Source organism: Phoca vitulina, unplaced genomic scaffold (genome assembly GCF_004348235.1).
Source record: "Phoca vitulina isolate PV1807 unplaced genomic scaffold, GSC_HSeal_1.0 scaffold2, whole genome shotgun sequence".
Lineage (NCBI taxonomy): Eukaryota > Metazoa > Chordata > Mammalia > Carnivora > Phocidae > Phoca > Phoca vitulina.
Genome location: NW_022589705.1, coordinates 76,294,302 through 76,364,886, shown reverse-complemented (window position 1 = coordinate 76,364,886; position 70,585 = coordinate 76,294,302). Strand labels below are relative to the sequence as shown.

General features: G+C 48.7%; 1 protein-coding gene and 1 non-coding gene across 4 annotated transcripts; both read left to right on the top strand.

The window, feature by feature from the left end:
• Positions 1 to 13,319: 13,319 nt before the first annotated feature.
• On the top strand, positions 13,320 to 56,214 carry AZIN2 (antizyme inhibitor 2). Of its 3 annotated transcripts, XM_032388484.1 has the most exons (10): positions 16,184 to 16,319; positions 16,996 to 17,168; positions 18,697 to 18,870; positions 27,143 to 27,315; positions 28,269 to 28,403; positions 29,184 to 29,349; positions 30,532 to 30,694; positions 31,901 to 32,013; positions 50,600 to 50,814; positions 53,399 to 56,214. In XM_032388484.1, exons 2-10 carry the CDS (start codon positions 17,064 to 17,066, stop codon positions 53,535 to 53,537), a joined length of 1,383 nt encoding a protein of 460 aa, XP_032244375.1. In that variant the 5' UTR covers positions 16,184 to 16,319; positions 16,996 to 17,063; the 3' UTR covers positions 53,538 to 56,214. The 3 variants fall into 3 exon arrangements, with proteins under 3 accessions (XP_032244386.1, XP_032244370.1, XP_032244375.1); XM_032388495.1 differs by lacking the exons at positions 16,184 to 16,319; positions 16,996 to 17,168 and adding an exon at positions 13,320 to 13,484 and having other exon boundaries at positions 53,399 to 53,625; XM_032388479.1 differs by lacking the exon at positions 16,996 to 17,168 and having other exon boundaries at positions 15,992 to 16,319; positions 53,399 to 53,625.
• Positions 39,414 to 39,518, top strand: LOC116626772. The gene has a single exon (XR_004298334.1). It is a non-coding gene; the product is annotated as a U6 spliceosomal RNA (small nuclear RNA).
• Positions 56,215 to 70,585: the final 14,371 nt, after the last annotated feature.

Here is a 70,585-nt window from a genome sequence, read left to right as displayed (position 1 = left end):
AGGGGAGAGGCAGAGGAAGAGGGAGAAGCAGGCTCCCAGCTGAGCAGGGAGCTCGATTTGGGACTCGATCCCCAGGACCCTGGGATCATGACCTGAGCCGAAGGCAGACGCTTAACCAACTGAGCCACCCAGATGTCCGAATGCAAACTTTCTTTAATGGTCGTGGGTGTGGAAAGTTACCTTTTGGAGTCCGCTAAGCAAGAAACGGTTGCCGGCTCCCGGATGGAGGTATAGGTGGCTTGCAATGTTCCACACTGAGGTGTAAGCTGCCGCTGCTTCCCAAGGAAGGAGGGTTCTTCTGGGCACAAGAAGCTCCCCCCCCCCCATTCTCAGGAGTCTGGTTCCATTCTGGACCCTCCTGATTGCTCAGGCTGGGTATGTGCCTGCCTGCTTGTCAGGTCCAAGTAATTTGTGCAAAACATACATCCCAGTGCCAATTTCTCAGGCATAGGAGGACCAGGCTTCAGTTTGCTGAGAGTCCTCACTGTAACTCCAAAATCCAGTGCTGACCCCCAGAGAGTCTGGTTGGTCACATTCATGGCCCTGTTCCGTAGGCTACCTTGGCCACGCTGTCTAGAACGAATGCAGACCCCAACAGGCCAGCTCTCCTTCTTGTGCTCACAAAGGCCAAACAAAATCACAGGCCTTCTCAGGCCCGGGAAGCAGCCCCTGATCCCAGTGGTTGCATATATAAGAGAAAAAGGAGGGAAATGGCAGCTCCAGGTTCTTGCTGTTCGAGCTGCAATGAAAGAAGTGATCACAGGACACCTGGGTGGCTCAATCGGTTAATCGCCTGCCTTCAGCTCAGGTCATGATCCCAGGGTCCTGGGATCGAGTCCTGTGTCAGGTTCTCTGCTCGGGGAGTCTGCTTCTCCCTCTGCCTGCCGCTCCCCCTGCTCGTGCGCTTTCTCTCTCTCTCTCAAATAAATAAATAAAATAAAAAAGAAAGAAGTGACCACGAGGCTTTCCTTTTACTCTTGCCTTTCGGTGATCAAGGTTTTCCGTAATTTAATGTTTAAAAAGTTACCATTTATGGAGCAAGCCTTTATAGCGGGCCTGTGTTCAGCTCTCTCTATACACTCTCACTGAGTCAGTACAATCCTCCTGCTCTGTCAGAACTGTCACGATCTCTACTTTCTGGTTGGGAAACCTGAGTCCCAACCTGGCTGGTTGGCTTGCCTGAAATCATACAGTTAGCGAAAGCTCCCATCACATAGCATTTTCTTTTGTGATGAATTAGTGTTTTCCACAAATACTTGATGTCCCTCCCTATTGATATCCTTGCTCTCTTAAACTTAGGCCAGAGCATATGACTTGCTTTGGCCAGTGAAATATGAGCAGAAGTAACACGCATGCTGCGTCCGGGTAGAAGCTTTTGAGAGCCGGTGCAGGACTCACATACTCTCTTTTCCCTGCCTCGGCAGTTTTAGAAGCCTGTGGTGAGATGGAGCATTTATCAGCCCAGGTCTCTGACAGCCGACCTTGAGCAGAGACCACTAGTTGATTCAGATGAGCATCAACTATGAGCAAGGAATTTATTTTGTTGTTTTAAGCTCCTGGGATGTTCCCGGTTGTTTCTTACCGTAGCAAAACCTAGCCCGTCTTAACCAATCTCTCCCTCATGTGGGGTCAGAATGGAGAGGCTAGCCATGGGGGCCAAGACCCACTTACCTTAAGCTCTGAGTCCAGCTTACCTACACGGACCAAACCCCTCCCACCTGCCACAATGCACCCCTTCTTCTGCACCCTTCCTGGCTTCACAACCCCACCTGACCTGGCACCCACTTCCCAATTTGCGTAACACGCTTCCTGCTCTTGCCACTCAGACCACAACGCTGAGATGTGGTTTTCTAAAAAATTGGCTAAGCCCGAGCCATCTGAAGAGACTTTCAGCTACTGTTTTGAGGTCACTGTGGCCACATGCTGATTTCCATATAAGCTGCCAGTATTCCAAGAAGATGTTAGCAGTGACAAATACACACTTTGTTGGGAAATGCTGCACCCTGGACACTGCCTGTGACGAAATCTTTGTGGAATGAACCAGAAGTTCTGTTGGAAGACGATGATACAGAACAGAGGGCACTGGGTTGGAAGTGCTCCTAGAACAACATTTATTGAGCACCTACCATGGCTGGCAATCAGGACTCTGCTGTCCCTGTGTCAGGGAACTCAGATGAGACAGACAAGGATGAGCAGAGGGTGATGATGATACAGCACGATAAATGAGGCTGGCTGCCTCATCTAGTCATTTATTCATCTAATGCGTATGTATTGAGTTCTCCTGATATGGTAGGGACTGGGCATTAATTGCAAACCAGACAAGGACCATCTTTGCCCTCCCAAAGTTTGTAGTCTAACAGGCCAAGAGAAATAGACACAGAGTGCTAAGGGAGCATCTAGCCGAGGCAAATAACCTCCTCGGAGGTGGGGGTGTGGTTCTAGGATAACTTTATTAAGAACATGACTCCAGAAGAGAGTCCTGAAGGATGAGCAGGAAGGAGGCAGGAAAGAAGGGGGAAGGGCATTCCAGGCAGAGGGAACCCTTGAAGCAAAGGCCTGGAAGCATGAATCAGCTTAGCACATTTGCTAAGTGCAAACAGTTTAGTCTGACTAAAGCAGAGAGTTTAAACTAAAGAGGAGCAACAGAGAAGGCGAGAGACCAGGCTAACAGGGGCGACATCTCAAAGGGTCTTGGATGCTGGCTTTCGGTGCTTGGACTTAACCTGAAGACAGAAGGAGCCCTTGCAAGAGTTTTGAGCTGGAGTGTTTATTAGTTAGGAAACAGGCTGAGGTACAGTAACAAAAACACTAAACTAACAGTGGCTTAAACAAGATAGACGTTTACTTCTTGCTTATGTAAAAACCCAGATAGGCAAGCCAGAGTGGGCATGGTGGCTCCACAATGGTGAGGGACCCTGGTTCCTTCTGGTTTGTTGTTTTGACATCTTATACAACACACGGCTTCCTTCTTGCGGTCCAAGAGGGCAGCTCCGGCTCCCACCATCACTTCTGCATTTCAGGCAGCAGGCAAAAGCACGAGGGATGTGGCAGACTTACCCCTTCCCTGGAAAGGCATAACCCAGGACTTGCCCACATCACTTTCATTCACATTGTACTACCCAGAATTCAGTCGCATGGCCTTGGCTAGCGGCCGGGCTGCTGGGAAATGTAGTTTCTATTCTGGGCAGACATGTGTTTGGCTAAAAGGCAGAGGCTCTATTACTAAAGGAAGGATGGAGGCTGGGAAACAACCAGCTGTCTTCAACAGGGAGCGACGATCCTCTTTGCCTTTTGGAAAGATCTCTCTGGGAAAGGGAGAAGGAGGAAGGTCTGGATGGCAAGGGACCAGGGCCAAGGAAATCATCCAAGTGAGAGCTACCAAGGCCTGAACCGAGGCAGAGACATCTGCAGTGGAGGAAGTGGACAGAGGCTTAGGAGAGAGTTGGAGGTTGAACGGACCAGGACACAGGGACCAACTGTACTTAGACACACATCTAATTCACTGTACTTAGCACAGGGCTGTGACCAGCATATAGTAAGTGCTTATGAGAGCGTGAATGTACGAGGTGAGAGCAGGAGCCAAGGACAACAAGAGTAATAATAATGGCTCCTGGAACTAACTTGACAGAGGAATATCAACACTTAAAGGTAAATATCAAATAATTTCTTTTTTTTTTTTAGAAAAATAACTGCTACCCACTGGTCCTCCAGCTGGTCCCGAAACTTTCAGTCATTTTTAGTTATTAATGCAGTCTCTTGTTTTGGGCATTAACTTGGTCTTTCTAATTCCTCCCTCCTCCTTCCTTCCTTCCTTCCCTCCCTCTTCCTCTTCCTCTTCCTCCCCTTCCTCCTCCTCTTTCTTCTCTCTCACTCCTTCCTCCTTTCTTTATCCTTTTTTTGCCTATTTTCAAATATTAATCTCGTACTGGACTCCAAGTCCCAGCAGACAGGACTTGTGGTGAGAGGGGAGGTGGTCATGGTCTGCCCTCTCCTCTCTGCCCTCGGGTGGGGAGGAATAGAAGGAAAACTTAGGTGTCCCCTGCTGACCCTTGGCGGGCCCCTTCTTCACAGCTTGTAAGGGGGCTGATTTCCTGTCGTCACAGCTGCTCAGCTCATTGTCTATAGACACGGAGTGTGGGGCTGGGCCCCGCACAGGCCATGCTGAGAAAGGATTCGGTGCCAAAGTGCTCTCCTCCGCTGGTGGCCTCAGGCTCACCGCTTTACCCCCAGCAGGCCTGCTGCGCCCATCACATCTACCCTCTGTGGCCCCAATCCCGGAGCCTATGGACAAGGTCTCTCAGAAAGCTTACTCTACAGACACTCCTTCTCACCCACTGGCCACCCAGTCACACCCTCGGCCTTCTCTTTCTTGGGTGCCCTTTGCCCTACTTCAGTTAGCACCGAGGTGGGTCAGAAGTACAGTGGCTTCAGCTGACACCCACGGGAATGTGAGGCCATTCCCCCCATGGCACCCCAAACTTGAAGAATACTTCTCTGAACTCTGCTCCACTTGTCCCGTGCTGTGTACTAGACCACCCCGAACTTCATGGAATAAACAACCACGAATTTTACCATCCTCGCAGATTCTGTGGGCCAGGAATTTGAAAGGATGCAGGGGGCATGGCTGGACTCTGATGGAGGTAGGCAGCCTCCGAGATGCCTCCCAGGACTCATGCCCTTGTGTGTTCGTCCACTCTCGCTCTGTATCAAGGTGGGTCTCTGTGGCCAGTCGAATATGGCAGAAGGGATCATATGTCACTTTTGAGGCTAGGTTATAAAAGATATTGTGGTTTCTGCCTTTCTGTCTTTTGGATCACTTGGGGGGAAGCCAGCTGCCGTGTCATTAGGACACTCATCCATGGAGAGGCCAGTCTGGAGAGGAACAGAGGCCTCCCACCAGTGGCCATGTGAGGGAGCTTGGACGTGGCCATGGCTCCTCTGGCCCTAGGGAAAGTCTAAGACGACTGCAGCCCTTGGCTGACAGCCAGACTGCGACTCTGTGAGACAGCGTGAGCCAGAACCACCCAGGTATGCCGCTCTCGGATTCCCGGCTGTCAGAAACTGTGGCAGAGGATAACTGTTTGTTGTTTGAAGTTGTTACACTTTGGAGTCATTTGTTATGCGGCATTAGGTAGCTGATACACTGTTCCAGGATGTCTGTGCCCTGAGCTGAGAGGACTCAAATGGTGGGGAGCTGGGATCTCTTGGAGGCTGCTGCATTCGGGTGGCTGGAGCCTTAGCTGGGATGGCTCGAAGGCTCTGTCGGCCTTGTCACCTGGAGGGTTGGCATGTGGCCTGTCCACGTGGCATGGCTTATCATGGCATAGTAGCTGGGCCATGAGAAGGAGTGTCTGTAGAGTAAGCTTTCTGAGAGAACTTTTGGCCTTGCCTCCAAGTCAAGCAGGGTAATTTCCACTGTATTCTGTTGTCACAGGTGAGTCACCAAGGCCAGTCCAGATTCCAGAGGATGGGATTTAACTGGTTCTCTTGATGGAGGAGTGATAAGGTCACATTGCAGAAGAACAAGTGGGATTGGAGATATGATGGCCATCCTTGCAAAATACAGTTGGGGCCCTGCCTCAGGGGAGGAGCCAGTCCATTGGTCTGCCCCTCAGGAGAGAGGGATACGTGGCTTTTTACTGGCAACACGCCTCCAACACCCTTGGAAGAGTGCTGGTTCTGCTGAAGTGGCGCTTCCTATCAAGCCCTGGGAGGAGCCAGTCATCCTCTGAGCTTGGAAGGTAGAGCAGTGCATGCCTTTTCTTCTCAACTCTGGATTCTGGGGCTCATTTCCCTTTCTGGATAAACAAGGAAGGTCCCAGCGGGCACCTTCTCCCACCAAGGCCCACCACCCTTTCCCTACCAGCCACAGTGCTAACCAGTTTCCCTCAGTCAGTCCTGTACTCATCTACTAGCTGAGAATTAGGACTTCCTGCTTTTGCAGAGCAGGAAGTAATCTGACCAAGGTCACATAGCCGGAAGTGGTAGAGCAGGGACTCGGCCCCCTGACCCCAAAGTCCAGGCTCTAGGGCCCTGGGATTCCAGAAAGCCTACCGGGCATCAGGCATCGGAGCCTTAGCCCTGGTCTCCTCGGGGCCCTGCTGAGGGCGAGGCCAGTGTGAGCAGTGTGAGGGGGAGGGGATGGACTCTGCCAGAGGGTTTGGGCTAGTTGTCAGGTGTGCTGTTGGGTGAAAGGGCAGGAGAAACAAGTAAAGGAATAATCCATTTTTACCTTCTTTTCAGGCCTGTCCCCAGTTAGTGAGTTTTCCAGGGGCCAGAGGGTGACCTCCAGGGTGACAGCCTTGGACTCACTACCCCTCTGCATTTGTAGGACTGAAACCCCCTCTCTGTCCTGGAGCATCTGGTCGGAGAGCCCTCTGAGCTCCTGGGACCCATGGATGCTGGGTCTCGGAGTGATTTCCGGCCCCAGGGAACATGTCTCTGGCCAGTGTCCAGCTTGCCTGGCCCCTCCTTTCCCTGTGACCCCTACTTCCCATCCTGCCGCACCTCCAGATCCCAGAATGGGACAGTTCCCAGCGCCTACTGCCTGCCAGACACTGAGCTCGTGTTGGGGATCCAGAAATAAGTGAGCTACAGCCTCTGTCCTCGAGCAGGTCACAGTCTAGCGGGAGGAGAAACGTGAAGTGTTAACTGCCCGGTGTCAGGTCAAGGGCACGTTGAATAAGGGTAGGCATCACAAAGGTGAGAGGGGCAAACTCAATGATAAAAAGCAACAACATGGATGAATCTCAGGATCATCATGCAGAACAAAAGAGTCCAGACTGTATGATCCCATCTTTATAAAGCTCCAGGCCAGGTAAAACTACGGATTATAAAGAGATATAAGTAAGATCAGTAGTCGCTTGGGGGTGGGGGTGGGGTGCTGGGACGAGGCAGGAGGTGATGGATGTTCTGCAGTGTTCTGAGGATGAGGAATAGTCTGAGGTGGTGAAAATGTTCTAAACCTTGATAGGAGTGTGGGTCACATGAGAATATTTGCTTGTTAAAGCTGAGCGGTTCGCCTAAGATCTGTGAGTTTCATCATGTGTAGATTATACCTGTGGTGGGCAGCATTCAAAATAGCCCCCGAGGACCCTTGCCTCCTGGTGTGCATGCCCTAGTGCAAACCCTGTCCCCTAGATGGTGTCAGGTTGGTCTCTGTGGCCCGTAGAATATGGCAGAAGGGATGGTGAATCCCTGCTGAGATTGGGGTATAAAAGACCTTGCTGTTCCATCTTAGTCTCTCTCTCTCTCTCATGGCTTGTTCTGGAAGAGGCCATGTGCTGAGCATCTCTATGGAGAAGGGCGTGTGGCAGAGGAATTGAGGCCTCCTGCCAAGAGCGATGTGCGCGAGCTTATGGTAAGGGGGTCCTTCCGTCCCAGTTAAAGCCTTCAGGTGTTTGCAGCCCTGGCTCGCTGCTTGACCACAAACTCATGAGAGACCCTGAACTAAGCTGCCTCCTGATTCTGCCTCTCAGAAGTTGTGTGGGATAATAAATGCTTATTGCTTTAAACCATGACGTTTCGGGAGTTATTTGTTCTGCAGCTATAAATGATGAATACGGTATTTCAATAAACTAAACATGTGAGGAAAACAGCTTCTAAGTGCTCTTGGCCCAGCTGGCTTTCCCGGGGACTTTCAAGCGCTTTCTGTGACTCAGACTTCTGGGCTCAGTCTCCGGAACAGGGAGATGAGCGGCCTGGAGCTCTGTCTAGACATCAGGAGTTGGCGTCTTCAACATAGCTACAGCTTCTACCCACCCACCGCACCAGCCCCGAAACACCTGCACCCAGCGCCCCGCCCCCCACACCTGCCATGGGGAGAAGACCCCAGAACTGCTCCTCCATCCCCCTCCCACACCCCAGCCTCATACCCAGGTGTACCTGCAGGAATCCACACAGGGCTCTGAAGCTAATCACAGCTACTATTTTTGGAACACTTTTTGTGTGTCAGGTGACATGCAAAGTGCCTGGCGTGCATCTTTTAATTTACTCTTCCCACCATATTAGGTATTTCTAAACCCATTTTACAGCAGAAAAAACTGAGCTTGCCACCCTGAAGCCAGCTGCCCGGGTCCTAGAGCTACTAGGGCGTGGCTGCTCTAGACTTCAATCCAGATTTGTCTAGTTCCCCTCGCTGAGAGGCCGGGAAGCAGCAAACCCCAGACCTGAAAATATTTTTCTTATCTACTCCCTGTGAGAAAAAACCCACGTGCATTCTTCTGTCAGAGAAAAGGCCACAATCTCAGTCCAGATTCCCCAGGGCAATGATATACAGAGACGGGGGCGATGGTGATATCCCGGCGCCAAGAATCTCAGAGATCACGGGAGTCACAGAGGAGGGAGCTGAGATCCAGAGAGGGAAGCGACTTTTCCAAGGACTCCAGCCCTGTGCTCTCTGTACGGCACTGTCCTGTCTCTGCCAGACAGAGGGGAATGGTCACCGCGTGGGAGAAGCATAATAGGGTAAAGGAGGGCTTTGGGGGAGGGGAATGAGAGAGAAAGGGAAGCCAAAGGTAACAATGGCAAAATTGAGGTCTGCTAACTTTGTCTTGGGTCAACCCCGCAACGGCTAGGGGCTCTGTGAACCAGCATCACAGATGGTCCCATTGAGAGCCTCGGAAGCCCCAGAGGACATCACAGAACAGCTCTGAGAACGTGCCTGGCTTGTGGCAGGACCTGCTGAAAAGCACTGTGTTACTCATTTGCTCTGACATTAGATTGCCCTATTCATTCATTCATTCATTCATTCATTCCATAAATATTTGTTGACCATCTGCTATCTGCTAAGTACTGTTTTAGGAGCATGGGATATTTTAGTGAACACAAGATCCTCGTCCTTATGAAGTTCACCATTCATAGACAATACATAAATTCCAATGTATCTTAGAAAGTGAAAGGTGTTGTAAAAGAAGAAAAAGTAAAGAGGGGGTAGGACCTGAGAGTGAAGTCAAAACAGTGCATATGGAGGGGGTGGGTTGACATCTTTATAAGGTGGATTGCGTCGGCCTCCCTGAGGAAGTTTCTTTTGATCGAAGACTTGAAGGAGGTGAGGTGTGCCATATCCAAGTGAGCCCCACGGACAGCTGGACAAAGCATATTCCTGGCAAAATACACACCGATATACTAGGGGTGAAGGGAAATTAGGTCTGCAACTTACTCTCACACAATTCAGAAAAAAATAAATTATACGGACACGTAGGTACAGATACACAATGTGCATGTGTATGGACACATATATAAATATACATGAGAAAAAGAATGATACAAATAGTGTTAAAATGTTAATATTTGGGGAGTCTGGGTGAAGGGTATGTACTATTTTTTAGAATTTTTCTGTATGAATTTTTAAAATAAAATATTGTTTTAAAGGATTTATATTCTTTTTTGGGGGGGATTTCATTTTATTTATTTGGGTGGCTCTGGACCCAGACCCGGCCAATCAGAGGCAGAGCCGAGGAGACAGTCCTGGGGTCCAGGGCTGGTGGTGGGGTAAGAGCCCACCTGAGGAGGAAACCAGTCCCGAGGAAGGCAGAGCCGAGACCTGACGCGAAGTCTGCATCTGAAGTTTTACCCTCCAGTGACTTCGGTATGTGAGGCAAAAAGGAATTCCCTTTCTGCTTGAGCCAGATTTTTTCTTAGTCGCAACAAAAAATGTGTTGACTGCTCCCAAGTGTCAGGGACAGCCTCTCTGAGGAAAGGACGTTTACGCAGGGACCTGGAGGATGAGCAGCCGTGGCGCAGGTGAAGAGGTGGGGAAAATGTTCCAGGCCGAGGGACCTGCGAGCGGGAAGGCCCCAGGAAAGGAAAGGGCAAAGCAGGTTGGAGGAGCTATGGGACAGTGGGCATGGTGGGGGCAGGGAGAGTGAAGAGCTGGGTCCCTCACGGAGGGCCTCACAGGCGTTTTCAAGGGGCCAGGCCTTGATCCCATTAGCAACCAGGATAGTCTGGCAGTGTTTGAAATAGGGACTGACTTAATTTGCATTTTGACATTATTTGCATTTTAATAACACTCTGGGGGCTGTGTGGGGACTAGATTGACAGGAGGGAAGAGTAGCACAGGGGATTACTTGGAAAATTATTGCAGACCTCCAGGCTAGAGATGATGGGCACGACTCAGAGTTGGGGCAGTGGGCAGGACAGAGACTGGATGGCTTTGGGGGCAGCTAGTCTCCCAAGATGGCCCCAATGAACCAGCCTCATCCCACATTGAATCTGGGTCAGCTCGGTGACCGATTTTAGCCAATAGAATGCAGAGGAAGTGACACTGTGCCTTTCAAGGGCAAGAGGCCTGGTGTCCATGTCATTAAGGACGCTGCTATGTGACCTCTGTGAAGGAGCCTGCCCAAAGGCCCCAGAGTCTCTCTCAGACTCCAGGAGGGACTAGAAGCCTCTGGCTCCCTCTAGAGTGGATTCCATTGACCCTGGCTCTGACCTATCACCTGAGCACAGTCTCTGTGTCTCTGATTGGTGCATTCGCTGGAGGCCTAAGGCTGTGGGGATGTTTAGTCAGCAGCGGGGGGAGGGGAGCAGAGTGCCCTGAGGTACAGACATGGCCTCCTGGCTCCACTCTTCCCGGGGGTGAGTGAGCAGTTTTCCAGAGGAGAACATGACTACTACAGTAATTTAGAAAGAGGCCCAGCTTGGGTCAGGCTTGCATGACTCAGTGCTCAGCACATGGGCCTCGGTCCCAATTTCTTGGGGAATGGAATGGAATTCCACCACCCACCCCCTCACACTGGGCTGACTCTCCCTGAGCCTCTGACCGCTGCTGGGTGTCCCTCAGCCCAGGTCCCCAGACAAACCTCCCTGTGGGGCTGCTTCTCCCACTCTGCCCCAGCAATGTCCTTCTGATACATTTCTGGATTTTCTCCTCTGGCCTCCTGCACCACTGACTCAGGGTAATAATACTAATTGCTCCCACTTAGGATGCATTTGTGAATGTATGTGCCAGGCACTAGGCAAAAGCTTTTACACGCTCGTGAATTCCTTACACCAGTTCTAGGAAGTAGGCATTCTTGTGCCCATTTCACAGATGAATAAAGGGGGTATTCACATAGGATAAGTAAGTTTGCCAAGGTCACACAGCCAGGAGATGGACGGAAGCTTATCCACCCCTGAAATGTGTTCTCTTGTTATCCAGAGATGGTACAGCCGTTCAGCCCGGGTTGGTTTTTGCCCCATCCTACCTCTCGGGATGAGAACCTGATGCTCTTCTTTCAAGAATACTCAGCTTTGACCTCTTTGCCGGCTGTGCTTCAAGTTCGTTGAAGCAGGGGTTCTCAAAGTGTGGTCCCTGGGCCAGCAGCCTCAGCAGGCCCTGGGAACTTGTCAGAAATGCATACTGTCGAGCCCATCCCAGACTTACCGAATCTGAAACTCTGGGGCGAGGCCCAGACATTTGTTCGAACAAGGCCTCCAGGTAATCGTGATGCGCATCCATCTGAGAGCTACCGGAGAAGGGGGGGGGGGAGGCCACAGCCTTTTCCGTCCCCTCCCAGTGGCTCTGGGGACAGCAGCTGGAGAAAGGGAGAATTTTCAGCCGAGTAGTTTTTATTTGGTTGTTATTGTTTTCCTATCACATTTGTCAGAAATGACTCAGGTCCGGCTTGAGAGAGGGTGTGTGAATTCCTTAATTGTCACACACTATTACTGTTTTTTCACATTTGTGTTCAGCCTAAAAGAGAGTGAAAATAAACGTAAAGAGATCCAAACTACCAAATTCAGCCTCCCAACACCTTGTCTGTCGAGGGAAGGGGTGTGACGATAATCCCATCTTCAGTCAACACACTCGAGCTTCTGTGTCAGGGGACACAGACACCTCACTAATAACTAGAATTCTGGGTTCCCAGGGTTGGGGTCCAAAGTCTGCTCCCACATGACCCAGGGCTACACCGTTCCAATTTCCTCACTGTACAGCCTTGAGCTGGAGTCAGACTCTGCCATCTGTCAGCTGTGTGGTCTTGGGAAAATCACTTGGCCTCTCTGGGCCTCAGATTCCTCCATCCATGAAATGAGAGTAATAATTCTCACCTTGCAGGCTTGTGGTGAGGTTGGAGGAAATGTATGTAGCCTAGTGGTGCCACACACACGCTGTGTGACCTTGAGGAGTTTAGCGTCTCCTGCATGTCGCCTCCCCTCTACTACCAACAAGCACACACCGTATAGGGCGGCTGCGAGGTTAGGGGTTATAACCATCTTACCACAAGGCCTCGTGATGGCAAGTACTCTGGCAATGTCAGCTATTATTGTCATTAAGCGCATAATACCATGCCCGGGGCCTAGAAGATGCTCAATCCATGGCGGCTACTGGTATTATTCATTTCCATCCTCAACTTGAAGACAGCTCTGACCTTACTTCCAGCTTCTGCTTGCTTCAGAGTCTCCATCTCACTGATGCCTCCTGGGAGTTTGCAGTTCGTGCCCTTTCTGCCAGTTCATCTTGTGTCTGACTCTCAGTCCCAGCCTCTCTTGGGTCTCCTGTTGTTTGCTCTTGGCCTGGTCTTTGCCTTCTTTGTTCTGGCTTCCTGCCCCATTCCCGGGGCCAATTTCATAGGCATCAAATTTGCCAGACCAGAGTTGTTAAGTCCCAGCTCTGTTACTCACTAGCCGTGTGACCTTAGACAAAGGATTTAACCTCAATTTTCTCATCTGTAACATGGGACTAATAGGGGTGCCTGGGTGGCTCAGTCAGTTAAGCGTCTGCCTTCGGCTCAGGTCATGATATCAGCGTCCTGGGATCCAGTCCACTTGGCTCCCTGCTCAGCGGGGAGCCTGCTTCTCCCTCTCCTTCTGCCTCTCCCCTTGCCCCTCCTCCCTGCCCGTGTTCTCTCTCTTGCTCTGCTCTCTCTCTCTTAAATAAATAAAATATTTTCTTAAAAAATATTTTATTTATTTATTTTTTCGGGAGAGAGAGAGAGAGGGAGAAAGAGAGCGAGAGAGCGAGTATGGGGGGAGGGGCAGAGGGAGAAGCCGACTCCCCGCTGAGCAAGGAGCCCCATGCGGGACTCGATGCCAGGACCCTGGGATCATGACCTGAGCCAAAGGCAGACGCTCAACCAACTGAGCCACCCAGGCGTCCCGCTTTGTGAGTTTTGACCTTTTATTTTCCTCAGCCAAGCCTAAACTGAGCCGATGTCCAATCCCGTGAAGCACTGGGAAGCCTGAATGACATGATGAACCAGAAAGTATTTTGTAAACTCTCCAGTTCTCACACACGTAAGGCATTTATATTTTGGCGGTGGTTGTGACCGTAATTATGATTGGTTTAGGAAGAATGGGTTGAAATTGCCTGACACGATCCTGGCAGAGATGAGAGGCTCTTTGTTCTGCTTCAGCAGCGTGTTTCTGAGGGCTGTGCATGGGTAACAGCGGTACTTGATACTGTCGGGAGAGGAGTCACCAGCCTCTGGTCTGGATGCCAGCAGCATGACTGCGTGACTTTTGTTGAGCTGGGGCCCAAACGCTCAGGCACCGGCTGGCAGGTAAGCATAAAGGCTGAATTGGGACGGATGGGTTTAAATCCGGGCTCCCCCTTTACTTGCTATGTAACCCTGGGCAGGTTACCAAACTTCTCTGAGTTTCAGATTCGTCATCTCTAAAATGGGAACAATTATAGCCCCTATGACATAGGGTTGTCATGGAGATTCAGTGACATCACATACCCAGGAGGGAAAAAGATAAATCTGTATGCAGTGCAGGGTTACAGATTCTTCTGCTCTGACTACTAACCCTTGACAAATTACAAATGTACAGAGTAGATTCAGGCTTGTTCCTTCTTACCTTTTTTGATTCATTCAGTAAGAATACTGAATGGGCCCCACTATGCACTTAACTATGTACCAGGTGATGAAAAAAGCTAGTGAGGTGGACTTAGACCATGGCATCCAAATACAGCTAGCTCAAAGAATAATTAAAAAAAAATAGAGCCAGTTTTTTTGAGTGCCCCTACTCTTCTCTTACTGTCATCTTTTTCTTGAGGGCTCCCTTTGAGGTTTCTGCCATAGCTATGTCGGTCTACCCCCTCCTAATCAGTAGATGTTTGGTCTCAGGAAGACCTCAGTCATAATTCATATTATGGTGCAAATGACTACAAATCTCTCAAAGCATGGACCTGCCAGGACCTGCAATGACCCATCCTGTAAAGCGGACTGCCCCTGAAAGGGTGCTCCAATGCATAGAAAGCAAGAAGTTTCCAGGCAGAAGGGCCTAGAGAATTCATTCAGTCTGAACCCTCTCAGTTCACAGCGGAGAAACCAAGCCAGGCAGAGGGAACCTTGGTCGAAGCAGGATGACCCAACCAAGGACACCCAGCAGTCATGTGGCCAGGCTGAGTGGGGAGCAGAAAATGGATCTTCCATACTCTCATGGTCTACACCATATATATGCTAAGCACCTTCCGATTAGGTTGCGCACAATGCCCTAGGGAGATACTGAGGCAGGATAAGAAATGCCTCCAGCTTCCAAGAAGCCTACAGCCCGACAGAGAACATAAACACATATGTTAGACTAAAGAGCTCTTTGGCCCCACGGATTTGAAATGCTGCCCCCATTACCTATCAAATTCTCCAATATGCATGAGACTATTCTAGATTCTGTTCTGTTTTACTGCCGTCTCTTCCTGCAGAGCACCATGATGGTTTAAAGACCATAGCTTTGGGCGCCTGGGTGGCTCAGTTGGTTAAGCGTCTGCCTTCGGCTCAGGTCATGATCCCGGGGTCCTGGAATCGAGTCCCGCATCAGGCTCCCTGCTCAGCGGGGAGCCTGCTTCTCCCTCTGACCCTATCCCCTCTCATGCTGTTTCTCTCTCTCTCTCTCTCAAAAAAAAAAAAAAAAAAAAAAATCTTAAAGACCATAGCTTTATAAAATATTTTGATATCTGGTCGAAGAAATCCTCTTTCTTTCTTCTTCTTCTTTTTTTTTTTTTCTAAGATGTCTTAGCTATTCATGTACAATCACTGTTTCAGATGAACTTTTGGATTAGCTTTTGAGTAACACACATACTGAATCTTCTTCAGCCAGGCACTGGGCACTCTGAGGAGTCAGGCACTCAGTTCCTGCCCTTGGGAGCTCACAAAATAGCTGGGAAGTGTAACCAAACAAGAGGTGTAAAGCAACAACAGGAATCTCCTGCTCTGGGTAACAAGAGCCAAATGAGTGAGGAGTCCACACAGATATAACTGCTGTGAGTTCCATTGTCCCTCCAGGCTAGGAAAGTCATGGGACGCTCGACAGGGAAGGTGACATTATACTGTACTTTGATAGGTGAGCAGGAGGAGTTTGTCAGGTGTAGAAGAGAAAAAATGCTTTGAGTTGAGGAAGTCAGAGAATGCGCCTTGGAGGAGACATTTTATTTGAAGGTGAGTAGGAGTTTGCCCCATTCAGAAGGTGGGATGAAGGGAAAGATTGCCCTGAGCTGGGAAAGTCACATCTCTGAAGACATTTTAGCTGGGTTTTGAGTTGGAGGAATCAGAGAAGATGCTGGGAGAGGTAATTAAATAAGAAGGATTTTATTAGAAAAGTAACAGAAGGAGATGACATTTGACATGGGCTTTGAGGGATGGAATGAGCAGATCACCAGAGTAGAGGTGAGAGGCACCCGGGAGAGGAGGTAGTCAGAGAAGATTTCCCAGAGCAAACAGGAAACCTCCTGGCTTCCTGCCCGCTCGCTAAGATGCAAGATCCAGGAGCTGAGCTTCCCAGCGTGTAGGCGCTCGGGATTCTGAGGCGGCGGCTCTGCAGGTCCCACTTCACGGTGTGGGGTAGCAGTGGAGCCCGCCGGGCTGGGAAGATTGAAGCTTACTCAGGTTTGCCGAGCAGGGTGGCAGAGCTGAATGCTTTATGTCGGAATCGACCAATGGGGTGGCGGCACCCGGTTGCCAGGGCTACGGAGCGGGGCGGGGCCTGGGCGCCAGGGGCGGGGCCTGGGCGGGGCTTATATAAGCGGGCGGCAGGCGGCAGGCGGGGCGTGGGGTCGGTGGCTGCTGGGCGGGCGGGGCGCAGGCCGCGGGGCCCGAGCCAGGGGGAGCGGGCGAGCGGAGGCGCCGAGGATCCGATTCACTCGCTGGGGAGACCTATGGGCCGAAGCCGTGTAAATGCGTTTTAAGGCGAGTGCGGGGAGTGGCTCGGGGAGCCTCCGGGGGCAGGCGCCCTCGGCTCCAGTGCTGACCTGCCCCCCGGCCCCCTTGCCTCCTCTCAGCAGGAGCCTCGGCTCCGCAACTGCCACTCCTCCTTGGGGTGTTGCACAAGTTTCGAGGTCACCGGCGACCCCCCCTAGCAGCGCGCCTGGCTCTGGCCCCCGCGAAGGAGGACGGGGCTTGGTAAGGGGGTGTGGGGGGCGGGTCCTCGGCCCTGCACTCGGGAAGGCTCACCCCGGCAGAACCTCAGCCTTCGGTTCCCGCCCGGGAGCCCACAACCCCTACCCACCATGTGGCCCCATGCACGCTTAGAATCCTAGCACGTCAGGACCTGCCCCCCCCCCCCCCATTTACAAATGGTGAAACTGAGGCTCGGAGAGGGGACAGGGCGTACCCAAGGTCACGGAGCGGGGGCGGACTCGAACCTAAACTCCTGCTCTGGGGCTGAGACTCCTTGGTGGGGCCACTCCCAGCCTTTTTAGTTGGGCGTGGTCAAGACTGAGTGTCCCCTGAAAACTTCCCCACCCGAGCTTCTTGGCTTTCCTGCTCCCTCTCGTTCTTTCCCTTTTTGCTAAAACCCGAATTTCATAACTGGAAAGGATCTCCAAAATAATCCATCCATTTTATAGATGGGGAAACTGAGGCTCGGAGAGGCAGTGACATCTTAGGCATGTTATGCCTTGTCCCAGGCAAGATTCCTGGTCGTCCCCACCCTTCCCAGGGGACCTAAACTCCCCAGGCTTGTGCTGGCGGCGGGGTGTGTCAGGACTGGGCGCCCCGGCTTGGGGAGGTCAGAGGGGCAGCGGAGGGCAGCCCCCCCAGCCGGCCCCCTCACTTTACCCACCCCCTTCCCCCGCAGTGTGTTGCATACTTTCTAAGGCGGCCTGGCGGCGGCTTCATCCAGCCCATCGGCTCCTCCTCCTCGGCATGGCTGGCTACTTGAGCAAAACAGACTTTGTGATGGTGGAGGAGGGCTTCAGCACCCGAGACCTGTTGGAGGAGCTCACTCTGGGGGCCTCACAGGCCACCGCGGTGAGGGACTGGGAGTGGGGGTGGGTCTCTTGTTCCCTGTGCAGGCCCAGCTGCCTTCTCTGGAAGGACCCCTGTGGCCCTCATCTTCCTTCATATTTGGCGTTCAGTCCTTGCTGTTGGCCAGAGACGGGCTCATTTGACCCCCATTTCCTTGTTTTTGCCCCAAACTTTGTCCTTCCTGCCTGCCCTGCCCTGATGAACAGCACCACCACTATCTACCCAGCCCTCTAGGTCAGAAACCTGGGAGTCCGGCTTCCCCCTGTCATCAGGGCACCACCAAGCTCCTTACACCACCTGCCGGGGTGCTCTGCCCAGCCCTGGCTTTGTAGTTCAGACCTCATCTCTCGAGGGGCCCACTGACCTCCTCCCTGCCTCATCCCACCGGCTCCGACTCCATCACAGCCATGCTCAAGCTCAGAATTGTCTGGCGGTCCCCCACCGCCTGCAGGGTCAAGCCCGAGCTCTGCCTTCACAGCCCCGCTCCCGGCTTTGCCCACAGCGGACCATGCTCCGTGGGAGCCGACCAAACGACCGCTCTGTTTCCCGATGACACCATGTGCTGTTATCACCCCTCTGCCCAGGCTGTTCCCTCTGCCTGGAATGCCCTTCTGCCGGCCTCTCTCGCCCTTACCTATTTCTGTCCTTCCTCATTACTCATCAGTGTCACTTTGTCCTAATCTCCCAGGCTGATTTTGTATTTCCTTTTCTCTGTGGCCTCCACTGCCTTGTGGAGGAACTCCCGCGGAGCATTTATTGAATGGGCCTGTCATTGCTCAAAGCGTTGGCTGTCTTCAAGACCCAAGCCCCTTCAGGGCTGGAGCCCTCTCTGGTCAGCTCTGTCCCTTAGCATCATGTCAGACACCAAGTGGGCTTCAGTAAAAAGAAGTGTAGCATAAAAGGGAAACAGTTCCAGCGAGGGTTGAAGTAATGCTGTCTCACCCAGAGCCTCGTACATGTTTTGCCCTGAGCAAATCTGTGATGACCGGTTGCTCACGGGCATGGGTCGCAGTGGCGGTGGGACTCACGCAAGGCTTCAGCGAGCGCCTACGTGTGGAAGGCCGTGGGCGGCAGGCCATAGCTTTGGCCTGCAAGGAATCTATCTTTTTCTGGAGAAGATGAATGTATATAAAGTTCCGATTCTTTGAAAGCATGTGCAAAATGCAGTGAGAGCATTAAAGGCAGAGTTAACGGCTTTATTGTTTGGGAGAGGTGAAACTTGAAGGTAGACTGGGAATTTGCCAGACCCGAGTGGGGGCAAGGGGATTCTGCGCGAAGGGCGTGGTGGCAGTAAGAGCTTGGAGGGGGGGAAACGCAGCAGTGTGGGGCTGGAGCTGGAGCTGCGGTGAGGGGAGGAGGGGCGGGAGCCAGATCACAGAACCCCGAATGCAGGCCTTCTGTGCAGAGGATTGTGGAGCCGGGTGGCTTGGCGGCCAGAGCCGGGCCTGGGGCAGGTTTGCCGGGAGGACGGCGGATGGCACGCACCAGGAGGGAGCCGAGCGGGGGTCTCACATTCACTCTTCTCGCGCAGGGTGACGTCGCTGCCTTCTTCGTGGCCGACCTGGGTGCTGTGGTGAGGAAGCACTTCTGCTTTCTGAAGTGCCTGCCTCGAGTCCGGCCCTTCTACACCGTCAAGTGCAACAGCAGCCCCGGTGTGCTGAAGGTCCTGGCCGAGCTGGGGCTTGGCTTCAGCTGTGCCAACAAGGTGAGCCCCTGCCCCCCGCCGGCACACTGGCCCTCGCTGCCTGCTCAGCACGCACGAGGTTGGGGTGCTGCCCGCGGGCCCTGGGGAAGCAGGGGTGACGTGCCATTGGCCCCTGCCTCCTGGGACGGGCCACCCACTTGGGAGGGGGGTTGAAGGGATGAGGGAGGGAGAAACAAGCATGGAAGTTCTAAACGGGAAGCCGTGTGTGTCTCTGGGTAGGTGGGTCACCTTTTTAATGGAGATTTTCCAGCTTCTTGGCATAGAGCTATACATGGTATTCTTCTAATTAAAACAAGACAAAACAAAACAAAAATACCTTCTTATCATTGTTTTTTTTTCTTTTATAGTCTTAGTAATGTGCGACAGTACATTTTCTCAACTAATCCTTTGAGAATTCTGTTGTGTTGCCAATTTTTCTGCCTTTCTAATGAGATTAATGCTGTTGACTTAATTCCCCTCCTGCTCTCTCTAGATTTACTTTGCTTATTTACTGTCGTTCTCTAGTCGTTGAACTCCAGCGTGCGGGTCAGTGTGTAACTAGGTTGACAATACAGTGTTGAGTAAGACAGCCTCTGCCGTCTTGGTGTTGAATGCTTCGCTCATCTATTTTCTTCCTGTTCTTAGTTGATGAAAGGCTTCAAGCTTACAAAGTTTCCTCAGAGTACCGCTTTGGACATATTTATTCATTCAGCAAACCTTTTTTTTTTTTTTTTTTTTTTAAAGATTTTATTTATTTATTTGACAGAGACAGAGATAGCGAGAGCAGGAACACAAGCAGGGGGAGTGGGAGAGAGAGAAACAGGCTTCCTGCCGGGCAGGGACTCGATCCCAGGACCCTGGGATCATGACCTGAGCCGAAGGCAGACGCTTAACGACTGAGCCACCCAGGCGCCCCCAGCAAACCTTTTTTGAGCACCTACCAGGGGGCACGTTCTATTCTAGGTGGGGATTTAGCAAGTGAACAAACCAAACCAAGTCAAACAAAAAAGGCTCTTCTTTCAGGGAACTTGCTTTCTAAAAACCAAATAAGTTAAACAATGAAAATCTATATTATTTTAGATGGTCAATGGTAGGGAGAAAGTTAAAGTGGGGAAGGGAAGTAGGAAATGTTGGGAAGGAGGATTGTACTTTTATGTAGTTTGGCCAGGGAAGGCTTCGCTGAAATTTGAATACAGACCCGAAGGAAGCAAATGATCAAGCCAGGTGGATAACTAGGGGAAGAGCTTCCTGGCAGAGGGCACAGCAAGTGCAAAGGCCCTGAGGTGAGAACAAACCTGGTGGACGTTGCTTTGTGATATTGTCATTACTGTTATTTTTTTTAATGGTTAGTAATGATTGTTTTGAGGGGAACTCCTTTCAAATCCTGGTCAACAGCATGGTTGAGTGTTGTGAGGAGGATTCCAGAAAGGGACCCTGGAGGAGAAAGGAGGAGAGCTAGCCTGGGCAGGATGACAGGGGTGGAGGGATTCTGGGTGGGAAAGAGGTGTGCACCATGGTGGGATGGTGAGAACAAGCAGGTTAACCTTTCTCAAAGACTACGTTAACGCTCTTAGTGATAGGTGAGTCTCTCCCCATTGTCACCTCAAAACCCCCTTGCGTTAGCCCTTGCTTTGCACACCTAGATTCATGTGTGTCTCACATCTAGCCCGTGAGGTGCGTAGGGAGAGAGATGGCCATTTTACAGTCGAGGAGACTGGGGGCCAACCGCACGCAGCTCGCTGGTAGCAGAGCCTGGACGTCCCCCCGCGGGCATGCCGGGGCTCGGCTCTGGGAGAGGAGGGAGGGGCTCCTTTTCCAGCCTTCTTTGTCTAGGGGTGAAGAACAGGACCCAAACCCCCTGACTAGTCCTGTGTGTCTGGAAACCCAGAGGTGGGGCCTTGTGCGTAGCCGTCTGGCCTCAGGGCTGGCCTCCAAAGAGCAGAGTTAGAGGGTGTTAAGGGCTTAGACCTTGAAGTCCGCAGGGATGTTAAAAGCACGTACTGTTGCTGAGTGCTTCTGTCCTGCCAGGCACTTTGCCGATCGTTTTCTGTATATGATGTCATTTTATTCTCGCAACAACCCTGTGAGGTAATTATTACTACCCTGATTCTGACAACAGCCCAGTGAGGAAGCATTTAACAGACTGGCAAGGGGGCGCAGGGGGAGAGCGACTCGCTGGGAAGTGGCCACGTGAGTAGGGCCAGCGGCAGTGGGGTCTCCAACTCTCTCGCTGCATCTTTCCCTTGGGGAGGGCAGGGCAGAGCTCAGCCCCAGCTGGTGACGATTGCCTTCCTAACCCCCAGGGCCGACAGAGGCCACGCCCCCTCCCCGCAGGTGGGAGGAGCCGGCTTACTGAGAGGTGGATCGAGATGCACAGCTTCTCTTGAAAGGCCGACGCTGCCCTCTTCTGGTTGGCCATCACTAGCGGCTCCGCTTAACATTGGCCGACATTGACCCAGGGCCGGTGTGAGCGGGGCGGTAGTTATGCCATGGACAGGTCAAGGGCACAAGCCACACCTTGCGTGGGGCTCTGGTCCACCCACCCACCTTCCCAAGGACTTAATGTCACCTCCCCTGCCCCCATCCTGCCTTCTCTTGCTGTCTCTATCAGCATCCTCCATCCCCTAGCCCAGTCCCACGCTCCCTCTTTGGGGCCAGAGTTGTCTAGACTCGCCTGTATGTGTGCACCTGGCTCTTTCCCTTAGCCCCGGCATCTGAGCCATGCGTCCCCATTTCCACTGTCACTACTCCAAGGAATCTCTTACTAACATCCCCAGCGATCTCCAAGATTCAGTAAGTTCTTGATTTTAAACATGCATTTTGAATTATTCAAAGAATGCATTGATTCATTCACACACACATGTAGGCCTTCAGCTTTCTGTTTCCAGAGATAATCACCGTTATGAGTTTGAGTTTGGTGGGTATATGGTGTCTAAAAACTAGGTACAACTATGATCCATAGAAAATGTATTAAATGTAAAAGATGTTTATGTGGTGGGTACTGTGTCGCAATAGCTTTAAACTCGGCAGGTGTTGAAGATCTGTCCATCGTGTCCATGCATTTAGACCTTGTCAGGGACATTCCTTGGTCCTCTTATTTTCCGGACTCTCAGTAACGTTCAACACAGCGACTGTTGTTGTAGTAAGAACATTTAATGTGAGGGGTGCCTGGGTGGCTCAGTCGGTTAAGCGTCTGCCTTCAGCTCAGGTCATGATCCCAGGTCCTGGGATCGAGCCCCACGTTGGGCTCCCTGCTCAGCGGGGAGTCTGCTTCTCCCTCTCCCTCTGCCCCTCCCCCTGCTTGTGCGTGCACATGCACCCTCTCTCTCTCTCTCAAACAAAATCTTAAAAAAAAAAGGAACACTTACCTTGAGATCTACCCTCTTAACACATTTTTGTGTGTACAGCACAGTATTGTTGACTATAAACATGGTTCTGCAGATCTCTAGGACTTCCTTCATCTTGCAGGACAGGAACTTTATACCCACTGAAAAGCAACTCCCCATTTGTGACAGAGTCTTTTTAAAGACACTCAACAATAACCTATGCTGCTAGTTTTAAAGACTTCAGACGTCAATCAGCTGAATGGGAGTGCTGCTCTGTACCTGCCCCCCGACCCCCGGCACCTGGGAGAGTCGACACCTTCCCTCTGTACAGACACGGGTTGCCAGACAAGGTTTGCCATGACAAGAATATATATATATATATATAATTTATTTTTTTTATTAACATATAATGTATTATTTGTTTCAGGGGTACAGGTCTGTGATTCATCAGTCTTAACACAATTCACAACGCTCACCATAGCACATACCCTCCCCAATGTCTATCACCCAGCCACCCCATCCCTCCCACCCCCCACCACTCCAACAACCCTCAGTTTGTTTCCTGAGATTAAGAGCCTCTTACGGTTTGTCTCCCTCTCCGGTTTTCTCTTGTTTCATTTTTCCCTCCCCTCCCCTGTGATCCTCTGTCTTGTTTCTCAAATTCTTCCCATCAGTGAGGTCATATGATATATGTCTTTCTCTGATTGACTTATTTCGCTCAGCATAACACTCTCCAGTTCTATCCACATCGTTGCAAATGGCAAGATCTCATTTTTTTGATGGCTGCATAATATTCCATTGTATATATATACCACCTCTTCTTTATCCATTCATCTGTTGATGGACATCTAAGCTCTTTCCACAGTTTGGCTATTGTGGACCTTGCTGCTATAAACATCGGGGTGCATGTGCCCCTTCGGATCCCTACATTTGTATCTTTGGGGTAAATACCCAGTAGTGCAATTGCTGGGTTGTAGGGTAGCTCTATTTTCAACTTTTTGAGGAACCTCCATACTGTTTTCCAGAGTGGCTGCACCAGCTTGCATTCCCACCAACAGTGTAGGAGGGTTCCCTTTTCTCCGCATCCCCGCCAACATCTGTCGTTTCCTGACTTGTCAATTTTAGCCATTCTGACTGGTGTGAGGTGGTATCTCATTGTGGTTTTGACTTGTATTTGCCTGATGCTGAGTGATGTTGAGCACTTTTCCATGTGTCTGTTGGCCATTTGGATGTCTTCTTTGCAGAAATGTCTGTTCATGTCTTCTGCCCATTTCTTGATTGGGTTATTTGTTCTTTGGGTGTTGAGTTTGATAAGTTCTTTATAGATTTTGGATACTAGCCCTTTATCTGATATGTCATTTGCAAATATCTTCTCCCATTCTGTTGGTTGTGCCGTGACAAGAATATATAATCTATGTGCTGTTCCCCCTCTTCTGGACGTGTCCTTCTTCCTCCCCTCTCTGCAGGTCCTGGGTACCCGACTTCCCTCTCTCTCAATGAGAGAGCTCCTCTGGATTCTGTCTCAGGCTCCCTTTCTCTTGTAAACTCTCCCTCCTCTTAGGGAATTTCATCTCCTCCCACCACTGTAAATACCATCAGTATGCCGCCACCTCCCACATTTTGATCTCCAGCCCAGACCTTATATCTCCAGCAGCTGCCGGGATCCCACAGGACGCCTGGAACCCGGTGTGTTCCAACACGCTCACCATCTTCCCCTTGGAGAAGGGCTGCTTGGCCTGCTGGGCATGGAGTCAGACAGCCCCACAAGCCAGCCACCACCAGGCTTGCCGGCCCTGGCCCCAGATCACCTCTCTCCCGTCTGTTCCCTCACCCCAGACGATTGCGACCAGTCCCCCCAGAATCTTCTCGGCCCTTCCTGAGTCCGTGTTCACATGGTAGCCAGAGTGATGTGCGTTTAAACCTTGCAGTTAAAGTGCAAATCTGACTGTGCCATTTCCCTCCTTGAAACCCTTCCAACGGATTCCCTTGACTTGCAGGATGAAATATAAATCCACATCAGCCATCTTGGTCTCCCTGTTGGCTCTGCCCACCTCCCTGCAACCTTATCTTCCCCCGTGGTGCTCCCTCTGCCCAGGTCACTCCAGTGTTCCCTGTTTCTTGACCAGGCTGAGCACATTCTGCCTCAGCCCCTCAGCCCAGACTGCTTCCTGCTACCAGAACCATTCTTTCCTTACCTCTGGGCCTGGACGAGGCCTCCTGTGGAGCTCAGCTTAACTTTCTGACCCTCAGAAAGGCTGTCCTTGGCTCCTCACATCCGGGTCCCCCATCCGGTTCTCTAGTATCCTGTGCTTTTTCCTCAGGGCTCTGCGTTTGTAACTCCTTCATTATTTATCGCTCATTTGTTCTTACCTATTTTCCCCACTGCCTGAAAGTTCCACAGGGTCAGAAATTTGTCTACTTTACTCAGCATTTGTTTTCTTTAGCACCAGGACAGAGCCTGGCATCTCAATGGATGCTCAAGAAACACTTGTCAGCTCAGCTTCGAGGTTGAATTCTCCATCACAGTACTGTGGTTAAGAGCTCGTGTGCTGAAGTCTGACAGTCCTGGGTTAGAATCCCAGCTGGGCCACTTACAAGCTGTGTGACTTTGGACAAGTCACTTCACCTCTGAGCCTCTGCTTCCTGCCTCATAAAATTATCATGAGGATTAAATAAAGATGTACATAAAATATTTAATGGTATGGCTGGCATATGGAAATCCTTCAGTGAATAACACTAGTTATCGTGTAAGTGTTTCTAATCAGAGCTAAATCACAAGCCCCAGATTGCTACCGTGGCTTCCTCCTCTTACCTCATATGGTGAAGCCGGGAGCAAAAGCGCATTTGCACATCCACTCAGACTCAGGGACTTTGGAAGCCAGCTGTGGGGGCAGCAACTCCAGCTTCGTCCCACTCTGCTGCTTGCTGGCTGTGTCTCTGCAGGCAGGTGGACTTCTCTGAACTCAGTGTGGTCCTCTGTAACGTGTGGCCAATGCATACCTCACGGGGCAGTTCAGGCATCACGTGAGAATGCACGTAAGTAGCCCGTGCTGAGAAGTTGCTACATTAAAATTAGTCTTATTAGAAACTCAGGATGGCTAAAGATGGCCCTGTGTCTCCCATGGTGTTTCAGAACAGGCTTCCTCTTGACTTCCTGCCCTCCATCATCTCAGACTTGACTTTGCAAGCTGGGTCTGCCTCCTCCCTGCTGTGTCGTCTCGCTGAGTACCAGGTTCCTTCTCTCTCTAGAGCGGAGCCAGGACCCCTTTGACAGGGTTACTGTAAGGAGTAGATAAAGCAGTGAATCCAAAGCAAGAGTTCGCAGACGATGGATGGTCACCAGATCCAGGCCACTGCGTGATTCTGTCAAGTTCTATCGGATCACAGCCATGCTCGTTCACTCATGCACCCTGTCTGGCTGCCTTAGTGTTGAATAGATGTCATGGAACCTATATGGCCAGGGCGTCTGGGTGGCTCAGTCCGTTGAGTGTCTGGCTCTTGGTTTTGGCTCAGGTCATGATCTCACGGTTGTGAGATCAAGCTCCACGCTGGGCTCTCTGCCTGGCATGGAGTCTGCTTTGGATTCTCTCTTCCTGTCCCTCCCCCTCTGCCCCTCTGCCTCCCCCTTTGCCCCTCTCCCTCCCCCTCTGCCCCTTTGCCTCCCCCTCTGCCCCTCTGCCTCTCTCCCTGCTTGTGGCTTGCTCATAAGCTCAGAGGTGCTCTCTCTCTCCCTCTCTCTAAAAATAAATAAATAAAATCTTAAAAAAAAAAAAATAAAAGAACTTATATGGCCCACCAAGCCTAAATAAACTACTTGCTCTCTGGCCCTTTATAGAAGAAGTTTACTGACATCTCATTCAGTGCCTGCTTGTGGTAGGTGCTCAGGGACAATGGTTGCTCTCATCATCATCCTTGTCTGTACCATTAATGCAGCAATCAGGTGGGACGGTGTTCTGTAAAGGTGAGGAAGAGGAGGCCCTGGGGACGGAGGGGCTGGCCAGAGTCACCCAGTGCAGCGCCATGCGCACAGCAGGCCTTGGGATGTGGGATGACCTGTGTCAAAGACTCTTGGTCTGGTGAACTTTACAATACATCAAGGAATATTCTTTTTTTTTTTTTTTTTTAAGATTTTATTTATTTATTTGAGAGAGAGAGAGAGCATGTGCAGGTGGGGGGAGGGGCAGACAGAGAGGGAGAAGCAGACTCCCTGATGTGCAGGGACCCTGAGATCATGACTTGAGCTGAAGGCAGATTCTTAACTGACAGAGCCACCCAGGTGTCCCCAACAGGGAATAGTCTTTATTTATTTATTTTTTAAAGATTTATTTATTTATTTATTTGACAGAGACAGAGCGAGAGAGGGAACACAAGCAGGGGGAATGGGGGAGGGAGAAGCAGGCTTCCCGCTGAGCAGGGAGCCCAATGTGGGACTCGATCCCAAGACCCCGGGATCACGACCTGAGCCGAAGGCAGATGCTTAATGACTGAGCCACCCAGGCGCCCCAGGAATATTCTTTAAACACTAAATCTGTCAGGAAAATGTGTCAGGTGCCTATTGTTAGGGCTATCATGACTCCATGTAATGTCTTTGAGTGAATTAGAAAATGTACCCATCCTTGAGGCACTTATTATAATGAATATACTGATTTTGTGAGACTGAGATGCTTTACTGCCAGGAAGTTGTAACAAATATATAAATCTATAGTGGATCCTCTATGAATGGGACCTCCCTCCTCTCAATTGTACAGTGCGCCACCTGCACAGCTGTCTACGGCAGACTTGTCTGTCAAAGAATGGTGAACCGGCGTGAGTCCTGATTTTCACATATCTGTTGTGTACAAATGAGGCCCACTTCTTAGGGACCTCCCCCTGCATAGCTATGACTCTGCCCCTCATTTGTGCTTCCTCGACTTCCGTGGGCCTGGTAGGCCCTGAGCCTCCTCACCATCACCTTTGGGACCCCACAGGGAGAGATGGAGTTGGTCCAGCGTATTGGCGTCCCTGCCAGTAAGATCATCTACGCCAACCCCTGTAAGCAAATCGCACAGATCAAGTATGCTGCCAAGCATGGGGTCCAGCTGCTGAGCTTTGACAACGAGGTGGAGCTGGCCAAGGTGGCAAAGAGCCACCCCAGTGCCAAGTAAGCAGAGAACCACTCGTGGGGAGGGCTGCGCTGAGTGTGAGGGCAGAGGGGGAGGGAGGAGTGGCGCTGGAGCAGAGGACCCTGCCCTGGACCCGGCCACAGTCCCAGGAGTCTGGGGCGGGCGCTCCTGGACTGGACCCAGCGAGCCGGGGCCTGATGAGGGCCAAGGCAGAGATTCTGGGGGTCAAAGTCACAGGCTGAGGGAGCAAGAGGAGGGTGGTCAGGAAAGCTGCATGGAGGAGGTGGCCTTCAAGGTGGGCCTGAGGAGGGAGTGGAATTAGCGGAGCACATCAAAGCACAGAATGCGAGGAGGTCGGAAGCGGCCGGGGGCGTGTGAGGGATGAACAGAAATTTGGTGTGGCCGGAACAGACCCTGTGCGAGGGGTGAGGGCAACCGTGATGGCTGGTGGGTCACGGTCCCAGGGCAGGGACCTGATGCACAGGGGCTTTGGCGGGGGTCAGGGCTGGACGTTTTGCTCTGGCTGAGGCTTTCACGCAGTCGCCTGATGCCGTCGGGGGCTCCAGGGAGGGCCTCCTCGGGGTGATGGGGAGGCCGGGGGGGCCACTCTGGTTCACCCAAAGCAGCTTCCATTTTGTCGGTTTTACGTGATATTGGGGTTCTCAATAAGACTGTGTTTAAAAAATGGTTCCCCTCATACAAGAAAAGTTGGAAAAGCCTGGCCGGTGTAGAGGCTGATTCGGAGGAAGTGGAGCTGCCGGGGAGAGCTGGTGAGGTCGGGACCAGGGCAGGGGCCGCGGGATGGGCCCAGAGACGTTTAGGGAATGGAAGGGACGGGCCTCGGAGGCTGACTGGCAGTGCAGGGACAGGAAGGGGTGAGGGCCCCGTGGGGTGGGCGGCTCTGAGTTTATACCCCTGTTCTCCGAGAGGACGTGGTTGGGGTCGGGGGGGTGGGGTCCACGCGGCAGAAGTGCGCTGTGTATCTCCTCAGGGTGGTTCTGTGCATTGCTACCGATGAATCTCACTCCCTGAGCCCCCTGAGCTTCAAGTTTGGAGCGTCGCTGAAATCCTGCAGACACCTGCTGGAAAATGCCAAGAGGAGCCACGTGGAGGTGGTGGGGGTGAGGTGAGTGCCCGGAAGCCCCACCATCCCTGTCAGGCCCACTGCCTCTTTCCCAGGAGTGAATCCATTCTCTATGAGACCTCCCTCAGGGCCTCCAAGGAAGGCCTGTCCCTGGGCCTAGAATCCTGCCATTGGAGAGTTTCCTCTCTTTGGAAAGAAAGTTTGGAGTGTCCCATTGCCTCAACCCCATGGTTCCCCAGAAGATCTTGTCCCAGGAGGCCCCAGGAGGTACCTGGATTTGCAGGAGTTATACCAACTTATTATAGGCTAAAGGTTGTGCAGCCAGATCTTTGCTGCGCTTCTTCGCTTGCAGGGATAGGGACGAAGTCGTGATAATGACCTAATAGTATAGCTTTCATTTATTCTGTGCTTAGGATATGCCAGGCACTGTGCTAAACGATTCAGGAACATTATCGCACAGCCTTGTGGGACCTTATCCCTACTTTATAGATGGGGAAATGAAAGCACAGCGCTGACTGAGAGGAACGTACGGACCTGGCTGACTCGGGCCCTGCTCCTCATCCCAGAAGGCTTAGCCCCAGTGGCAGCATGAGGGGATGGGAGGGACACCAAGTGCTAAGGGACCTCGGATCTAGTCTCTTGTCCACCCCTCACTTGCCCCGTGACCCTTGGCAATGCATTTACCCTCTGGGGCCCTCAGTCACTATATCTGCAGAATGGGCATGCTGCCCATTGTGCCTGTCCAAGGCTGCTCCTGGCGGGGGCTGAGGCGGTGGCACCTGGGGCCCTGCATGTAAGCCGAGGGTCTTCCTCCCTTCCCAGTTTGCACGTCGGCAGCGGCTGTCCTGACCTTCATGCCTACACTCAGTCCATCGCAGACGCCCGGCTTGTGTTTGAAATGGGCGCTGAGCTGGGCCACGGGATGCACATCCTGGACCTTGGCGGTGGCTTCCCTGGATTGGAGGCGGCCAAAGTGAGATTCGAAGAGGTAACCCGGGGTCAGAAGTGTGGTACTGGGCTCTGCGGGAGGTGGGGTGGGCATACCTGGCACTGTTGAGTGGGTCCCAGGCACGGTATGCTGTGCTTGATGCTTTACCCGGATCATCTTATTATTAGCCCCATGTTACAGCTGAGCAAACTGAGGCTCCTTGAGGTTATGTCACTTTCTGAGTCTACGGCAGAGCTGGCCACACATCCAACACTCTCTGACTCTAGTCCATGCACATATTTGAAGCTTAACCAGGCCTATTTGCATAAGTCCTGAAACTCTCTGAGGGCCTGGCATGCTCTATTCTCCCTCAGGTGAGCTGATGAGAAATCAAACGGGAGGGCAGGGAAAGGAAAAGCCCACCTTCTGTCTGCTTCTTTCTATCTGAGATGAAATCAAGAAAAATGTGCCCCCGCAATCCCCATTCCAACCACTAGGGGCCGCCTCTCCCTAATAAGAGCCAAGTCCTGGGACATCCGCATCTCAGGACTGACCCTAAGAAAATAATCCCCCACAGACGCAAAGAGTTAGCCCCAAAGATGAGCATCGTAGCAGTGTTCATAACAAAAACCCAGTGGACTTTCCTGGTCCGTCTAACACTCGGGAAGTGGTTAAATTATGGTACATTCGTATGACTCCCGTGTGAGATCATTCACGGAGTCTGTTGAGTAAAACAGGTTATAAAACATGTATAGCCTTATCATGTTTATAATAAAAAACAGTGTTTGTATAGAAAAAGAATTAAAGGAACTACTCCAAAAAGTTAACAGTGATTAACAATCTGGATGATAGAATTGCAGGTGATTTTGATTTTCATTCTTCTCTGTATTTTCTGTGAAAAATGTGTCATTTAACACATTGGTCATTTATGAAAGATCTATATCAGGGCTTCTGGAACCCGAGTACAAAGTATTATGTTAAGAACACCTCTTCCCATTGTGGGGGCGTTGAGGAAGGTGATTTACACAAGCATAAGGGTCTTGACCCAGCTCCGTCTGCCTCCTACGTCAGGAAGCCTGACCAACTGTCTCTAGTCCCCAGTCTGGGGCCTTAGTAGCTGCCAAGTGCTTCTTTCTGAAATCAAAGAAGCTTTCAAGAAATAGAGTTGCAGCTATAGCAAGTCCTCAGTATGTAAACCCTCCATTTCACATATGTCATTGTCCCCCATCCCTGTCCCACCAGATTGCTTCTGTGATCAACTCAGCCTTGGACCTGTACTTCCCGGAGGGCTGTGGCGTGGACATCCTTGCCAGGCTGGGGCGTTACTATGTGACTTCGGCCTTCACCTTGGCAGTCAGCATCATTGCCAAGAAGGAGGTCCTTCTGGACCAGCCTGGAAGGGAGGGTAGGTGCCAGGTGGGCAGCAGAGCCCCGTTTTTTCCCGAAGCTAGGGACAGTGGCTGGCTGAGCAAGGTCTGGTTTTAGGGGATGGGAATCTGGAGGATGGATCCTTTCTTTAGGGAAACTTACAACCAAGTCCCCTTACCCCCAAGACACTTATTTAGTGTTAGTTTTTCCTATGCATGTTTACATTTTATGAAGATTGAGATCAAAACAACCTTAGGGAGAACAGATACTTTATTAACCCATTGTACAGATGAGAAAATTGAGAGCCAAAGAGAATACAAGTGAATTGCTTAATAGTAAAAAGTACAGCCTGCATTTGACCCCATGTCTGTCTCCTCTCCAAAGTATAGGCTCATACTCATCCTACTGCTGCTCATAACATAATGAAAATAATTAATGACAACTTATATTTGTCTAAGCCTACTTTATAGATGACAGAACATAGTTGAGTCACTAGCCCAAAGTCACATAGCTGGTGAGGGGCAATGCCTGGATTCAAGTTCAGGCCGGGCTGACTCAGGGTTCTCTGCCCACATTGCAGCATCAGCACTCATCCCCGCCCTTCCAGAGAGATCAGTCCTTCCAGCAGCCCCTTGAGTGAGTGGGGTTTGGGGCTCTGATCTTGGAGCCTTCTGCTCCAGGGTCCCAGGCAGGAGAGCTGAGGTGTGTCTTCCCCTGAGAATCCATTTGGAGGGGTGGTGGGCTCCAGGTAGAATGTCTTGTGTGTGTGTGTGTGTGTAGAGATGACATTCTTCTGGCTTCCTTTATAAACCTGGGTAATTACCGTATTAGTCCAGCCGGGAGACCTGGTTTCTCATTTCAGCTCATGCGTTGCCCCGTGAGGGAGCTGTGAGGGGGGTTTACATACTGAGGACTTGCTATAGCTGCAAGTCTGAGCGAGCGGCTTAACCTCTTGGGGTATCGAATTTGGGTGGGCTGCTCTTTGGCCTTTGCTGGGGCATCCAGGGGCTCAGATGCAGGCAGGAAGTATGTCCTGTGCAGGGGTGCTCACCTGCAAGGGTGAGTGCACCACGTGAACCTCATGTCATAGGAGGCAGCAGGACCCATCCCATAGCTGAGGAAGGGGCAGCCTTTTTGCTTCAGTTACCCATCATCCTTGCTGAGCCTCCCATTGTGCCAGCACCCCGCTCCCACCCCTTCACACTGCTGCTTGTGCTGCCCCTGACCCCTCCCCTCCCCACAGAGGAAAATGGTTCCACCCCCAAGACCATCGTGTACCACCTCGGTGAGGGCGTGTATGGAATATTCAACTCAGTCCTGTTTGACAACACGTGCCCTACCCCCATCCTGCAGAAGGTGAGCCTACCCCACGTGGGCCTCTTTTCAATCGTGTGTGTGTGTGTGTTTAAATAACATTCTGGGGGTGTTTTTATCTCATTTTAAACAAGTAAAACATATTCATTGTAGAAAATGGCGGGATGATGAAGATCACCCATAATCCCACCATGTAGAGATAGACTCTTTGAACATTAGATTTCTTTTTAGTCTTTAAAAAAACGTATTCTATTTTTAAAAATAAAGTTGGATTGTATTGTTTTGTAACTGCTTTTTTCCATTCAGTATGGGTATAGCTCTTTCCATGCCGTCAGTTAACCTTTGACAACATGCTTTTTGAAGACTACATAGTATTTTAATCCATCTAACCTAGTAGTCGGTTTGCTATTTTCGAGCGTTGTGAGTATATCTATCTTGACGTCCATGTCTGATCAAGCCCTGGAGTGAATTTCTAGAAGCAAACAGAAACAGTTCATCTTTAATGGGTTTTTCCAGGGTGACAAGGGAACAGGAATGGACAAAGAGGGGAAAGAAAATCAGACACACCATTGTAGTTTCGCATCTCCAGGCCTTTGTTGTGTGGCCCCTTTTCTGGAAGGGAACTTCAGTGCCTAACGGGCACCCAGATCATCATGAGCGCTCAGTGTGTTTTTGTTTTTCTCTCTTTTTCCACCCTGTCTAGTTTTTTAAGACCCACTCAAATGTCAGCTCCTCTTTGTAGCTCTTCCTGCCCCTTATCTATCACAGGCAGAAGGAGCCCCCCCCTCCACCTCCACCTCCACCTGCCCATGCCATGACTTGGTTATGTCCTCGTTCCATAGCTGGGTTGTTCAATGTGGTTTCCTCCAGCTAGTCTGACTAAGCCTCCCTGATGTGCTCAGAAATTCAGTTTTCCGCTGTGATGCACCGGTCCTGCCTGCATTCTTGTGGTTTCCCACATCCGACCGCACTGAGAAAGGACCAGGTTGGCCTAGGCCAGCCGAGCCCCAGGTCACACAGCAGGCGGCAGCTGCTCCCCAGGTCCTGTCCCCCTCCAGACCCCCTCCACCTTCCAGTGCCTCTTTTCCTGTCACATGCCGTCCCTGACCCACTCCGCATTCCCTTCATCAGCAACTCAGATGAGCAGGACTGTGGGCCCAGCTCATTACCACACCCCCCATTCAGGGTCTCCATTTTGATTAATCTCCAGTTGGTATTCCTGCCTTGGACACCAGGATGTTACTGACCCTCTTTGTGATCAGTCCTGTTCCTCCTCTGGACGCTGTTGAAGTTTCATACTTTGGGCTGTCAACCACTTACCAGGTCCAGCCATGTGACCAGATCCAGGGTGGGGCCCCTGTCTAGTGGTGGAGGTAGTTGACGACACACACAGTAAATTAGCTGCAGTTGTGTTGGGTGTGTGTTAGAGGGACCCAGCCTGGCTGGGGGTATCTGCATCTTCTTCCCCAAGGAAGGTCCCCTTCACGAGTCATGGTGGCAGCTTTGCATCCCTGCTCTTCGTTCCCCAGGACTTTGTGTTTGGACCTCAGGCACAGAAAGTCCTATTAAACATAATCAATTCTTGGTTCAAAGTATACTTCTTATCGCTGGAGCCTTCCTGGCTCTTTTTTGTTTTCTTTCTTTCTTTTTAAAAATTTAATAAACATTTGAGTACGCTCAATATGCAAAGCCCTATCCTGAGGCATGCACAGGCCAGTAGGTGAGACAGAATTGTCTACGCTCTGGAAATGCAGTCCTGCTGGGTAGGGGTGTGTGTGTGTGTGCGTGTGCGCGTGTGCGTGTGGTGAGCAGTACGCAGGCTACAACAGTGTCATGAAAAAGCACAGAAAACTACAGAAGAAGTGTTGCTGGAATTTTTTCAAAAATATTTTAATATATTTAAAAGGAAAGGACTTGAGAAAAATCATAATACCATTATCAAATTAAAAATGAACAATTCCATAGTATCCCCCGTCATCCTCCTCATCAATGGTTTTTCTAGTTGATTTGCTGAAATCAGCAGCCAAAAAAGGTCCACATACTACATTTGGTCGATTGTCTGTCTCTTAACCTATTGGTTTCCCCAAACTCACTCTTTTTTTTTTTTTCATTATTTGTTGATGAAACTGAGTTGTTGGTCCTGAAGTTTCCTGCATTCTGGATATTCCTGATTGGTGGATTCCCTGGATTTCCCTTCGGTGTTATCAAATATATTATTCCATGCCCTGTATTTCTTTGAAACTAGATAGTTAGATTTCATGGTTTCAGTAGATTCCTAATCAGTTTTGGGGTAAAAAAGTTTCCTGGGAGGACTTGTCTTTGTTTTTTTTTTTAGTAAAATAAGCATTCTTATCATTTTACCGCCTCATTCCTTTGTCTCTTCCCATGCAAAGTACCCACGATTTAGACTCATCTGTTACCATTTTTTTCATATAGGTTTTTTCTTTTTTTTTTAAATATAGGTTTTTTTTTCTATTGCGGTAAGAATACTTAACATTAAGATCTACTCTTGTAACAGATGGTTAAGTGTATGATCCTGTACTATTAGCTACAGGGTGGGCTATAGCAGATCTCTAGAACTTGTTCATCTTGTAGAGTGGAAACTTTATGTCCTTTGATTATCAACTTCCCATTTCGCCCTCCCATCAACCCCCAGCACCCATACTTCTATTCTTTGTTCCATGAGTTTGACTATTAGATACCTCATATAAATGCAAGCATGCAGTGTGTGTCCTTCTGTGACTAGCTCATTTCAGTTAGCATAATGTCCTCAACATTCATTCATGCTGCTGCATGTTGCAGGATTTCCTTCTTTGATAAGGCTGATCATGTTCCATTATACAAATATGCTGCATTTTTTTAATCCATTCATCCATCCATGGACATTTAGGTCTTGGCAGCTGTTAATAGTGCTGCGATGAACACGGGAGTGCTTGTCCCTCTTAGAGATCTTGATTTCAATTCTTTTGGGGGAATACCCAGAAGTAGAATTGCTGGATCACACTGAATTTTTTGAGGAAGTACCATCCTGTTTTCCACAGCGTCCGCATCATGCTGCATTCCCTCCGGCAGCATACCGGGGTTCCAGTTCCTCCACGACCTTGTCAACACCGGTCGTCTTTTGTTTTTTTTTGCTAACAGCCATCCTAACAGGTGTGAGGTGACATTTCACTGTGGTTTTGACTTGTATTTCTTTTATGATTAATGATGTTGAGCCTCTTTTCATGTGCCTTTTTGCCATTTGTATGGCTTCTTTCATGTAGTTTTGTCACATCAAAGTTTATTCCTCAATGTATTTATAATTTTTTTTTTTTTTTTTAACTTTACAAAAAGGCTGTTCTAATGATGTAACCTTTTTGGACTTCTTTTTTTAAAAATTTTTTTTAAGATTTTTATTTATTTATTTATTTATTTATTTATTTATTTATTTTAACGATTTTATTTATTTATTTGACAGAGAGAGACACAGTGAGAGAGGGAACACAAGCAGGGGGAGTGGGAGAGGGGGAAGCAGGCTTCCTGCTGAGCAGGGAGCCTGATGCGGGGCTCAATCCCAGGACCCTGGGATCATGACCTGAGCCGAAGGCAGACACTTAACAACTGAGCCACCCAAGCGCCCCTATTTATTTATTTATTTGATAGAGAGACAGCAAGAGAGGGAACACAAGCAGGGGGAGTGGGAGAGGGAGAAGCAGGCTCCCCGCTGATCAGGACTCGATCCCAGGACCCTGGGATCATGACCTGAGCCGAAGGCAGACGCTTAACGACTGAGCCACCCAGGCGCCCCCCTTTTTGGACTTCTTAAAAATCGTGCTGTCACAGTCTAAGATGCACCACCGCTGCTGTGTGTACCTGAGGCCCATCCTTGGACTGCTGTTTCACCCTGTCGGTGAGCATGCTGTGGCTGGCCGTCCACTTTCCTCTCCAGGTGCTGGGCTGTTTCTAGGTCTTCACTACTGTGAGATCTGCTGCTCTGAATATTCTCGTTTGTGACTCTGTGGAGTTGCTGGGCATAGACAGAGCACATGATTGTTCCGCCTCATGAGACAGTGCCAGACAGTTTTCCAAAGTGGTTGTACCACTTGGGGTTCCCCCGGGAGAGGCTGGGTAGATCCACGTTTTCCCCAACGCTTGGCATTGTCAGACTTCAAACATTCTCCCGATTGAATGGATGTGAGATGGTTTCTCCTGTCTTGATGTGCATGTCCCTGATTACTAATGAAGTCGGATATCTTTGTACATTTATTGGACATACATATTTTCTCTTCTGTCAGAGACTTTGTAACCTTCCCTTCAGTTACTGCCCTTCGCGTCCAACGCTCTCCAGCCAGCGGCCTGCGCTCGCTGCCCTTGCTCCCTCAGCTCTCGTTCCTTCTTGGAACCTTTCCAGTGGGATATCGATCGCACAACCGCACAGAAGATGCTCTTGAAGGTTCCTTGTGTGTGGCCAGCCCAGAGGGGGCACTTCTGTCTTCAGCAACTGATCTTCCTCCACCTTCATGCTCTTGGCCTTGCCTCCTCCTCTGTCATTCTTACCTTGCCTCTCTGGCACGTTCCCCGTGGCTTCACCCCCTGAATGTTGACTCTCAGGCCTCCATTCGCGATCCTCTTCTCTGCCTGCACGCATTTCCTAGGTGAGCTCTTCCAGGCTGAGGCTTTCAATATCTCCTACAGTCTCATCATTTTCAAATTTATTTCTCTGGTCTGGACCGTTCCCCTGAGCTCCAGACTCGTGTATCCACCTACCCACTTGCCATTTCTACTGGATGTCTCACAGGCACTCAAATTTAACTTGTTCAGAAATGAACTCTTGATTTCCAACCCAAACTTCTTCCTTCACACAGTTTTCGCTCAGCAAACAGCACAGCCAGCCAGCCAGCTGTTCCAGCTGTAACACTTTGGCATTATTCTCGATTCTTGCTTTCTTCTCTTCCCACACGCAGTTCACCTGCAATTTTTCAGTCTAATTCCAAAATACACTTGGAATCCATCTAATTTCTTTCTTTTTTTTTTTTTTAAGATTTTATTTATTTATTTGACAGAGAGAGAGAGAGCAAGAGCAGGAACACAAGCAGGGGGAGTGGGAGAGGGAGAAGCAGGCTTCCCGCCGAGCAGGGAGCCCGATGCGGGGCTCGATCCCAGGACTCTGGGATCATGACCTGAGCCGAAGGCAGACGCTTAACGACTGAGCCACCCAGGCGCCCGGAATCCATCTACTTTCTTCCCTGCCACCATGGCAGGGCACAAGATGCCATCACCCCTTCCTGGGCTAGTGTGGCAATCACTAACTGGTCTTCTCGCCCCGACTCCTGCCTTCCTACTGTCTATTTTCTACACTGTAGACACAGTGATTTTTTTAAATACCCAAAGATCGTATCTCTCCTCTGCTTAAAACTTTCGGTGGCTCCCTGTTACTCTCAGAATAGAATCCAGACCCCTCACCCTGGCTGGCAAGGCTCCTGCCCATCTCTTTAGCTGCATCTGTCCCCACTGAGCCCCTCACTCACCTGCTCCAGTCCCAGTGGCCTCCTTTCTGCTCCTGGAACACCTAAGCTCCTTCAGCCCTACGGACCATTGTATTCACCTGCCCGAAGGCTCTTCCCCTTGCTCCTGAGTTGATTTCCTTATTCTTTTCTGCTATGTCTTAGGTCAGATGTCACCTCTTTGGGGAAACCTTTCCTGACTGCTCTCTCTCAAGAGGGCTTGCTTCTCCCCATCAGATAATATTGTCACCCTGTTGATTTTCTTCATAATGTGTCAGAATCTGTGATTATTCTTATTTGGTTTTGTTTCCTTGCTTATCATCTGCCTTCCCCACTAGCACACAGGCTCTGTGGGGGCGGCCACTTTGTCTACTCATTACCTCTGCATTCCCAGCACCTGGCGCAGCGCCTCGTCCATAAGTAGGTGCTCGATAACTACTTGTTGAATGAATGATGAATGAATGGATCACCCACTATACTGTGAGCCCCTTGAAGGCAGAAGCTGTTTCCCCAGTACAGGACCTGGCACATAGTAGGTGCTCTATGTTGGAATGGAATCAATCTTTAAAAATTATGGGAGCAACCTAAAATTTTAGAGGAACAAAGGAGGGAGAAGTTCTGCAGTCTTCTACCCTAATTTATCCATAATGTCACCCCTCTTTCACCAGACACACCGAGTGGTGCATGGCTGCAAGCCTCATGCTCAGTGGTGGCGGCTGAAGCCACCGTGTACTTACTGTAGCACATGCTGTATGAAGCACTTCACATGGCATTACTCATGTAATCTTTATAATAATCCTATACGGTGGATGCTGTTATCAGACCCATTTTACAGATGAGAAAACTGAGGCATGGGGTGGTGAAGCAACTTGCTCAAAGTCGCACGCTAATGAAGGGTACAATTTTTAAACTGCAGCCTGGGAGCTGCTTGGGGGTATGGTGCATGGCTTATTTGCCTTCAATTATCTGGGTGTCACTGGAGAACAAGCTCTTAACTACTTTCCTATAAAATTATTGCCTCCAGATAAAATCTTCCCATCACTGGGCATTTGGATATTGCTAATGGAGAGAGAGGGGGGAGGGACGACAGGAGAGGGAGAGGGGAAGCAGACCCCCTGCTGAGCACGGAGCCTGATGCAGGACTCGATCCCTCGACCCTGAGATCATGACCTGTGCCCAAACCAAGAGTTGGACGCTTAACCAACTGAGTCACCCAGGCGCCCTGAACATTGCTAATTTTTGGTTATGTTCATTCATGTATCCATGAGTATTACCTCCGCCTAGGATGTGCTTTGTGAGTCTCTTTGCATGGCTGGCTCAAGTTACAGACTGAAAGTGGGTTCCCTTTAAAAAACTCTTTTCTTATAATGAGTCCCTAGAATAGGATTACCAGGTAAAAAGATATGAGCACTTTTAGGTCTCTTGATACATATTGCCAGATTGTTTTCCTCAAAGCTTGGCCCAGTCTATACTGTTAGCAGCTGTGCTCATTTCGTAGTAAGCTCACTAGCAGTGCACGCTGTGACTTTTTCTTGTTGGCTAATTTATCTGAAATGGTATATACCTCAGTATTTCTTTCATTTCTGTCTTCTTGACAAGGATAAAGCATTTTGTTTATTGTTTTATTTCCTTTGATGTCAATATCTTTTTATATTCTCCATTTACCTAATTTAGAGTTTTTTCTTACAAATGAAGATAAGCTTGCATATGGATATGTGTGTGTATTTCATATAGTATTTGATACAAATAGTTTTTTTTGGTCAATCGGTTGGTTTTATTCTAGTTTTGTGATTCTTTGTTATTCTTTCATAGAAGTTTCAACATACTATCATGTGTCTTCACTAAGTGCTCTGCAATTAATAGTGAGGGAATTTGTCCCTCTTTACCTTTTGTGCTCTGCAAGTTATAGATTGCCTTTATTTTATACATATTTTTTCTATTGTAGAAATAGAATGTGTAGTGCTTGCTTCGGCAGCACATATACTAAAATTGGAACGAAACAGAAGATTAGCATGGCCCCTGTGCAAGGATGATATGCAAATTTGTGAAGTGTCCTATAAATTAAAAAAGAGAGAGAGGGAATGTTAATTGGGGAAAATCTAGTACAAACAGCCATATAAAGTGATCCCTTAATCCCACCATACAGAGATGATTATTGTTAAAATTTACTTTGATTCCTTTTTTTTAAAGTGTCATAGTACACATTGTTTTTAACTTTTAAAAAAACATATTGGGAGATGTGGTTTTCTTTAAATACGGATATTTAGGTGAACTTTTTAATATATAAACACTTTAAATGTTGATTGAGTGGTCTAAAATGACATATATTTAGGGTTAAAGATACAATTTAGTAACTGTGTAATGGCACTTTATAAATGCAAGGTAGAGTTGGGTGTGGGGAGGGACCCAGATGGGGCAAGTACCCCAGGAGTTTTATAAGAATCTTGGGAACCAAATTTCAGAGTACAAGCTTCCATCACTCCACTCTGTCCAGAGCCTCTCTCTCTGTTGACAGGATTGGGCTTTCTTACTTGCTATTGTATTTTATTCTAGTGATTTGTGGTTACAAAGTGTGACTCTGTTTTGAGTATACTGCAATAGCATTTGTCAAGCGTGGATCTGGTTAGTTCTTGTCTTAAGAATTCTTAAGTAATGATCTCTAATGCTTTTTTGTTTTATTACTGCTTTGCCATAATGTACACTGGTTTTTTTTTTTCATCTCTTGTCTTTATCCTGTCCTTTTGATATTTTTTTTTTCTTTGTTTGGCATATTCCGTAGCATTTTGGCAATAGCTTTGTGCTGTGTTTAGAAAACCGGTAGGGTGCCTTCTATTTCCAGCAATGTGGCAGTCTAGATACTCTGAACAGCCTCCCCACTGACAACAAAGAAAACTGTATCCTGCCTTACAAGAAAGCGGGGGATCCTTCAGAGGTCAAAATTAAGTGAAAGCAGGCATCTCCACTTAGAGTAAAAGCCAGCCTATTCTCCACCCACTAGCCAGAGGGATTCTTTTAAAATGTAAGTCAAATCATGTCTAGTTTTATTAAAACTGCCTAAAACCCTGTGCTGGCTCCCGTCTCACTCCAAATTAAAGCCAAAGTCCTCCGAGGGCTTCTAATGCCCTTTGTGATCTGCCCCGTCTCCTCTCTGATTCCCTCCCTCCCCACTCTCCCTCCTGCTCATCCCATCAGTCATGGCAGCCTCCCTGCAGTTCCTCGAGCTCCCCCAGGCACTGTCCTGCCTTTGCATCTTTGCACCAGCTTTTCCTTCTGCCTGGATCATCTTTCTTCCAGGTACCACCCAGGCTCACTCCTTGACCTCCTTTGCATCTTTGCCTGAAGGTCATCTTCTCAGTGAGGCCTATGCTTTATTTAATCCTGCCACCTGCCCCTCCCCCTGCTCTGTTCTTTCTTTTATGCAGTGCCACTTATTATCTCCTAATTTACTTCTTTATTTTGTTGTTCGCCTCCCTCCTGCTGCACTGTAAACACTATGAAGACAAGGACTTTGTCTACTTGGTTCACTAGTGTGTTGCAAGCATGTAAAATCGTGACTATTCAAATATGTGGTAAATGAATTCATTAACCCAGAGAGAAAACCTAACTCTGAAACTGGCTTTCTCTCTGGGAGTGTATGCTGAACCTTTGTGGCATTGATCTTCAGCTTTGATAGCTGCATGGGTTCCTAGGGGCTCAGTCAGGATGGGGAGTCTGATACGATCCCTAGCATAAAGCTAGGAACCTCCCAAAAGGACATCATCATTAGTGTAAGGGGAAACCAGAAAAACACCTATCCCACAGAGGAGGACAGCAAAAACAAACAAACAAACAAACAAAAACCCCACAAAACCCATGTCTTTTAGATCTTGGTAGTGGTTGGAAGAGGGCATAAAATTGAGACTTTACAGCCATAAGCTAGCCTTTTCTCGGGTTTGTTGTCTAAATTCATATTAACTGTGTTGTCTGAAAAACCTCAAGGCTAGAATTTATTTTATCTTGCAGAAGCAAACACAACATCTCTCTGGAGTGGAAATCTTCAGCCTAGACTTCTAAGAATTCTCACAAGTAAAGTGCCAAAGTACATGGGCTTACAGTCAAAAATCACAAAACACAAAGAACCAGGTCACCATGAGGGCAAACCTGCAGAAGTAAGAAACAGCAGAACCAGACCTGCAATTATTTCATGTATTAGAATTATCAGATGTTAAAGATAAAACAGAATGTTTACAATGTTTAAAGAAATAAGAAATTGAAAATGTGACCAAGGGGTACCTGGGTAGCTTAGTTGGTTAAGCCTCCAACTCTTGATTTTGGTTCAGGTCATGATCTCAGGGTCATGAGATCAGGTCCACATTGAACTCCGCATCGGGCTCCATGCTGGACCTGGAGCCTGCTTAAAATTCTCTCTCCCTCTCCTTCTGCCCCTCCTCCCCAACTTGTGTGCTCTCGCTTAAAAAAAAAAAAAAAAATGTGGTCAAAGAATAAACAAATATAAAAATATGTTCTAGCAGATTTTTTTTGAAGTAGGCTCCACGCCAAGCATGGAGCCCAACTCGGGGCTTGAACTTATGACCCTGAGATCAAGACCTGAGTTGAGATCAAGAGTCAGCTGATTAACCAGCTGAACCACCCAGGCACCTCTCCAGCAGATTTTTAAAAGGATTAAATAGAGCTTCTAAAAATAAAAAAATATGAAAATTGAAAGAGTGCACAGAGTAAGCAAGCTATTAGAGACAGTTGAAGAGAAAATTAGAGAGTGGGAAGATAGACCCAAAGAACTGATGCCAATGTAGCACAAAGACAGGGAGATAAAAAATAAGAAAGGCACGGGAAATGGCAGACAGAATGAGCACACATCAGACACAATGTCTAATTAGAGTTTCAGGAAGAGATTGCATGAGGATACAGAAACCATACCAGTAATTTGAGCAGGCAAATTTTAATATAAAGAATTGTCAACTTTAAAGGTGGTTGATTACTAAAAGGGGCAAAAGCAGTTACTACTGCTGGTAATGGAGAGTGAACAAGGAAGTAACTTAGAGGAGAGCTCCTCCCTGCAAGGCTGAGGTTGAAACCTTTGACGAAAGGCTGTGACTGTCACAGAGACATGCAGCCTGCCAGTGGCAAAGTAACTTGTCAGAGGGTGCCCAGCACAACTGGATCATAGGAGCAGCCTGCTGCTGAGTGGAAGGGAAGCTTGCTGGAGGGTGTGGGCCAAGGCTGAACTGTGTGGACTGCTGAGGTGAAGGCTACCAGACCCTCATATGCTGAGCCATAGAAGCCACACGGGAAACAGCACACTGAAAGAGGGAAGTCTCTTCTTCCTGATATGTCTTTCTAGCAACTTCTGTTGACAAAGCCTAACATAGAGCTACCTGGCAAAGAAGGAATGTCTATAGGGTTCAGCTCCAGTACCACAAAGCAAGACAAAGAAGGGTGGATTGGGACTGAGAGGCAAAAAGTTAATAACTGGCAGAGAGTCAATAGATGGGAGAGAGGAAGACCTATCTTCAGATTTAGGAAATCCAACAAATCCCACACTTAGACAACATATTAGTGAAACTGAACACCAAAGAAAAAGAGAAGATCTTAAAACTAGTGAGACTAATGAGACAGATAGAAGACTACCTGTAGAAGAATGACAGACTTAGAGCTTTTCTCCCATAACAATGGAAGGTAGGAGATACTGGAATAGCAGCTTTAATATATCAACCTAGAATTTTGTCTCCAGCAAAATGTTTTTCAAGAATGAGTATGAAATGTAGGCATTTTCAGACAAGCAAATACTGAGAGACAGAGCTTCCTTAACAGAAAATCTAAAGGATATATTTCGGGTATAAGGAAAATGATTCCAGAGGAATGGTCTGTGTTGCAAGAAGGAATGGTGACCAAAGATAGCTAAATATGTGGGTACATCCAAAGGATCACTGACTGTCACCACCACCACCACCAATAACATTTAATTCATGGGGTTAAAAACAATTTTCAGGGGCATCTGGGTGACTCATTTGGTGAAGCGTCTGCCTTCAGCTCAGGTCATGATCCTGGGGTCCTGGGATCGAGCCCCACATCAGGATCCTTGCTCAGCAGGAAGCCTGCTTCTCCCTCTCCCTCTGTCTGCCACTCCCCCAGCTTGTGCTCCCTTTCTCTCTCTCTCTGTCAAATAAATAAATAAAATCTTAAAAAAAAGTTTTCAATTATGATTAGGTTCAGCTGTGAGTAGCAGATCCCAAATACATGACTTGAACAAGATATCGAGGCTTCTTTCTTTTTTTTTTTTTTTTAAAGATTTTATTTATTTATTTGACAGAGAAAGACACAGTGAGAGAGGGAACACAAGCAGCGGGAGTGGGAGAGGGAGAAGCAGGCTTCCCGCTGAGCAGGGAGCCCGATGCGGGGCTTGATCCCAGAACCCTGGGATCATGACCTGAGCCGAAGGCAGACGTTTAACGACTGAGCCACCCAGGCGCCCCTATCGAGGCTTATTTCACTCTTATGTAAATGTCTCAATACAGGCAATTCTGAGCTGGTATAGTGGTTTAAAGTCATGTGGAACCACATTGCTTCCAGTTGTACCTAGCAAGATGAGTCAGCCTCATCGTGCTAGGTACAACACGAAGTGCCAGTCATTATAGGAAGGAAGGAAGAGGTGAAGCCCATGTGCCAGTTGTCTTTTAAGGAAACTTCCTGAAAGTAGCCACATAATACTTATGTTCTTATCCCATAGCCATTGGGCTAAGATCTTAGTCCCATGGCCATAAATACCTGCAAGGAAAGTTAGCAAACATGGTCTTTATTCTAGGTGGTCATGTGCCTAGCAAAAATGGAGGGTTGGAATTGCTGGGGTAGGCAATTAGCAGCCTCTGCCACAAATAAGATCAACTAAAACACTGGACAGCAATAGAATATAAATTGGGAGGTAAAGGAACCAAGCTGGTGTTGTCAGTTTTTTAACTGAGAGGAAGATATTGATTAATTTTAGACTTTAAGTTAGGCATGCATGTTAAAATGTATATGTTTAGAGTAACCATAAGATTAAACCATGGGATTTATATTCACATGCATGTTAAAATGTATATGTTTAGAGTAACCATAAGATAATAAATATAGATAATATGGATAATAGATTATATGTAATAGAAATATGTATCTATATAAGTAGATAATATAATTGCCAACATTGAAGGTAATTAAAATGGTTTATTTTAGATACCAGCATAAAAAAATAGACAAAGAACATAGTTGAGAGCACAGGAAAAACCCATATATATCTAGAAACTTGATTTTCAACAGGGCTTGCAAAGCAGATCACTGGGGATTGTTTAATATATGATCCTGGGACACCTGATTGTCCACATGCAAAAAATGAAGTTGAATCCCTATCTCAATGCACATGTGAATATAAATCCCAGACACCCATATAGGAGAATATCTGTTTGACCTTAAAACAGGGAAGAACAGTAAAGAATCTCTTACAAACCAAAAAAGGAAAAGACTGATGTCTGTCTACATTAAAATGAAGAGCCTCTGTTCATCTGTTAGCAAAAGGAAAGAGGCAATCACACCCTGGGAGAAAATATGGAAACACATATACAACTGGATAAGGGATCAGTACACAGAGTTTATGAAGGATTCTTTTTTTTTTTTTTTTTTAGTATTTTATTTATTTGAGAGAGAGAGAGAGAGAGCACACTGAAGGAGAGTGAGAGGGAGAAGCAGACTCCCCGCTGAGCAGAGAGCCTGATGTGGGACTCGATCCTAGGACCCCGAGATCATGACCCGATATAAAGGATTCTTACACAACAATCTTAAGAAAATAAGAAGAAAAGCAGTAAAAAATAGAAAGCAATAGAAATATAGACATAAGACTTTAATAGGCAGTTCACAGGAGAGGAAATCCAAATAGAAAATGAAAAAGTTGGGGTGCCTGGGTGGCTGAGTCGTTAAGCATCTGCCTTTGGCTCAGGTCATGCATGATCCCAGGGTCCTGGGATTGAGCCCCGCATTGGGCTCCCTGCTCAGCGGGAAGCCTGCTTCTCCCTCTCCCGCTCCCCCTACTTGTGCTCCCTCTCTTGCTGTCTCTCCCTCTCTCTGTCAAATAAATAAATAAAATCTTAAAAAAAAGAAAAAAAGAAAATGAAAAAGTGCTCAACCTTGTTGGTAATCAAGGAAACATAAATTCAAATGAAAAGGAGACACCATTTTCTACTGACTAGATTAGAAAAAAATTAAAGGCATGACAATATCAAGAGTTGGTGAGGGTATAGAGTAGTTGGATCTCTTAGACACTGGCAGGTAGGAGTTGCTATTTCTATTTTGGGAAACAAGTTGGCATTACTCATAAAGTTAGACATGTGTATACCCTACCTTCCAGCAAGTTCTTAGATATATATTGAAAAGAAACTCTTGGCATGTGTATTTGAGGATATATATAAGAATGTTCACAGGAGCTATTTTTAGAATATAAAACATTGGAAACAACATTAACATTTGTTGGCAGGGTAATAAATAAATTACGGTGTGTTCCATATAATGAATTCGATGCAGCATATTGTGAATTATGGCTACATATATTGGATGAATCTTGGGAATGTGGGTTTCAACAACAAAAAAAGCAAGTTGCAGAGATTACGTACTCTATAATTTCATTTTACACAAATTTCAAAAGTGTACTAAATATTGTGCCAAACAGAGCAGGAGAATAATGAAAACAAAATTCAGGATAATAGGTACCTCTGGAGGGGTTAGGGAAGCAGCATGTCATTGGGGTAGACCACATGGGAGTTCCAAAGATCTTGGAAATTTTATATTTATTTAGCCAGTGGTGGGTACACAGATATTCATTTTATTGTTATTCTTTATATCTTACATGTGGTACAAATATTTTTGTAGGAATTAAATATTTAACAAAAATTGAGTCTGTCATTATTGCTTATTAGTATTCTTTGATACTATTCTTTTTTTTTTTTTTAAGATTTTATTTATTTATTTGACAGAGAGAGACAGCCAGAGAGAGAACACAAGCAGGATAAGTGGGAGAGAGAGAAGCAGGCTTCCCGCTGAGCAGGGAGCCCGATGTGGGGCTCGATCCCAGGACCCTGGGATCATGACCTGAGCCGAAGGCAGACACTCAATGACTGAGCCACCCAGGCGCCCCTCACATTTATTCTTTTATCATGCCACTTCTAACATTCAGAAAAATATCTTGAGGATTTTAATTAGTAATAGCCTACTTAATCTATTTATTAAATTGGGGAGAATTCTTTTTGCTTTATTAAGTTTTTCCAGCTAGAGGTAGAGCTCTTGTATTTTATTTCTCTCATTAAGGTTTTCTTATTTTCTTTGAATAAATTATTGTGGCTCAAGTACATCCAAGAATTTAATAACATAATGCTTTCATTACTATCGTGAGTGGAAACATTTCCCTGTGTTTCTGAGCTGAGACAATGGCTTGCATGTTGAGACTCACTGATTTCCCCCCAAAACTACCCCTTCCCTTTGGATTTTTCAGGTAGGCGAACATGTCATCTGCAATGTATATTTTTTTCATTTTCTATATATTATACCTTTTTGTTTCTTCCCCCCCCCAATAGCTATTGACCACATTTCTCATGATACATAAAATAGGAATGGTGACAGAAATCTTCAGACTTGGTAGTCAGAAGACATGGGTTAGAGTCCTGACTTTACCATATAGTAGCTGATGAGTAACTTTAGGCAAGTTAACTTAATCTCTCGGACCCTGTCTCTCCCGTTTCTTCATCTGGAAAATGAAGGGCTGAACTTAATTACTAAGGTTAGTTCTGGTTCTGAAATGAGGCCATTCTAACGTATTTCCATTAAGTTAGAGTTGCCTCTTTATTTTAAATAGTCTCTCTGCATTGCAGGGTTTGACTTTGTTTTGTCTGTAGTTTTAATCAGGAATAGATGCTATAGGCTATTGAATGCCATATTGACATGTACTGGGAAAATTAGATTTGAATTGTAGACTTATATTTTCCATATTATGATGAAGCCAGGGGTCACCTTGCTCATATTGTTCCTGTCTTCCAAAGGGGTAAATTGTCCATATTGTTCCATATAGAGGTAAATCACTGAAGGTGAATCTTTGGCTAGGAGTGCAGATTTGGTTAGTTACGGTTTCATTTCAGATTTTCCTGTATGTTCACAAGTTAAATTCCGTCCATATGTTTTTGTTCTTTTTTCTTTCCTTTTTATGTGCTGCCCTGGTTCACTCCATTTTTTTCTTTTTAAAATATTTTTGTGCTCCTTATGTAGAATAGGGATTATTGACTTATTCTTTAAAAGTTGGGGAATTATTTAAGGACTCCATCAGGGCCAGAAGATATTTTAAATGTTTGACCTTGTTTCTTGTGTGGATCCACTCACTTATTGGGCCTGTTTGAGGAGGGCAGCCAGTTGGTGCAGCGAGGAGGCCCCTTGTCTGGGACCACTCGGGAGTTCTGCTACTAACTCCCTCCAGAACCTAGAGCTGGTCACTTCCATTCTCTGACTTTTCTCATCTGTAAAATGGGATCTGCAGCTGCCTCCCAGATGTGGTGTGAGGCAATGGTGGGCATGCTCTGTAAACTCCCTGCCCTCTCTCAGGGAGAGGGCCTGGTAGCAGATTGGGCAGCTTGTATTTTTACAGAGGCTTGTCCGCTTCCACTCAGTTTTCACACTCATTAAAAAGAGCTAAGACTTAATAAGCCTGTTGCCAAATATGCTTTTGGAATATTTATTTTGCAGATTTTTTTTGTTTACTTTTTTCTTAAAGAAGGGGGGGCTTTATTTTTTTTAAGATTGATTGATCAGAGAGAGAGAGAACTCAAGCAGGGGAAGCTGCAGGCAGAGGGAGAAGCAGGCTCCCCGCTGAGCAAGGAGCCCAATGTGGGGCTCGATCCCAGGACCCTGGGACCATGACCTGAGCGGAAGGCAGACGCTTAACTGACTGAGTCACCCAGGCATCCCGGGGTGGGGGGGCACTTTAAATAGCAAAAGGGTAGCTTTGCATTATTTCCTGAGAAGTTAAAATTTTTTTCCACTGATTTTTATTTATGCCACTAATAAGAAGTAAGAGAACTCTTATTATAATGCAAGGGTGTCTTTTCTTTCTACTTTATTGTGGAAAAACTTTGGAAGCTCTTTTCTCAGGATCCTCATGGATTCATTTATATAGCATTTCCCCCCAAAAGCTTTAAAAGTTAGCTTAATGCTTTTTAAGAAGTGGAGCTAAGGGAAATAATTCAGAGCAACTGAGAGTAATTTTATTTATTAACAGAAAGCTCATAAACAAGAACATTAAGTTATATGAACAAGGATATATTTGTCTCCCTTTTCCAGAATATATACTTCCCAGCTCCTAGATTGAAGCCTGGTACATAGTAGGTGCTCAATAAGTATTTGTTGAATGACTCAATTAATGAATATGGATAGCTTTAATATTTTACTTTAATATGTGCATGTTTTTCTTTATTGAGACTAATGGCTTATTAGCTTTTTATCATATACATGAATATTATTTCTGCTTATGCAATCTGTGGCTTTTCTTTCTCAATTTTACTCATCCCTGCTGCTGGCTATGGTGTTATAACACTTTCTTTTTCCCCTGTTGGTCTTCTCCACTACCTCCTTCTAGACTCTTTAGATGGCTTCTATTAATCTCTTCTTCCTTTCTTCCTCCCTCCCTCTTTTTTCTTTCTTTCCTTTCTTTCTTCTGGTTCTTTCTCTATCACTCATGTATTTCCTATTCATTCATTCATTCACTTAAAAGATATTATTCAAAAAAGCACTTACTCTATGCCAGACTGTTAGGCATGGGGGAGACAGGGGTGAACAAGATGGTCATGATCTCTGGGGTCATGGAATTTAGAGTCTGACAGGGAAGACAGGCCTGAGCAGGTACATTTCACAAATACTTAATTATAAATTATGACAAATGCTATGAAGGCTAAGCTTGTTGGGGGGAGCATGGAGCTTTAGGAAAGGTTTTCACGAAGCTGTTGTAGCTGAGATCTAAAGGGAAATTAGGAGTTGGTGGGGTTGGGGCCTCAGGGAAGAGTGGGGGGGGCTGGGGTTGGGGGAAGGGAAGCGAGGTTTCCCTGGGAGCCCAGAGCAATGGCAGTGACTGGAACACAGTAGCACAGCGGGGATGGACAAGGGGACTAAAGGGCAGTCAGGGTTCCTTCATATCCATCTTTCAGTCAGGACTCCCCCTCTAGGACCTGCCTGGCAGAATCCCACACTGTGACAAATTGCACTGGTTGTCAGCAAATGGTCTGTGTTACAGATTCCTTTTCTGCATTTTTAAGTCATTTAAGAAAAAAATTTTAATTTTATGTAATTGGTAGTTGTGTCTTTGGGCAAGTCACATAACTTCTCAGAGCCTCAGTTTTCCTGAAATGGAAAGAATTTTGTCTACCCCATGGGTTCCTCTGTGACCTCTGCCAGGTCACCCTGTGATTATCTGTTGGAGGCCCATCTTTCTCCCCAGACTGAGAGCCGAGGGGGGGAGGGTCTAACTCACCTGTGTACTCCTGGCTCCTATGATGGGGCCTGGCATGGAATGAGAGGGCATCTGGGAGGCCTTCACAGAAGAGGAAGCCCCAGGGCTGGGCCCAGAGGCCAAGCTGGATTTGAGGGAGGGGGAAGGGCTGGAGAGGTATGGACAGACCCAGGGTCTGGGAAGTGGCAGATAGGCCAGTGAAGACCAAAGCAGAGAGGTAGTAACAATAACAACAATAATGATAGCGCTATCTTACTGGGCCCTTGTCATGTGCCAGACGCTGGTCTAAATGCCCTACATACACTCATTTATCCTTTCAGTGACCCTACGAGGTAGATACTACAGTTATTCCCATTTTACAAACGAGCAAATGGAGGTTCAGAGGGATTAAGTACCTTGCCCAAGGTCACGTATCTAGTAAGTGTTGGAGCCTGGATTGAAGACGAGGCATTGTGGCTTCAGAATGTACAAGGCAATGAATGCAGAGAAGCAGGAGGGGCTTAGATGCCAGGCTAGAAGGCCCCTCCCGTCTTTATTGTACTGGTTATGGGAGCCATGGAAAGCTTTTGAGGGAGGGAGTGCTAAGGCTGCGCTCAGTGTGCCCAGGAAAGCTGAATGTGACTGTGCCTCTCTCCTGCAGAGATCATCCGCGGAGCAGTCCCTGTACAGCAGCAGCCTGTGGGGCCCTGTGGCCGATGGCCGTGACCGCGTGGCTGAGGGCCTGTGGCTGCCGCAACTACACGTAGGGGACTGGCTGGTCTTTGAGAACATGGGCGCCTACACCGTGGGCATGGCTTCCCCCCTCGGGGAGACCCAGACCTGCCGAGTCACCTATGCCATGTCCCGGGTGGCCTGGTAAGGGGGCCCTGCTGAGAAGGGAGTGGGGGAGAAGGGAGCAGGCAGGGAACAAGAGAAATCTGAGATTTGAGACTGGTTTCCGTGTAACCCAGTTTGACAAGGAGCTCTTGGCTATCGATTACAAGTGAGGCCTGCGCTTGGCACCTGGCCGTGGCCGTGAATGAGATGGAGCTTCCCTTGAGAAGCTCAGCACCCTGTGAGAGACAGAGGAGCAGACAGTCACTCCTGATAATACGGGGGAGGGGGCGGTGAGGGCGGGCTGTGGAACCTGAGGGCCCAGACTGACCTCCCAGAGGAAGGAAGATGGTAGATGAGTGGGAGTTAACCAGCAAGAGGCAGCCCGGAGTTCCAGGCAGAAAGAACAGGGAGCGAGCATGCTGTCTTCAAGAAACTACCTGAGGTTGGTTGTGGCTAGAGAGGGAGCAGGGCTGGAGCTGGGAAGGGCCTTGAAGGCCAAGTGAAGGGCTCTGAGCAGTGGGAAGCATGGACTGATTTGAAGCAGGGGAGTGACATGGTCTGGTTTGGATTTTAGAAAGACCACTCTGACTACTGGGGACAATAAGGGAGGACAAGGGCAGATGTGGATTGAGCTCTGTGGCCTGGGAAAGACTTGCCTGCTGGCTGAGCTTCCTTAGGAAATGCACACAACACTCGCCCCACTTGCCTCACCGGGCCAGTGCTGGGATCCAGTGAGGCAAGAGGGGCACGAGACAGACAGAAGTCACTTTTGTTGAGCCCTCCTGTCTGGCCTTCTGTCAGGCATCTCCTCTCACCTGCACAGAATCGTGCTATCACAGAGAGAGGTTTGGTCAGTGGAGACGAGCCCCTCTGGGGGCTGGGAGACGCCCTGCAGGGGCAGCAGCAGTTGATGGGACTTCTGTGCTGGGCCTCAGGAGTGAGTGCAGCCTGTGTTCTGGGGGACATGCTGGGTGCTTGAGCACCCCGCTCCCCAACAATGCTACCAACCCCCAGCCTGATGGGGCTCAGTCTCAAAGTCGCATTTCATTCATCCAGTCAACAGACCTTTGTTGTGTCTACTCCCCGCGGGGGCACAGGATTGGGCTGATGCAGCCACTGTGACATCAGGGGTGTTGTGACAAGGCCTGAACCAAACTTAAAAAGCCAACCACACAGGCCTCCTTATACCATCCCTGCAAACGCTGGCACAGGAGGTGCAGGGAGTCCGTTTACTCATTGCTAGAAACAAAACATTTTGATGTATTAAAATGGCTGTGCCAGAAATTCCCCATATCAAAGGCGTCCCGCCCAAACACCCTGCTTTAGAGCCTGGCTCTGGGCCGGGTCCCAGGGGGACAAGGGAACCCGAGATGGCGTGGTGACCTGCACACACAGACTCTGGTGCAGAGCAGAAAGGTCACTGGGAAGCGAGGGACAGCGGGGTGCGGAGGGGTGGTCAGGGCCAGGAGGTGTTAGCCAGCCACAGGAAGGCTGACGGGGGTGGTCCAGGCTGTGGGAGGTGGGGTTTGAGTCCCGTTCATTCAAAGAACTGCAAATAGTTGCATCTGGCTGGAGTGGCCTGTGCAGAAGACTGGATGGAGAAGCACCCTGGAGGCCCAGGTTGGACTTGATCTCGAAGGCAGTGGGAAGTCTGTCACTGATGCTTTTTTAAGAAATTGGACCAACCCATTTTGAGAGAGAAGGAGATAGACAGAGGGTGCAGGGTGCCTGGCCTGGGGAGCTTCCCGCCAGAAAGAATAGCCTGACCACTGACTTGCTGTTGAAGTGTACACGTCAGCAAGGAGGGAGGCCTTGCTGCAGGTGGGAGCCCGGGCTGGGCAGGGCCTGAGAGCAGACAGAAGCTGCTGGCGGCTCAAGCGCAGGAATTCGCCTCCTGGAAAAATGAACCTGGGCCAGAATTGTCTGGAGGAGGCAGGAGCAGAACAGGGAGACTGTGTAGCCCTGGCTAGAGATGGTGGTGGCCCTGGGAATGGAGAGAGGAGTAAGGAAGTTCAGGAGCTGGGCTCGGCAGGGATGGACTGGGCACGGGAACAAGATTCCAGACTTGTGGCTGAGCAGCTGGTCAGACGGTGGGGCCATTTATCAACCTGGGTAGGTAGGTTTGTAGGATTTTTGAGGGGAGCAGGAGAGGATTTTTTTTAAAGTCCTAAGCCTGGGATATAAAGAATGTGGGCTTTGGACTGAGAGAGTTGTGTTGAATCCTAGTTCTGCCACCTTCTAGGGATGTGACCTTATGCAGGTCACTTCTCTCTCGGCCTCAATTTCCTCATTGGTAAAATGGGGATAATAATGCCCTTACATGGTTTGGGGGAGGACACAATGAGATGCTGTAAGTAAGGTGCCTGGCACAATGTGTGGCCTGTCGTAAGTACTCAATAAATGTGGGTTCTTTTTCCCTTGTTGTAGAGGCGGGCCACAGGGGAGAAGAGAGCGGTGGGGGAAGAGGTCAGCAGACCCACCCCTGCTCCTGCCCTAGGCTGTGCTCTGGGGCCAGGTGGGAACCGTACAGAGCGGGCTGGCTCTTCTGGTGCAGGGGCCTTCAGGAGCCCCTGGCCTGTGGGCTCCGTGCTAGCTGCCTCCAGTGCCCCTCTCTCGCCCGCAGGGAAGCGCTTCGAGGGCAGCTGCTGCCTGCAGAACAGGACGAGGACACTGAGGGCATGTGCAAGCCTCTGTCCTGTGGCTGGGAGATCACAGACACCTTGTGCGTGGGCCCTGTCTTCACCCCGGCGAGCATCATGTGAGCGGACCCCGTTTCCCCCTGGAGAACTCCAGCGGGGCCGCAGAGATGCCTCTGGGAGACGTGGGGAAGGCAGCAAGCAGGGGCACCCTTCGGCCAGGACTCCGGTGCTCACTCTGTTGCCCCCCACGCTCCACCTGTAGTGTTTCTGCCCTCTAAATAGGACCAGTCTTACACTCGCTGTAGTTCAAGTATGCAACATAAATCCTGTCCCTTCCAGCTGTGTCTGCCTCCTCTGCAGCGCAAGGGGCCTGGTCAGCCAGGTGTGGGGGTGTTCTTGGGGTCTCCCTTGGTCTCCTTCCCACCTTTGTAAATATGAAGCAAATAAATATTTAGGTTTTTTTTTTTAATACTCCAGTGGAATCTAGCAGTTCAATTCACAAAGCAGCCTGGGCTAGGCCAGGGCCGAGACTTTCCCACCCCGCACTGATGACCCCATGCCCTCTGCTTCAGTCCTGACCCAGCTGCAGCGTGGACATCTCCCACCGGCCCCCGGCTCTCTGACTCATCTCTGTCCTCTGCACGGGCCGCTATGCCTGGTGTCATGAGGAAGAGTGAGCTGTTAGGGGTTGAGGCAGGGGTCAGAGTTGCCGTCCTTCAGCCCTGGAGCTGCAGCTCCCGACTGGTGGGGGGCCTCTATGTGAACCCAACACCCTGCCTAAGGCCTGGCCCAACGTGAGGGCGACTGAGTACCTGACACAGCTTTGGAAATTCATACCAAAGATAAAGAGCAAAGAGATGGGTGTCAGAGACGTTCTGAAGAGACCCTGCACCCTTACTGTTCTTGCAGGTCTGCAAGGCAGTAAGAGTAATGCAGATATGGGTGATTGGTTTCGCTTATTCAGGCAGTAACTGCCAAAGCAGGGCTGGCCACAGAGCACCGCCACGTCCAGTGCCAAGGGCCCTGACACTGATGTCCCCTCAGCTGGAAGTTCATTGTCACTGCTATGGTCCCAGGCGATGCACTGGAGGCGGGGGGGTGAGCTGCTTAGCAAAGGAGATCAGATGTTAGAGTTCCCCCAGCTGCTACAGGGGACCTGAAAGACTTTTTTCTTCTGCAATTAAAAAAATTGAAATATAAAATTCACATACCTTAAAACCTACCCTTTCCAAGTACAGAATTCAGTGGTTTTTAGTATATTCACAGAGTCTGCACAACCATCACTACTGTCCAATCCCAGAACATGTTCATTACCTCGAAGAGGAACCCTGTGCCCATTAGCATTCACGCCCCATTTCCCCCTTCCTCCAGCCCCTGGCAGTCACTAGTCTACTGCCCATCCCTGTGGCCTGGCCTGTTCTGGACATATCATTATGAATGTTTTTATACCTTCACTTGAGCTTCTCTCTGGGTAAGCCTGGTACATGGGTTTTTTTCCCCACACTGCCAAGCAGTCCTCTGACACAAGCTGGGTGTCCCGCAATTCAACTCGATTCTGACACTGTCTACCCAGAGATAGCTTCAGATCCCACAGGTTAAGGACTCGGTCCTACAAAACCACCCCACTCTCCCCCCACTTCAGACACCGATCTCCAAGTCCAGGTCGTGACCTGTGTTTGGACCAACCGGCTATAGATTGGAGCTTCCAATAACCCCCTTCCTTGGGTTCAATCAATATGCTAGACTGGCTCACGGAACTCAGGGCAACACTTTACTTACTCTGTTACTGGTTTATTATGAAAGGAAATAGCCAGAGAAAGAGCTGCACAGGGCAAGCTCTGGAGAAAGGGTGCAGAGCTCCCGTGCCCCCTAGGCATCACTCTCCTAGCACTCCCATGTGTTCACTGGCCTGGAAGCTCCCCGAACCCTGTCCTGTGGGCTTTTATGGAGGGTTCATTACCTAGGCAGGACTGATTAAATCACTGGCATCAGTGACTGAACTTAATCTCCAGCCTCCTCCCCTCCCCAGGGTTTGAGGGTAGGAAATAACAAAAGACACCTTTGTCGCTCTTGTCACTTAGGAAATTTTAGGATCTCTGTGCCAGGAATGGGGATGAAAACAAAACACGTCTGTTATTGTAAGTCACAATATCATACCTGGTAGCCAGTTTCAGCATCTCAGACAATCCTGGCTCCTGCATGTGGCTCTGAGGTCACCTCACGAGGCAACGTGTTCTGAGTGAACTGGGCGCTTGTCAAAAGCAGAGATGCCTTTTCCAGGCTAGGCCTAGTTTGTGGTACTTCAACAATAAACAGGCTGAAAGGTCAGGGCCCCAAGAGACTCGGGGACCAAGGAGAGAGGGTCACTGTACTGCCTGCTGGTTCTCTACCCACCACCAGGTTTTTCATCTTCCCGTGCCGGGCTCTGCCCTCATGCGTGAGGCTGTTTCTGAGACTTCTTCCGTTTTGATGCCCGAGCAGATCTGGACCCGCTCATGCTCCTCCTTTGGAGGAGAGGGAAGGAGGGCAAACACAGGTTCTGCTGGAACCGGCCATCTGCTTCCAAAGGCAGCAGATGCACTGCTAAGACCGCTGGCTGCAGGGAGATCCAGGCGTAGCCCATCGCCTAGGCCCCGTCCGAGGCTGCTTCAGGCAGGTTCGCTGGGGAGACGCTTCTGTGGCTTTTAAAGTGACAGCGGCTGGCACGGAGTTTGAACGGATTTCTCACTGGAGCCTTTCAAATGTTTCATGTTCCATTTGCTGCAAGTGTGAAATTTATACTTTTCTGAGGAAGATATACACAGAAGTTGCTGTGATTTGCTTGAGAATAATAAACAGTCATTTCAGTTGTTTTCGTCTGTCATTTCCATCTTTTTGTGAAGAGAAGAGTATTAAACAGGTGGAGGATGTGAAGGCCCTCAGGCCTCTCCAGAGGAATCTGACCTGGGTCTCCAGGAGCCCGGGCTGCACAGGCATTTGCCTCTTTGAGTGCCTCCCTAAGCAGGCCACTGGCAGTGAACTTGCATGCCATGCTGGCTGCCCCAGAGGTCACTTTCCTGTTGGCCTCTGCCAGACCCATCCTGCCCTGGGACCTCACCTAAGGGACACCCTCCTCTCAACAACTCCCCACAACCCATCTGTGCCTCCCGAGGCTTCTCCTGTGGGCTCACTCGCTCGCTCACTCATTCTGGGAGGCTCACGGACCTGCTCCTGCCACTCCCAGACCAAGCTGCCACCCCTCTCACTCAGGGACTGGCCTGGCCCCCTCCTGCCATTCCACTGTCCACTCTGCTCAGCACTGGAGCCAGTTGCCGCTGCGATTCCCATTTCATTGAGAATAACCTTTAAAATCCTCATCCAGCTACTTCTCTGGCTCCCTCTCCTCCTCCCTTACTCCTCCGCAGACACACTGGCCCCTCCATTCCTCAAACACTCCATACATTGCACCCATGCTGGGCCTGCACTTGCTGTCCCCGCTCTCTGAAATGAACTTCCCGGGTTATCTGTGGGGCTCACTCACTTCCGGTTCTATTCAAATCTTTTCTCCAGGCAAAGGCTTCTCTGATCAGTCTTTAGAAAACAGCACTTTGCAATCTTTCTCTCCTCCCTCAACTGGTTTTCTTTTTCTTCACAGTACCTATCAGCACTCACCACACTCCATTACATGTTCTTCTGTCAGCGCCTCCAGAATGTGAGCTTGGCAGCAGGAACTTTACTTTTTTCACTGCTAGGTCTTCACTACTCAGAACAAAGTAAGTGCTCAAAAAGTGGATATCAAATGGACAAGTGAATAAACCTAGCATCAGACCTGTCTGAATCTGTTTCCTCCTTTGTAAAATGGAGCTGCTAAATATATTTCCCTCAGAGGGCTATTGGTATAAAGTACTCAGCTCAGAGCCTGGCACATCATTAGGTGCTAAGTAAAAGATGCTGAAAGGTATTCCTTGAGCATTTACTGTGGTCATGCCCTGTAGTAGACGCTGGTGATGCAGAGATGAGTCCTCAAGGAACTCACAGTGCAGTGGGGTCATAAAGGACCCTGAATGAGAGTAAGGAGTCTGACCTTAATTCTGTAGGCAGTAGGGAGCCCCATGTGCTTCTGGAACAGAAACATGACAGGATCTTTGAGAAGATAATTGAAAGTATATTCAAAAGGGGCAGAAGGAGAAGAGCTGGTGGGCTGGTGGTCGCCAGGGAACCTTATGGAGGTCCCAGGGATACAAGTTGTCCTCTCTGTCTATGCCTGTTCTGGAGGGAGACTGTGCCTCTCTGGGTGTCATCCCTCCCTTTGGAGGCTCAGGCCAGCTCATTCAGTTGTACAGGGACCACAGGGAAGGCCACAGGATGGGACTTCCCTCTCAACACTTTGCTCCATTTTAAATCCTCTTCCTGGCACCTCTGGGACGAGCAGCTAAACTTTTGTAAATTCAACCAGCAAAATTATCCAATACAGCCTTCTAGCAGTCAGAGGGATCATACTGAAATCTGAACCTGATCTTGTCAGTCCTCTGCTGAAAGCCCTTCAGTTGATTCCCACTGTGATGCCAATAAAAGCGAAATTGCCTGAGGCCTCTGCCCACCTCTCCCTTCTCATGCCACTCTGCTCTCACCATGCTCCAGCCTACTGGCCTCTTTTCAGTTCCTCACATTTACAGAGTTCTTTCCTGCCTCCAGGCCTCTGCCCTTGCTCTTCCCTCTGCTGTTCCTGGGCGAACTCATTCTCATTTTAAAGGGTCACCTTAAATGTCACCTTCTTGGGAAAGCCTTTTCTGAATACCATACAAAGTGGTCCCCCATCTATGTTAGGTGGAGTCACATTTTATAGGAATTAGATCCTTGAAAACGTTATTTAAGGTAAGAAACACATCAAGATTATCCCTGAAAATCCTTAGAGCCCTTAACAGCTCCACGATCTCTCTCCCTCACCCTTTCAGGTCTTTGCTCAAATGTCACCTTCTCAGTGAAGCCTTCCTGACCACCACTCTTTAAAACGAACATTCCCACCCCAGCATTTTGTAACCCATTGGTACCCTTACTCTCCCCCCCCCATAGCTCACCATCTGACATACTATATATTTTATTTGGAATTAAGCTCTTAAAGGTAGAGATTTGTTCACTGCCTGTCCCCAGTGCCTAGACTCTGCTCTATACATAGCTGTTCCATAAATAACGGTTGAAGGAAGGACTCTCTCAGGTCTCAGCTTAGGGGTCTCTCCCTTTTTGCTAGGTAATGCTTAAGCATTCACAGTATCCTGTATATCTACCAGTATTAAAGAACAGTTGATCACAAGGTAATTTTTCTTTACATTTGTTAATCTCACAAAGACGGGGAGCTTCTCCTAACTGCCAATGTCACCTGGAGCCTGGGTTTGAGCCTGGTAGAGTAGATGCTTAGCGTCTTTTGAATAAACTAGGCTTGGAGGGCGAGGGGAGGCGGGTGGGCATCCGGCCCCCTCGGCTCAGCTCCCGAACAGCAGCCTGGATCCCGCAGAGGGCCGACCGCAGACTGGCACGGGCTGGGGGCCCCGCAGGCCACCTCAGCAGTACACGCAGGCAGTGAGGTCGACGCACCGGTGAGCCTTAGCAGGGAAGGCATACAGGGTGCCTCAATAGCTCTTTCTGCTCTTCCACTCAGCGGGGTGAGCTTGGCCTAGGCCTGCCGGATAGATCTGAATTCAGACAAACGACGGACATTTTTTTGTTAAGGAAACGTTATGTCTCGGAAAATACGTGGGATATTCTTACAGACGGACGTTACTTGTGGAGGGAGGACACCGAAATTCAGCTCTACTGGGCGTCCTGCATTGTATTTACTAACGCTAGTAACCTTCCTCTGTCTCTCTCTGGGTTTCGCCTTCCCCCGTCTGTGAAACGGGGATACGTCTGCAAGACCGGCCTCGGGGGCCCCAAAGGCGGAGCAACTGGCCCCCCCCCCCGGCCCCGGGGCGGTCCCTCTGCTAAGTCGTGTGCGAGCGCGCTGGTCTCGGGAGAGTTTCACGCCGAGTGAATACGTGCAAGGAGCTCGGTTTTCTCACTGAACAAACGAGACCGCCGAGGGCGGAAACGATTCCCTCCGCCACCGCCTCACGGAACCTCAAACGCCCGGCCTCCAGCCGCGGCGGCCGCGGATTTCCGGTAGCGTGACGTCCCTTCCGTGCCAGAGAGCCTCCTAGGCTTCGAGCCCTGCGCTCTCGCGCTCTCTGCCGGCCCGGAGGAGGAGCTGACCTTACCAAACGGAAGAGAGAGCGCAGTCCATTGGTTGAAAGACCGACGCAGCTACCAGCCTCCACCAATGGAAAACCGAACCTTCGCCGCGGGCGAGGCTGCCACGGGAAAGGGGTCAGCGCGGGACGAAAGCGGCGTGGGAAGGCGGCTACCTGGTCTCCGCCGGGCGTGAAAGGCTCGAAGTAACACCGGAAGTGGGTTTGTTTCCACCAGCTGCTTCCGCCTCACTTACAAAGTGGGAGGATCCTAGAGGAAAAGGACCCGGTTGCCGTAGGGTGCTTGGAGGCTCGTCTCAGGTGTCCTCCCCGCCCGCCCGTTTCATACCCGGGAGAGACACCTGATGAGTTCACGCGGAAAATCAGGGACTTTGAACGAATTCTTGACCTGGAGGCCAAGCTGTTTTTACGTTTTAAAATAATAAAGAGTACTAACTGTGTGCCTTGCCTCTCACTCGCTTTATTTCATTTAATCCGCACAAGCCTGTGAAGTTATTTTGACAGATGCCGACCCCTCACTGCCTGTGTTGGAATCCTGGTTCTGTCATGATTGCCTGTTTCCTGGGGCAAGTTCACATTTTGTGCCACAGTTTCCGCGTCTGTGAAATGGAATAATTGTACTTACCTCATACCATTGTTCTAGGGATTAAATTAACGAACATTTAAAGCACTTAAAACGGCACCTGACTTGCTAACATAGCAACTACTTAAGTTATTTCCATTTACAAATTAGGAGACTAAGGCTTCCATAGGAAGTAGCTTGGCTAAAACAGAAGGCAGGCTGGGAAGCATCTTGACCAGCTCTGGAGGAACCTCTCAATCGTATCCACTCAGCCCTATAGAAGTCTGCGGGGACCATAATTGCCTTTACAGTAGCATATGTATCTATTTAGTAGGACCCTATTACCAAATGGCTGCTCTCTGGGCATTTTAATAACGTCAATTAAGATGGTGAAGTTCAATAACTTGTTCTGTACGTCTCCAATTAAGAGGGTGAGGCTCCAAGATCCATCTGCTAAATCCCATCAATATGAAAATCAGCAGAAATGAACTTTTGGGGGCACCTGGGTGGCTCAATCGGCTAAGGGTCTGCCTTTGGATCAGGTCATGATCTTGGGTTCCTGGGATCAAGCCCCGCAGCGGGCTCCCTGCTCAGCTGGGAGACTGCTTCTCCCTCTCCCTCTGTCCCTCCCTCTGCTTGTTCTCTCTCTCTCAAATAAATAAATAAATAAAATCTTAAAAAAAGAAAGAAATGAACTTCTGAACATGTTAAGTTTAAGATCATGTGAGATCTACGAGTGGGGATAATAATGATTAGGTGTGGTAAGTGGTGTTAGTGGAAAGCACAGGGTGCCAAGGGAGGTCTGATTAGGGATAGATGTAACTGCCTGCTAGGGTTAGGACAGAAGCAGTGGGCTTTGATGGATGGGTAGGAGTTGGCCAGGTAGAAAAGTCAGGGGAGGTGGAGGGGAAATGGTCTGTACAAAGGAATAATAGTGTGATAATTTAGAATCCTTTCTTGGGAACTGGAGTACTGGATGGAGGATGAGAATGAAATGGAGGTTGGGGAATATTATGAATGTTTCATCCTTGAGGTATCAGCAGGTCAACAGAAGTTTCTGAGCAGAAAAGAGAAAGGGTCAGCTATGCCCTTTACATGGCTCCCTAGGAGGCAGTGAAGAGGATGTGGTAGGCAGTCTCTTAAGATGTCACCAATGATCCTGAACTCCAGTATTCATAGCCTGGTGAGATTCCTTCCCCTTTAAGTATGGACTGTGTTTATTGATTCCATGACTGTGTTTATTGATTCTATTCCATTCTAATGAATAGAACGTGTTAGAAGTGATGGATTATTATTTCTGAGGTTAGATTACAAAAACTATGGCTTTTGTCTTGGGTACCCTCTCTTTCTCTTGCTTTCATTTGTTCTTAGGGAAGACATATGCCATGGTATGAGCTGCTCTATGGAGAGGACTATGTGTCAAAGAACTGATGTCTTTGTCCAATAGCTAGCAAAGAATTGAGGTCTTCTAATAGTCATGTGAGTGAGCTTGGAGGTGGATCCTCCCCAGGCAGTCCTTGGAATGATTTTGGCCATGGCCAACTCCTGATGGCATCCATGTGACAGACCCTGAGCCAGAGCTACCCAGTTAAGCCACTACCACGTTTCTGACCAAAAGAAAGTGTGGGATAATATGTTTGTGGTTTTAAGTTTTAATGAAATTTTTAAGTACTTTGTTATGCAGCAATAGCTAACTAGATAATATAGAGAGATGAGAAGCAAAGAGAGAAAGCAGGGAGATTAGGAGGAGACTGTTGTTGTAGGCCAGGGGAGAGATGATGAGAATCGGAACCAGGACAGTGGCTGTGGGGTGGAAGAGCAGGGGACGAATTTGAGATATGTCTGGAAATAAAATGAAGACATTTGCCAATGGAGTTGGGTGTGGGAATGAGGGAGAAAGCAGAGGAGAGAACAGTGTCACTGTTTGGTAATAATGTGGGGGATGGTATTAGCTAGAGTTGCTAGCATGCAGGCCATGGGGATAAGTAGTTCCTTAAGACTTCTGGCCACAACAAGGTAGGTCAACAAGCAGACTCTAGGATGGACAAAGAGAAAACAACTACTGTGGTCTTGGGAAGAAGTGCTACAGTAAAATAGAGTCAAGGAAGCGAGAACTGGAGGGAACTCTCTTCCTTGAGTTAGATTTAGTTGTCAGAGTGTATGGGGTGCTACTCTCCTCTTCATCTAGTCATTCATTCAGCAAATATTTAGTAAGTGCCTTCTCTGTGCTGGGCACTGTTCCAGGCACTGGGGACACAAAAATGAACACAAAAGTCCCCGCCCTCATGGCATTCATGTCTTGCTTGTGGGAAGAGAAACAATACCATATTTAGCATCTGGCTGTCACTCTCTTCAACACTGCTTCTGTTTCATTCTTTAATGATTTCAGTATACACAGAGATGGTCCTTCCAACATTCTGTCCTCTCCATTTCTTGCTTCAAAGATCTTGTCTTCTTTTCATCTCAGCCACTCACTCATAGTCATCCATTGACCTCGCCATGAATCTGACTTTCTAAGGAACACCTCATACCTTTCCAGTTATTCTCTCTCCTATTCTGACTCCATCAATCCTTTAATACCAGGAACTGAAATCTAGTAATCCTATATTTTGCGTTTCCTCTCTCTGTTAATGTTCTCTCTTCCAGCTATATCAGTCAAGATAGGCTAAGTGGTAATGGAGTAACAATCCCAAAATTTTAGGCTTACATTTAAGGTTTACATTTTAAGCTTTAACACAATAAGGTTTTATTTCTTGCTCATACAACTTGAACCTTGTGGGTTTACAGGGGGCTCTGCTTATTGTAGTCAGAAACCCAGGCTGACAGAAAAGCCAACATCTCAAGTCATGGTGGTCACTATGTCAGAGGGAAAAGAGAACTCTGAGGGTTTTGTTGTCAATTATATGCTCCAGGTAGGATCTGTTACTAGCTGGCCAATATTAGTCACATGGCCATGCCTAACGTCAAGTGAATAGGAAAGTGCATTTTTACCCAAAGTCCAGAAGTTTGAGGTGGAGGGGTGAGGTTGGAGAATTGGAATACTTATGAATAGCACTTAAAGATTCCCATGCCAGCTTAAATTCCATGGTCAAACTTTAGCATCATTCTCTCACGATCACCCTCAACAATCTTGTCTCTTTTCTATTTGTTGTATTCTCTTGGCACAACCATAACCCTGGTTCAATACAACTCTCCACCTTCACTCATGCAGCTGAAATCACTGCACCTCTCAGAGTTGCCAACAACTTCCCAGAACAGGACCTTTAGCCTACCTCGTTGCGGTGGCGGGGGGGGGGCACCAATATTCCCAGTTTTCATATTTCAGGTTTGGGGGTTAGGTGTGGGCAGGAGCATTCAGAGAAGACTTTCTTTCTTTCTTTCTTTTTTCAGTTTTTTTTTTTTAATTTTATTTATTTGACAGAGAGAGACACAGTGAGAAAGGGAACACAAGCAGTGGGAGTGGGAGAGGGAGAAGCAGGTCTCCCACCAAGCAGGGAGCCGATGCGGGGCTCGATCCCAGGACCCTGGGATCATGACCTGAGCCGAAGGCAGACGCTTAACGACTGAGCCACCAGGCGCCCCTCAGTTGTTTGTTTGTTTTAAGTGAGCCAAACGTGGGGCTTGAACTCATGAACCTGAGATCAAGAGTCTCATGCTCTATGGACTGAGTCATTCAGGCACCCTTGGAAAAGACTTTCTTGAGGGAGGAAGGAAACATTTGTTAATTGATCCCCTGCTGTGAACTATTCTGCATGCGTAGCTACCATGGACTACAGCCTTAAAAATTGGGAGGATTTGCTTCTTTGGTTGCCAGAGAGAAAAGAAGATATTTGGGATGGGGTGGTGGGGAGGAGATACACAAAGGTGTGTGGGGAGGAGATACACAAAGGTGTGCAGGTAGGATATAGCACTCATGTTTCAGGGCAACAGTGATGATGAGGCATGTTGCGTCTGTCTCCTAAGCATCTCTTGAATTCAATTGTATCTCAGTATTCCTGCTGCCGTTGCCAAATCCTGCCATCATCATCTCTCATCTCTCATCTGGATGACTTTAACTCCTCCCAGCTGATCTCACCAACGCTAGCCTTAACTTCTGTCCAGTCTATTCTTTAAGGGGAAGTCAGAATGATCTTTCTAAAATGAATCTTTTTTAATCATGTTACTTCCTGGCTTGAATCTCTTTGGGGGATGCCCACTGCTTTCAGAATGAAGCCCTGACTTTTTAGCTGCCCCTCCAAGGCCCTGAGGATCTAAATCTGCGCTGTCCATTATGTTAACCACCAACTTCATGTGGCTATGGAGTGCTCAAAATGTGGCCAATCTGATTTGAGATGTGCTATAAATGTAAGATACAACCCAGATTTCAAAGATTTGTTTATTTATTTATTTATTTATCAGAGAGAAAGAGAGAGGGCACAAGCAGGGGGAAACGGCAGGCAGAGGGAGAAGCAGGATCCCTGCTGAGCAAGGAGTCCCGTATGGGACTCGATCCCAGGACCCTGGGATCATGACCTGAGCCAAAGGCAGACGCTTAACCAACTGAGCCACCCAGGCATCCCCACCCCAGATTTCAAAGATGTAATTCAAAGAGAATATAAAATATCTCATTAACAGTTTTTAAATATTGCCTACATACTGAAATATTTATATATATTGGGTGAAGTAAAATATGTTATTAAAATTAATTTCATTCATTTTTTTACCTTCCTCAGTGTGCGTACTAGAAAATGTGAAATTGCATATGTGGTTCATATTATACTTACATTGGACTGTGCTGATTAAACCTACATACCCTTTCAGTTTCTTCTTTCTCTACTCCCTGAATTTTAAAGTTATTAAAAATAACAGAAACTGACTTTGAAAGGAAATGAAAATTCAAAGTTTGGGGAATTGATTGCAAGAGGCTTCTGACTCAAAGGAATTGTTGATTAACCAGTCTGGGGGCCCATCAGCAGAGGTTCACAGATGTTATTGTAACTCAGCTCCATTTCTGGGTCTTATATTCCACATTTCAAATTCCTAGGAAGAGAGAATCTGATTAGATCAGTTTATTTTTTAAAAGATCTGTTTATTCATTTGAGAGAGAGACAAAGAGAGAGAGAGCAAGCACAAGTGGGGGGAGGGGCAAAGGGAGAGGGAGGGAGAATCTCAAGCACAGCTCCCCCACTGAGCGTGGAGGCTGATGTGGGGCTGATCTCAGGACCCCAGCTGAAATCAAGAGTTGGAGGCTTAATAGACTGAGCCACGCAGGTGCTCCTGATTAGATCAGTTTAAATCAGATGTGTCTATTTCTGGGTCAATCCATTAAGGACTCACTGTGAGCTGCCTACTGCACATTTCCTCCCTCTACCCTCCAGCCATTATGTTCCTAAAGGGCAGCATGAGTTCTGTCACCTCTAGGAGTCACCAAACTTTTTCTGTTAAGGGACACGTAGTAAATATTTTATGTTTTGCAAGCCATAGTATCTCTGTCACAATTATTTCACTCTGCTGTGTACAGCAAAAGCACTCAGAGACAAATACATAAGTGAATGGATATGACTATGTTCCAATAAAACTTTATTTATAAAAGCAGGAAGTGGGCCATATTTTGCCAAACCCTACACTGCATTTCCTGTTCCCTCTACCTTTTCCACCTTCCTTCTAACAAGTTGCTAGTCATTCTTCAGTTCTTGGTTTAGATGCCTCTTCTTGGAAATCTCCTTAACTCTCCTTCCCTGGCTGGTTAATGGTCTCTTCTCTATGCTTCCACAAACTCCTGTACCCCATCCAAGCACTTCTCGTTATCATTGTTCTGTTCCAAGCACAGATTACTAGTCTGGGTCTCATTTGTCATTATGAACCCAGCACCCAACATACTTGGTTATCATTGGATGGGTGGAAGAAGCCATGAACCTGTGGCTGGCAGATAGTCAGGACAGATGTCTGAGATCTTGGGCACCAGTGAGAATTCTGGGCTTTTGTATTAGCTGTGTGATACCCATTTCCTCCCTTTGTTGCCCCTCTGAATCCCAGAGATCAGGCAGTGGATAGAGTAGAGGGGAGGCTTCAGGCTGGGCAGGGGTTCAGGGCCTCGGCAATTTTCATGCCATCCAAGCCTTGCCTGTCAGGGGCTTAGGGTCATGTTCTCCAGAAAAACCATGTAATAAGCGGAAACTCCATGACCTCAGGAAAGCACAAGTGATGTGTGTTTTAAGACATGACAAATGGTGGGGACACCTGGGTGGCTCCCTTGGTTAAGCCTCTGCCTTCGGCTCAGGTCATGATCCCAGGGTCCTGAGATCGAGCCCCGCGTCAGGCTCCCTGCTCAGCGGGGAGCCTGCTTCTCCCTCTCCCACTCCCACTGCTTGTGCTCTCTCCTTCTCTCTCTGTCAAATAAATAAATAAAATCTTTAAAAAATATATATGACAGGTGGAAAATTCTAAGGACAGCAAGCCTTGGATAATGTGATAAGGCACGCCCCAACTGGGGTGAACCCTCATGCTCTCATTCAGTCCCTGGAGCAGGACTTCCTGTTCCTTGGTGAGGTTCCCTGTGGAGGTCCCACCAGCTCAGGAAGGGGGGTTTTCAGGGTGATAGGGGGGCAGTGTGTGGCCAAGGGCAGCCTTGGTCTCATAGTCACCCAGAGCCACAGTTACAGGGGCTGCAGAATGGGCTTCCTTAACCCAAGGTTTTGTGAGTAATGTCCAACAGAACCTGGACAAGGGTTCAGAGACTATGAGACCACATAGGTTGTGATCTCTGCATGGCTTTATCTAGCTCAGCACATTATTGCTTATTGCCTCAAGAGAGTAAAGGGGTTTCTTCTCTTGACGTAAGAGTCACATGTCACACCTTTGGGCAATACAGATGTTATAGGGCTTTTCCCCAGTGTTAAGCATGAGGAGATGGAGAATAAACAGAAATGGAAACTTCCCAGTCTTTCAGTCCTTGAGTGGCTTACCTGGGCTCCTGATGGGGACGCCAGGCTGGAGTGGGGGATGCGAGACCGCCAGTAGCATGTCTTCCATAGCATGCAGCTGAGGATCAGCAGAGTGGATGAGGACAATAGGGGTAGAATGATGATCACCGCAGCCTGCAAGCCACCCACATCTGGCCAGAGACTGAAGCGTCAAGGCAGGGGTAGCAGACTGCTCCCCAGGGGCAGGTTGTTCCCCTGCCCTTATAGCTGTGCCCACACGAGGTTGGGATCCCAGGTCTGGAGGAGGCAAGGAACAGGGCAAAAACAGACTTGGAGGCAAAGATTGAGTGACCTTGGGCAAGTAGCCAATAGTTCTTTCCCCCACCCCCACCCCCCACTGTTGGCGCTTAGAAGTACATTGTACTCGGTCCAATTTTGTGGACTCTAAGTGAGAGAAGTGATATTAATAACACCAGGTGCTTTATATGCCTTGTCTTATCCAACCTGGCAAGCTGCCTGTGATATTACCCTCTACCAGATGGAGAAGCTGAGATGCAAAGGCTGGCTTGTTTGAGGTTAAAAAGTTAGTAAGGGGCAGAGGTAGGATTTGAACTTAGGTCTGCATGCTGCCGGGTCTCCATGTTGTCCACGTGATTCCCAACCAGAATGGGCCAGGCATGTGGGCCAGCCCAGCAAGACAACACCTGGTGCATGATAGTCCCTCAACAAATTCCAGCTCTCATTAGGTATTAATATCAGTTTGACTCATTGGGTCCTCACAGTAAGGATAGATATTATTATTCCTATTTCTCAGACAGGAAGATGGAGGCTAGGGAGGTGAAGTGTCTTGCCTAAGATCACCCAGCTGGGAAGTGGCAAGCCCAAGAGTCAAACCCAGGCTGACTCCCCTTTTCTCATGTCCACTAAGGTGCTTAGGTCGTAGAGGAATCCAGGACTCCTGCCTCAGTTTATGCAGCTGAAGAATAGGAAGGTGTCCTTGGAAAAGCAGTAACAGAGGGATCTTTAAAGGGCCATCCTATGAGAAGGAGGCCAGTCTTGTCTGGGGGACGCAGAGGACAGAGCTAGGACCAGTGGGGACGCAAGGGGACCCACATAAGGAAGGACCTCCTAATGATTATGGTCCAGTAGTGGGATGGGCTGTGGTAGAGCTAGTGAGCTCCCTGCCACCAGACTTGTTTACCCAGGGATGCATGGTGTGGGAGACAGCAGGAATCACATTCTACGGGTTCTGTTGGTGTGGGAACAATGTGGGAACTGCCAGCTTGCTGTACCTGTCCTCTCTGGGGCTCTTGAAATGAGGGAGTGAGGCTGAGCACTATGGCTCCAAAACAGCCCCCAGTGCTCCCGGGAGACTTCTCCCTTCTTCCGTCTTTCTCTCCAGCCCATGCTGCAGCTTTGCCAGCCTTCTCCTTGCCTCCAGTTTTGCTCTACCGCATGCAAATATGACCTCACCCCTGCCCTGCATAAAACCTTGTCATGGCTCCACAGTGCCCTCAGATGTCTCACAGCATGGTGTGGCCCAGCCCTGCTTTCCTCTCCAGCTGCATTGCTCTGCCTTCTGTGTCACATTCAACCCTCTGTCGCATAACCCCATTTCTGGCCTCCTAACCCTTGCACATGCTGTTCCCTCTTCCTGGAACACTCTGCCAAGTTCTGACTCTTCCTGCAGGCCTCAGCTTCAGCAGAACCTCCTCCCGCAGCCTCTTCTCTAGCCTTGCCTCTGTACATGAGCTGTGACTGCCTAGTCACTGTCAACGCTTGGATAGAGACCTGGTATGCACCTGTCATTGCTTATCTCGGTGGTAGCACATAGTAGGCACTCTCTACGGGTTTGTTGGGTGAGTGATTGAATGAGAGAGAGAGAGTGGAGAGCACAGTGGGGAGAATGGAGAAGGATGGGGGGTGGTCCTCTGGCCCTGCCCTCCCCCACTTCACAGGTAATGTCACCTTTTCTCCCTTTAAGACTTGCACAAAGTCAACACTTCTCTGGACTGAGCTTGGGGAGGGAGGACCCAGGCAGGGCTGAACAAACATGACCTTCCTCACCTGACCACCCCACCCCCATTCAGTTCTGGGCATTTGACTCCAACTCAAGGGCTGTGTCTGGTTCATCAGCTTCCCTCTTTGAAAATTAGCCAGTGCTGGGATGTCTGGGTGGCTCAGTCGTTAAGCATTTGCCTTCGGCTAGGGTCATGATCCCAGGGTCCTGGGATCGAGCCCCGCGTCGGGGTTCCTGCTCAGCAGGAGGTCTGCTTCTCCCTCTCCCACTCCCTCTGCTTGTGTTCCCTCTCTCGCTCTCTCTCTGTCAAATAAATAAATAAAATCTTTATTAAGAAAAAAAAAGAAAATTAGCCAGTGCTGGGCAGGAGGTGAGGGTAAGCTGGGAGGCACAAAGCCTGGATTTACCCAGCTCTGCCATGAACTTGCTGTTCGACCTTGAGGACTTTACCTCCCTTCTCTGGCCTCAGTTTCCCCAATTATAGCAAGGGAAGTTGATCCCTACACACATCACAGGGTGGTATGGGAATGGCAAGATAATAAGGAGTCACACAGCCCTAAATCTGAACTCTAATTGGAAAATCATTTTAACTTTCTGGACTTAGTGTTCTTATCTGTAAAATGGGGATAAAAGTAGTACCTCCTCTCAGGCTTGTACTAAGGATTAATTGAGATGACAGCTAATAATAATTACTATGTTAACGATGTCTCAAACAAGGCCTGGTGCACAATTAGATTCAATACATCATAAGGTGTGCAGGGACTTGGAGAGAAAAGAGAGCATTTGGAAACATGGCTTCAAATTTAATTATAGAATTCCAGAGTTGGGAAGGTGCCTGAGGAACCACATGGTATGTGAGTGAGGACACTGAGACTCCTTGGAGTGGAGAAGGGTCTTGCCTATGATCACACTCAAGTCCACAGTATTTGGCTGGAAAATTCCTGGGGCAGAGCATGGGCCTGGGCAGGAAGCTGGGTATTTGCTTTGGGAACCGTAAAATGTTCGAGTGGCTCAGTTCCGTCCCCACCACTGCTGGCACGGGCTTGCAGCTGTTCCTTCCCCATCCCATAAGCCTGAGGAAAAGCTGGCTGAAGAGCTAGCTGAAGTACAAGGGTAAGTGGCACTTTTCTCCAACTCCCTCCGACCCCTTGAGCCCAGAGGCCCTCCTCTGCCTCAAAATCAGGACCACCCAAGCCCTCCATACCCCGTGATCAGAGGAGCCCAGTGTTCAAGAAAGTGGCAGAGGAAAGGGGTAGAGTTCTACTTACTGCACCAGTGGGCAGTGCTGGAGAAGTTGCAGGCAGGCTCTGTGCCCAGGAGTGGGCTATCGGGGCCTCAGCTCAGGAGGGGTGGAAGTGGCAGGTGCTCAAGGCCTTCCCAGGGCCTTCCCTTTCTGAAAGGCAAGGCGCAGACCCAGGTTACTTCCTGGAGCAACTGTGGCAGCAGGCTCCCTACTCAGAATGGGG

What these genes read in the sequence shown, in the direction of transcription:
- AZIN2 (XM_032388479.1), top strand. Translation starts at nt 16,095, where the DNA reads ATGCGTTTTAAGGCGAGTGCGGGGAGTGGCTCGGGGAGCCTCCGGGGG. An exon ending in GTGGAGGTGGTGGGGGTGAG is followed by an intron (nt 28,404 to 29,183) that starts GTGAGTGCCCGG and finishes CTCCCTTCCCAG; the next exon opens with TTTGCACGTCGGCAGCGGCT. An exon ending in CCAAAGTGAGATTCGAAGAG is followed by an intron (nt 29,350 to 30,531) that starts GTAACCCGGGGT and finishes CTGTCCCACCAG; the next exon opens with ATTGCTTCTGTGATCAACTC.